A 72,089-nucleotide genomic window follows, 5' to 3' on the forward strand; every position below is an offset into this window, starting at 1 on the left:
TTGTAAGGGGAAAAAGTGGGTTTTTCATTTTTTTTTAAAATTTTTTTTTAAATTTACTTTATTAAACTTTTTTTTTTACTTTTTTACTAGTCCCACTAGGGGACTTTAATATGCGATTTTCCAATCACTATTATAATACACTGCAATACTTTTGTATTGCAGTGTATTATGCCTGTCCGTTTTAAAACGGACAGGCATCTGCTAAGTCATGCCTCCGTCATTATCTAGCAGGCATTCGCTCCAGGCAGACCTGGGGGCCTTTATTAGGCCCCCGGCTGCCATCGGAGACACAGACACTCGGCGATCTTATCGCCGGGTGTCGGTGGGAGAGAGAAGGAGCTCCCTCCCTCTCTCCAAAACCACTCAGATGCAGTGCACACTATTGTGCACCGCATCTGAGGGGTTAAACGGGTGAGATCGATACTAATATCGATCTCACATGGCAGAGCAGGGACGCCCCCAGCCCTCAGCTGCCTCTGGCAGCTGAGAGTAGGGAGATTTGACGGCTCCCTGCTCTGTTTACTTTATCCTGATGCAGTGCCGTAAAAAGGCATATGCATCAGAATAAAGCCCGTTAGTGGCCGCCGTTAAAAGGCGTATTGGTGGTCACTAACGGGTAAAATGCTTGCTGGTGCATAAGTATGAGACTTTGGTTACCTTGGTCACTAATTCCTCGTAGACATGCATATGTCTTTGATGTATGTTGTGTCTTATGTTATCACCCAGCTCACCCCCGGCTGCTCTTTGCATCTGGTGTATTGCTGGGCACATGCGTTGGCATCTCATTGCAGGTTGCCACTGCAGCCTATTATAGTAGGATCCCGATATCCCATATACTGAGGTAGGAGGTGTTTATTAACATATAAAAATCACCCCCAGACAACCCTGTCCTTTGCTCCACACTTACTCCATACAGAGTTCTTTGTACACTATTTTATACATATGTGTACTGTTTGTGCGCACACCTATATGCATGAAATTTATTTTTACTTGAGTCCGCCACCCATTTTCCATAATGGCCATTGCTTTATAACAATTTTTTTGAACTTGAGTATCTAATAAAATGGTGTTTTATAACTTTACATTTAGGCATGTGACACTATTTTCTAATATAGGTGTTTATTTTGGATTTGTGTGAGATGGACCTTACTATCTACAGGGGCGTAGCTAGGGGGGGCAAGCGGGACATGTGCCCCGGGCGCAGTTCAGAGGGGGGCGCCAGCGCCCCCTCCTCCTGCCCTATAATTGTACCTGTGTCGCAAGGACACAGGTACAATTAGAAGCAATGAATGACCGGGCACAAGCGCCTTTCCATGAATGAAGCGACTGGTACCTTTTGTACCAGTGACGCTTCCGTCGATGAAAGGTGCTGACTGACTGACAGGGAAAGTCATCCTGCCCAGCCAATCAGCGCCTTTCATAGACGCTGCGTTCAACCCCCTGGAGACCTGCGCAGAAGAGAGCAGGTCTCCATGGCTGCCGGACGGCGTGGGAGCGGGATTAAGGTGAGTTTGAATATTTTTTTATTTTTTTAAAATTGTAATAGACGTGTGTGTCTGTATCTACGGGGGGACTTTGTCTACAGGGGGTGTCTATCTACAGGGGGACTATATTTACAGGGCTGGGCTATATACAGGGGGACTATATCTACAGGGCTGGGCTATATACAGGGGGACTATATCTACAGGGGGGCTATATACAGGGGGACTATATCTACAGGGCTGGGCTATATACAGGGGGACTATATCTACAGGGGGGCTATATACAGGGGGACTATTTCTACAGGGGGCTATATACAGGGGGACTATCTCTACAGGGGGCTATATACAGGGGGACTATATCTACAGGGGGGCTATATACAGGGGGACTATATCTACAGGGGGGCTATATACAGGGGGACTATATCTGCTGGGCTATATACAGGGGGACTATATCTACAGGGGGGCTATATAAAGGCGGACTATATCTACAGGGGGACTATATCTACAGGGGGACTATATCTACAGGGGGGCTATATACTGGAGTGGGCTGTCTATAGAACACTATATACAGGGGTGGGCTATATAGTATATAGCCCCCTGTAGATATAGCCCACCCCTGTATATGGTGCTCCATATATAGCCCACCCCAGTATATAGTCGCCCTGTAGATATAGTCGCCCTGTAGATATAGCCCAGCCCTGTAGATATAGCCCCCTGTAGATATATTCCCCCTGTATATAGCCCACCTATGTATAGCCCACCCCTGTAGATATAGCCCACCCCTGTATATAGCCCCCTCTGTAGATATAGCCCCCCTGTGTATAGCCCACCCCTGTATATAGCCCCCCTCTGTAGATATAGCCCTCCTGTGTATAGCCCACCCCTGTAGATATAGCCCCCCTGTGTATAGCCCAGCCCTGTAGATATGGTCCCCCTGTAGATATGGTCCCCCTGTAGATATGGACCCCTGTAGATATGGAGCCCCTGTAGATATAGTCCCCCTGTAGATATAGTCCCCCTGTAGATATTGCCCACCCCTGTATATAGTCCCCCTGTAGATATAGCCTACCCCTGTATATAGTATCCCACAAATAGCTCCCCCTATAGTGCTCCACAGAAAGCCCACCCCTGTATAGAACGACAAGTACGCATGTCTGTGGACTTAGAGCCCGCAATCTTGGATCAAGGCACTGATTAAACAGTAAAAAATAGATGTGTGTTCAGAAGGGCACACATCTAGATGTCATAACTAAAAGTAGCTCCCAGATGTAGGGAGACAAGGAGGCTGTATTAGATCTAGAGCTCGTAAGTGGTAACAATTATGTTAATTAGTGTATTAGTGATATAAAGTCCATGAGATCAACCGGTAAAGTACCTAGCTATATATTGTAATAAAATTTATATTTGTGAATAGTCCTATTTCTGAGAAAACAAGGAAGAAAAAGTAATCCATCAAAGTGGACAACAGATCATATGTATTAGACAAAGTAGAAATGCTGCATATATAGAGTGATGAACTGTTGGTATTCTAATAGTGCAATAATATCGACATACCGTCAATCAGTATACATAAGTATACAGGTAAGCCTAACCTACAAAAGCTATAAAAAGGCGACAAAAGTGAAGCCTTCATTTAAACCATTGGGGTTCAGAGTGCTCAGCCTGTGTATCCATTTAGCTTCTTGGCGGCTAGCAAACACAAGCGACGTCAGACATCACTGAATGTCTCCTTATGCCATTGTATGCTAATTATCTAACAAACAAACAATACTTACCTACTGCAGGCCCCTGAAGAATTGTGGCAGACATCAGTAATAGCAATGAAACGCGTAGGGCAAACTCAGTGACAGATTGGATTGAGGAAGCAGCCCTTATAAGGGCTTAGAAGCTGGCAGCTGCACTAGCTGAAAAACATTGACTAACAGCTCTAGACGGTGCAACTACCGAGTCTCAGCACGAGAGTGAGTTCAGTGACAGACTGGAACAAGGAAGCAGCCCCTAAGGGGACTCAGAAGCTAGCAGCTGCACCAGCTGATAAACACTGGCTTACAGCCTCAGACAGTGAAACTAGTCAGTCTCAGCACGAGAGTGAGTTCAGTGACCAACAGGAAGAAGGAAGCAGCCCTTATAAGGGCTCTTTAGCTGATCAACACTGACTCACATCCTTAGATAGTGCAGCTATCCAGACTCAGCACAACAGCAGCAGCCCCTGTAAGGACTTAGCAGCTGATAGCTGCATCAGCCAACACAGGCTGATATCCATATAAAGCGCAGCTATCCAGTCTTAATACAATAATATAGATGCAACAGACGGAGGACACACTCCAACGGCATCTATCAGGCTGTATATTTATACCAACGGGGAGATATACCTGGGGGAATTTAAGCTCATACTCGGACAAACTTTGCACAACTTGGAATAAAAAATATAAAATAACAAAAACAAAATATATATACAAAATATAACAAACAAAAACAAAACCAAGTATAATAAAGTAACATTATGTTCGGCTGACACAAACTGTGAGCTTATGGGTATGCACCCAAATTTTTCCAATAAGTCACTGAAACCATAATGGCAAAGAAAGTGCATCAACAGTTGAACCTGATAGTTGATATATTTTTTGAAATCTGTGCTGTGCATCTGACATAGGCAGATTGCAATTTGGAAATATTGTAATGATACTGATACCTTAAAAATATACATATCCCTAAAGATATAAACCAGTGAATTTCAGAATTGTACTAGGGAGAACTACATGAAATTTATATACTCAGTGAATTATGGTAAAGCTCTTTCCATCAAATGGATTAGAGAAGGTCTTGGTCGTGGGCATGAATGGGCAGAAAGAGCATCTGCCACATGGGAAGGATCCATATGTGGGAGGTGGAAGCCAACTGCTGCGCTCAACCAAAGGTCTAGAATAATGGCTGTGTGTAAAGAATTCCCGAAGGTTCTTCCCTCTCCGATAAGTGATATTGGGACCACTAGAAATTACATCAAGCAAGTCAGGATCCGCCTGTAGGATTGACCTGTGTTTCTGTAAAATATTCTTAATCTGATAGGAGCAGGTGTCAAAGTTGCCAATGCATCTAATGGAGGATGGTTGTTGTCTATTATTATTGCTAGGGTTGTTATTAATATTAGTATTCCTACCATAGAGTAACTCTTCTCTAGGGGTTGCCCTAGCTCTAGCAAACGCTCTATGCAGAGTCTTCTTGGGGTACCCGCGTGCTTGAATTTTTTAGTACAAATTGTCACATTCAAGTTTGAAGGTGTGTTCTTCCAAACAATTCCTCTTGAGGGCTGGTGGATGGAAGCTCCCCCAGTGTAAGAAACTGTTTGTAGCAGTCTCTTTGCGAAAAATATTAGTTTGGACACCGCCACTAGGATCCAAGGAGATTTTAAGGTCAAGGAAGTCTAATTCATTAGTGTGTATGGTGTGCGTAAATTTCATGCCAATGTGATTATTGTTAATAAAATAGATAAAGTCAGTGAAAAGGGCAATATCGCCATCCCCCAAAAAAAGTATATCATCGATATACCTACCCCAAAATAAAATGTGACAAGTGAAAAAAAGTAAATCCTCATTAAAAATTAAAGTGTCTTCCCACCACCCCAAAAATAAATTTGCATAGGTGGGTGCACAAACTGTGTCTATAGCAGTGCCTTTAAGTTGGTGATAGAATTTGTCTAATACATATGATCTGTTGTGCACTTTGATGGATTACTTTTTCTTCCTTGTTTACTCAGAAATAGGACTATTCACAAATATAAATTTTATTACAATATATAGCTAGGTACTTTACCGGTTGATCTCATGGACTTTATATCACTAATACACTCATTAACATAACTGTTACCACTTACGAGCTCTAGATCTAATACAGCCTCCTTGTCTCCCTACATCTGGGAGCTACTCTTAGTTATGACATCTAGATGTGTGCCCTTCTGAACACACATCTATTTTTTACTGTTTAATCAGTGCCTTGATCCAAGATTGCGGGCTCTAAGTTCACAGACATGCGTACTTGTCGTTCTTTTACTTCAATCGGCTAAGTCCTCTTTGAGACCTTCTGCGCATGCGCCGCTCGCACGTACTGACTGGCGTATAGGTACCTCTATCATATTGACGCATCTAGCTGTCAATCTGACGATACAGAGGCTCGTCACTGCCCTGCTACCCCATTGGTGCCCACACAGGGTATTCTTATATGGGCTATGTTTTATAGCCCTAATCGGCTAAGTCCACTCGGGTAGGCAATACCCATGCTCCGCCTGCGCATATTGATTGGTACATTTGCACCTCTACTCGATTGGCGTTCCTATATGCTAATCTTACCCCATAGAGGCTCGCCACTGCTCCTGTGATTCTATTGGTCCCCACACAGGTGATCCCTGTTTGGGGCTTATCTGAGTTTTTAAATTACAAGGAAGTAGAGCGCGCGCTCACAAGCCCCATTGTTATCCCCTGAGGACGTTGTGTTTACAACGAAACATGTCGGGGGGGCTATACTTATAACAATTTTAACTTCTATGACCTACTAGACTCTACCTCTTATACACTGTGAAACCAGCGTATGTCAGGCAGTCTGCAGCTGCCGACGCAGGCATCCTATTGCAATAGGATTTGTGTACCGAATCCTGCCTTCATTTGGCAGCATTTATATAGAGCATTTGCTAGTTGTCTTTAGCTAATTTTAACCCTTTGTGCTCTTGTTGTCCATCCTGGACCTTTTAATAATAGACTAATAAAAATTATAGCTTACATTCAGTTGGTAGCTGGGAAAATGGGTTTCATTGTGCCTCAGGCACATTAGTTTTTTCAATTGAATTATTTACCTGCCAGCTACCAGGGTATTCTCAAATATCTTAGTGTTTCAATTGGGTTAAACACCCTATCTTTGACCCCTTTCTTGCTTTGCATATAGCATTTGCCTGATATACTGCCATTTACCCCAGATATAATCCTTATTTTGGGGAATGGAAAGCTTCCTACCAAAAAAATGAAATCCAGATGACTTGGCTTCTGAAGCAGCTTTTGTTTTCTCAATTGAAAACATACCTTTGCACCAATTTGATGTACATACAGATTTCAGAGATCTACAGAAAACTTATAAACAGTACGTCAGATCCTGCTGGGAAATAACCAGTTTGGAGACATACATTCAGCAGAAAATCATATATAGAGGCCTACACATTAATCTTATTCCCAACTCCTACCGTGGGGATACCGACTTTATCAAAGTTTGGGAACAAATACTAACCGATAGTTCCCTACGTTTATTACACTATCTGTTGGAATTTGAGAAGAAAGACTTTGTTAAAATTGGCTCACAATTAGAAAAAAGAAATTCAAGACATTCAAACATTCAGCTCAGTACCTGAATATAACGACTGCGAAATAAAATTGCAAAAAAACATAGAATATTTACAAAGAGAGATTGAGGAGAGGAAACACAGGAAATACATCAGAGACAGAAGAGATTTTGACACAGGACAAGTATATACCTATCGTAGTCGGGTTGCCTCCACCCCTTTTCCCGCCCGTGACAATAGGACTGTAGACATTTCAGAATCGGACATCTCAGGCACTGACGAGCCCAGGCTACCCTCCGATGACAGCAGGCTGGGAGCTAAACGAAATATAAAAAAATAGACAATATTATCCGTCCAAAAGGACACCTACTGGCCCCAGAAAAATATCTCCATCATGTTTGTCCCACAATGGACAGCGTATTATTACCTCTACATCTGGTACCTCAGCTGCCTCCCTAACCCCTCCCCCTACATTAACAACTGGAATACCAAACACGCCATTTTTCAAGGGGACAAACTCAGAGGGAAATGGGAGGAATACAAAGACTGCAGGCCTTTTGGGTCCCGCAGCCATGGCACCTGCAAACTCCTTACCCTCTGCTCCTTTTTTAGGATTACACAGTCAACTGTGGAATCAGACCAAATAATTTCCGGCGGAAATCACTCACCAGATGAAATGCAGATAGTTAACTTGTCATCTATCCAACTGAGTTTACAACAAGAGATACTCCTACGAAAAGGTTTATCTTATACCCCTACACCTGCCTTTGATGAGTTTATCTGGACCAAAGACATTAACTTATTCGCAAGGAAACTGGCCCTGCATAAATATTTTAAGACTAAAACTGGTGACACCATCCCTCTAAGTCACACTGATTTCAACACGCTTCATGCTCTGGAAGATCTAGCTAATGAGAATGAGTATGCAGTGGCTATGGCCACTGGCCCCTTTTCCTCCCTACGACCTAGGTCACGACTAACTCCATCTTTCCCGCAATACGCACATATTGACATCTTCGTTAAAATGGTCAGTTCTGAGCTGAGTAAACTAAAAAACATATAAAGTTAAATCTCCAAGTAATCTTAGAAAATTGGAAAGAACTGCCCTGAATGAATTGGGCAAAAATGATGACATCATAATCAAGCAGTCTGACAAAGGGGGCAACATTGTCATTCAGAATCGGGTGGACTATGTTAACATGGTCCATAGACTTTTGGACGACACATCCACTTATACCGTCCTAGACAAAAATCCCACTGACTGTTATTTGCTGGAGCTCTTTACTCAATGATGCCAGATCTAATGGCCTTATCTCTTTGGAAGAATTCAAGTTAATGTTCAATCCCAACCCTACATTGGCAACATTTTATGCTCTGCCCAAAATTCATAAAGAGGTGTCACCTGTACCCAGCAGACCAATTGTCTCGGGGAATGAAAACTTAACACAGGGGATAAGCATGTATGTTGATAAAATATTATCACCTTTTGTGACAGCCCTGCCCTCTTTTCTACGAGACACTAAGGACACCCTCACTAGGATCCAGGAGATTAATGTCTCTCCGCACACTTTAATTGCCAGCATTGATGTGGAATCACTGTATACCAACATCAAGCATGATCTGGGCCTCAATGCTGTACAACACTTTTTAAACACCAAGGGGACTCAGTTTCTGGCACATAATAGCTTCATTTTATCATTAATTAAATTTTTACTCGCCCACAATTATTTCCTTTTTGATAGCAAATTTTATCACCAACTTAAAGGCACTGCTATAGGCACAGTTTGTGCACCCACCTATGCAAATTTATTTTTGCGGTGGTGGGAAGACACTTTAATTTTTAATGAGGATTTACTTTTTTTCACTTGTCACATTTTATTTTGGGGTAGGTATATCGATGATATACTTATTTTTTGGGATGGCGATATTGCCCTTTTCACTGACTTTATGGATATTATTAACAATAATCACATTGGCATGAAATTTACGCACACCATACACACTAATGAATTAAAATTCCTTGACCTTAAAATCTCCTTGGATCCTAGTGGCGGTGTCCAAACTAATATTTTTCGCAAAGAGACTGCTACAAACAGTTTCTTACACTGGGGAACTTCCATCCACCAGCCCTCAAGAGGGGTATTCCAACTGGCCAGTACCTGAGAGCTAAGAGGAATTGTTCGGAAGAACACACCTTCAAACTTGAATGTGACAATTTGTACAAAAAATTTCGAGCACGCGGGTACCCCAAGAAGACTCTGCATAGAGCGTTTGCTAGAGCTAGGGCAACCCCTAGAGAAGAGTTACTCTATGGTAGGAATACTAATATTAATAACAACCCTAGCAATGATAATAGACAACAACCATCCTCCATTAGATGCATTGGCAACTTTGACACCTGCTCCTATCAGATTAAGAATATTTTACAGAAACACTCGTCAATCCTACAGGCGGATCCTGACTTGCGTGATGTAATTTCTAGTGGTCCCAATATCACTTATCGGAGAGGGAAGAACCTTCGGGAATTCTTTACACACAGCCATTATTCTAGACCTTTGGTTGAGCGCAGCAGTTGGCTTCCACCTCCCACATATGGATCCTTCCCATGTGGCAGATGCTCTTTCTGCCCATTCATGCCCACGACCAAGACATTCTCTAATCCATTTGATGGAAAGAGCTTTACCATCAAGCAATTTATTAATTGTCAAAGTAGTGGCGTTATTTACGCTGCCCAATGTCCCTGCCCCAAATTGTATGTGGGCAAGACCATTCAACAGCTTTGAAGGAGGATCTCAAAACATATCAGTACCATCAATACCAAAGAGGACACTCCCCTTTCTAAACACATTAGATTCGTGCATCAGGGTAACACCAGTGCCCTTAAATTCTGGGACATCACCCAAATCAAATTGGGCCCTAGAGCTGGCAATCTGGATATGAAGCTCTTACAGGAAGAAGCTAAATGGATACACAGGCTGAGCACTCTGAACCCCAATGGTTTAAATGAAGGCTTCACTTTTGTCACCTTTTTAAAGCTTTTGTAGGTTAGGCTTACCTGTATACTTATGTATACTGATTGACGGTATGTCGATATTATTGCACTATTAGAATACCAACAGTTCATCACTCTATATATGCAGCATTTCTACTTTGTCTAATACATATGATCTGTTGTCCACTTTGATGGATTACTTTTTCTTCCTTGTTTACTCAGAAATAGGACTATTCACAAATATAAATTTTATTACAATATATAGCTAGGTACTTTACCCTTTGATCTCATGGACGTTATATCACTAATACACTAATTAACATAACTGTTACCACTTACGAGCTCTAGATCTAATACAGCCTCCTTGTCTCCCTACATCTGGGAGCTACTTTTAGTTATGACATCTAGATGTGTGCCCTTCTGAACACACATCTATTTTTTACTGTTTAATCAGTGCCTTGATCCAAGAGTGCGGGCTCTAAGTCCACAGACATGCGTACTTGTCGTTCTGTTACTTCAATCGACTAAGTCCACTTTGAGACCTTCTGCGCACGCGCCGCTCGCGCTTACTGACTGGCGTATAGGTACCTCTATCTGATTGACACATCTAGCTGTCAATCTCACGATACAGAGGCTCGTCACTGCCCTGCTACCCCATTGGTGCCCACACAGGGTATTCTTATATGGGCTATGTTTTATAGCCCTAATCGGCTAAGTCCACTCAGGTAGGCAATACCCATGCTCCGCCTGCGCATATTGATTGGTACATTTGCACCTCTACTCGATTGGCGTTCCTATATGCTAATCTTACCCCATAGAGGCTCGCCACTGTTCCTGTGATTCTATTGGTCCCCACACAGGTGATCCCTGTTTGGGGCTTATCTGAGTTTTTAAATTACAAGGAAGTAGAGCGCGCGCTCACAAGCCCCATTGTTATCCCCTGAGGACGTTGTGTTTACAACGAAACATGTCGGGGGGCTATACTTATAACAATTTTAACTTCTATGACCTACTAGACTCTACCTCTTATACACTGTGAAACCAACGTATGTCAGGCAGTCTGCAGCTGCCGACGCAGGCATCCTATTGCAATAGGATTTGTGTACCGAATCCTGCCTTCATTTGGCAGCATTTATATAGAGCATTTGCTAGTTGTCTTTAGCTAATTTTAACCCTTTGTGCTCTTGTTGTCCATCCTGGACCTTTTAATAATAGACTAATAAAAGTTATATCTTACATTCAGTTGGTAGCTGGGAAAATGGGTTGCATTGTGCCTCAGGCACATTCGTTTTTTTCAATACTATCTACAGTAGGCTCAATACAAGGTATGACTTACAAATATGGTCAATTGAAAAATCAAAGGATAAAATAGATAATGCTCTGTTCAAATCAGCGTTTTTTTCTTCTTTTTTTTAACTGGTGGGGGTTCTTGTGTTTTTGACAGCAAGAATAGCATAGTCTACAGCAATATTCTTGCCGTCAAAAACGCTAAAAGCTTGACTGAAACTTCACGGACCCCAATGTAAGTTAATGGGATCTGTCAAGAATTATTGGGATCTGTCTAAAAATGGATCCATTTTACCAGTAATTTCTTAGTTCAGAATGAAAGCCATAACGGTGAGGGTATGTTCACACGGCTTATTTTTGTCCATTTTTCGGGCCGTAAACAGCCGAAAAATCAGAAATAGAACGCCTCCAAACATCTGCCCATTGATTTCAATGGGAAAAACTGTGTTCTGTTCCGACGGTCAGTTTTTAAAAATGGCAGTGTAAAAAAATGGACGCGAAAAAGAAGTGCAGGTCACTTCTTGGGATGTTTTTGGAGCCGTTTTTCATAGACTCTATTGAAAACAGCTCCAAAAATGGCAGTGAAAAACGCGAGTGGCTTAAAAAACTTCTGAAAATAAGGATCTTTTTTCCCTTTCTTCTTTTATTTTAACTGGTGGGGGTTCTTGTGTTTTTGACAGCAAGAATAGCATAGTCTACAGCAATATTCTTGCCGTCAAAAACGCTAAAAGCTTGACTGAAACTTCACGTTCCCCAATGTAAGTTAATGGGATCTGTCAAGAATTATTGGGATCTGTCTAAAAATGGATCCATTTTACCAGTAATTTCTTAGTTCAGAATGAAAGCCATAACGGTGAGGGTATGTTCACACGGCTTATTTTTGACCATTTTTCGGGCCGTAAACAGCCGAAAAATCAGAAATAGAAACATCTGCCCATTGATTTCAATGGGAAAAACTGTGTTCTGTTCCGACGGGCAGTTTTTAAAAATGGCCGTGTAAAAAAATGGACGCGAAAAAGAAGTGCAGGTCACTTCTTGGGATGTATTTGGAGCCGTTTTTCATAGACTCTATTGAAAACAGCTCCAAAAATGGCAGTGAAAAACGCGAGTGGCTTAAAAAAACTTCTGAAAATCAGGATCTGTTTTCCCTTGAAAACAGCTCCGTATTTTCAGACGTTTTTGGTTAAGCGTGTGAACATACCCTAATGTTACTGAAGCTTTAAATTGTCTTTTTTTCTGGTTTAGGACTCCAAAGAATAGATGGAATTTAACAGAGCGTAAATAAAAATCTACTTACATGCCCTTGTACAAGAGTTTATAATTGAATCCTAAAAAAGCATTTTGGGAGAAAAAAAACTATAGCATAACAAGCATAAAAAATACTTAATCTGGATAATAAATACAAATCAATAAAATTTGCCATTTTTAACCTATACTTGTCTTTTTATTAGAATTTACAACCCTTGATGATAATACTGATGATGAAGAAGATAACAGCAGTGATAATCATCTTTCATCCTAATGCCCATCAGTGCAAATGCAACCACCACTATTTGAGAATAATTATACTCTAGATTACTTGATGAATGTAGTATTTAACTTGTTCCAAACAATATGACAACATTGGCTGAGTATCGTTGCGTCTGACGTATGCAAATTACAGCGACTTATCAATTAACAAAGTGAAAAATGAATGAACAGACGAGAAATCTACGTAAATAAAATCAATATTTTGTGTGACCACACTTTGCCTTCAAAACAGCACCAATTCTTCTAGGTACATTTGCACACAGTTTTTGAAGGAGCTTGGCAGGAAGGTTGTTCCAAACATCTAGGAGAACTAACCACAGATCTTCTGTGGATGTAGACTTCCTCAAATCCTTCTGTCTCTTAATTTAATCCCAGACAGACTCGATGATGTTGAGATCAGGGTTCTGTGGGGGGCATATAATCACTTCCAGGGCTCCTTGTTTTTCTATACACTATAGATAGTTCCTAATGACATTGGCTGTACGTTTAGGGTCATTGCCCTGCAGAAGAATACATTTGGAGCCAATCAGATGCCTCCCTGATGGTATTTAATGATGGACAAGTATCTGCCCATATTTCTCAGCATTGATGACACCATTCATACTGACCAAATCCCCAACTCCATTTGCTGAATTGCAGCCCTAAATTTGCAAGGAAGCTCCACCATGCTTCACTGTTGCCTGCAGACACTTATTATTGTACCGCTTTCAAGCCCCTTGGCAACGTTTCAGCAGTCTTGAGAAAGTCCCTGTGATGGGGCTGAAGCATTGATGCATTGACATGGATGGATAAACCACTTTTATGGACCCTGGATCAAGGTCAAGTTTCCATAGCATCCTAACCTCTACATGAAATACTGATCTTTTCTACCTATTCTAAATATATAAGACAAAAAGAATTGAGACAACACTCCAGTTAGTGACTAAAGCAAAAGGTGTGTTTATTCACCCCAACAACTGTTCTGGTGAATAAACACACCTTTTGCTTTAGTCACTAACTGGAGTAATGCCTCAATTATTTTTGTCTTTTATCCATGGGTTCTTAGCCTGAGCCTGGGATGATTTTTGAACCCAACCACTGGTGCTGTGCTGCTTTCATTGTGTGTTGTTTATATATACATATATATGTATGTATGTATATATATATATATATATATATATATATATATATATATATATATATATATATATATATATATATATATATATATATTTCAGAGCTCCATGGTACAATGCTGTCTTACTTAGTATCTAGATTACAGTTTTACTTTTACACCATTTCCTTGCTTGTCCTGCTTCACTGATCACCTATAGATCCTCGTGCTGACCAGAAATCCACAGAAGTCACTCCACTAAGAGGACGTCCGATCAGGGGATGTGAACCATATTGTATATGAGAAATAACAGAAGATATGCATGAAACCATGCAACCTGCTTCTTTTCATTCTACTTAAAAGATAAAACATAACTGTGTGTCAACTTAAAAACACTTTACATGATATACCCAACTAGTTTCGCCTTCCGGCTTTCTCAAGGGTTTACCATCTGTGATTACAAGTTCCATTAAAAACACACAGCCACACTCGTTATAGTCATCCATAAAATTAACCCATTAACATACATTCATTTTATGATAAAGCAGTCCAAATCAGGCTCTTTATTTAGTGCTTTTGGAGTAATTTTGTCTAATTGGTATATGTATTCAGTTTCCTTTTTGACAGTACCTTCATTACATCACTACCTCTTCAATGACTATCAATCTTACAGATTCCAGTTAACTTTAAGCCTGATACCTTTTTTATACGTTTCGCCATAACGTGGTCATGGACACTGGCCCACTTTAACTAATACTGTCTGATAGTTAAACAACATTACTTTAGACCAGGCTAGAGCAAAATGCACCAAACTTATCACAGTGGTGCATGCTGCATGATAATTTTTCCACATCTTCTATGACACATTTCTCTTCCTTATAACACTTTCTATTTGGTTTATTTTGCACCAGAATTTGTTGCCAGTTTTTTTGGGCACATTTTGGGCTAGGATTGGCACATTTTAAGCCCCACCCCTTTCTTGCTGAGCCATGACATTTTTTGGAACACTTTTGAAAAGTGAGGTGTAAACATCAAAATTGAGCCAAACGGCACGTATTTGCAACAAAATTTGGTGCATTTTGATACTTTCTAGACCGAGACACAGTAGTCAATCAGCCCCACTGTGTTAACATCCCTATTTATTTGAGTGCAGCTGTGGACTCCAAAATCTGAGCCGAACTGGACAAAAACTAAAGCCCTGTATCAATTAACTACTTTGTTACAAACAGAAACTGAATTCGTATACCAATTCGATACTCCAAAAAGACTAAATATAGAACATGATTTAAACTGTTTTATCAGAAGATGAATGTATGTTAATGGTTAAATTTTATGAATGTTTTCAGTGGAAGTTGTGATCAAAGATAGTAGCCTTGAGAAAGCCAGAAAGAGAAACCGGTCAGGTACTGTCTGTGAAGTGGTTTTAAGTTGACATGCAAGTTTTTATCTTGTAAATTGAATAAAAAAGCTGGTTGTTTTAGATTTAATTTGGTTCCATGTATTGTTGCAGCTTTTTTCCATAATTTCTCATATTCAGTGCGATTCACATAAGCTGATCAGACATTCTGGGAGTGGACCGACTTCTGTGGACTTCTGGCCAGAGCAGGGATCAGTAGTTGATCAGTGAAGGAGGACAAACACCTTTAACCCCTTGGAGATACAACCAGATTTGTCCTTGTGGACACAGCCTCTTTTTTAAAATCTGACATGTGTCATTTTATGTGGTAATAACTTTGGAATTCTTTTACTTATGCAAGCGATTCTGAGATTGTTTTCTCGTGACTTATTGTACTTATCGAAATATTTGAAAACTCCAAAATTTAGAGAAAATGTGCAAACATTTGCATTTTTCTAAATTTAAATGTATCTGCTTGTAAAACAGATAGTAATCAACACAAAATAGTTACTAGTTAACATTTCCCATGTCTACTTTATGTTTGAATCATTTTTGTGAACGTTCTTTTATTTTTCTAGGATGTTACAAGGCTTACAAACTTTAGCAGCAATTTCTCACATTTTCAAGAAAATTTCAAAGAGTTATTTTTTCATGGACCAGTTTAGTTCTGAAGTGGCTTTGAGGGCCTTATATGTTAGAAAGTCCCCATAAAACACCCCATTTTGAAAACTGCACCCCTCAAGGTATTCAAAACAGCGTTTAGACAGTTTTTAAAAAAAACCTTTAGGCACACAGGAATTAAAGCAATGCAGCGGTGACCCCTTTTTATTAGATTATATTTTAGGCACCATGTCAGGTTTGTAGAGATGTTGTGAGGCCAAAACAGTGGAAATCCCCCAAAAAGACACCATTTTGGAAACTACACCCCCAAGACATTAATCTTGGGGTATAGTGAGCATTTTGACCCCATAGTTTTTTTTGCTAAATTTCTTTGACTTAAGCTGTAAAAATGAAAATCTAAATTTTTTAAAATAAAATATACAGTGAAGGAAATAAGTATTTGATCCCTTGCTGATTTTGTAAGTTTGCCCACTGTCAAAGTCATGAACAGTCTAGAATTTTTCGGCTAGGTTAAATTTACTAGTGAGAGATAGATTATATTAAAAAAAAAAAAAAAAGAAAATCACATAGTCAAAATTATATATATATTTATTTGCATTTTGCACAGAGAAATAAGTATTTGATCCCCTACCAACCATTAAGAGTTCAGCCTCCTCCAGACTAGTTACACACTCCAAATCAACTTGGTGCCTGCATTAAAGACAACTGTCTTAAATGGTCACCTGTATAAAAGACTCCTGTCCACAGACTCAATGAATCAGTCTGTCTCTAACCTCTACTACATGGGCAAGACCAAAGAGTTTTCTAAGGATGTCAGGGACTAGATCATAGACCTGCACAAGGCTGGAATGGGCTACAAAACCATAAGTAAGACGCTGGGTGAGAAGGAGACAACTGTTGGTGCAATAGTAAGAAAATGGAAGACATACAAAATGACTGTCAATCAACATCGATCTGGGGCTCCATGCAAAATCTCACCTCGTGGGGTATCCTTGATCCTGAGGAAAGTGAGAGCTCAGCCGAAAACTACACGGGGGGAACTTGTTAATGATCTCAAGGCAGCTGGGACCACAGTCACCAAGGAAACCATTGGTAACACATTACGCCGTAATGGATTAAAATCCTGCAGTGCCCGCAAGGTCCCCCTGCTCAAGAAGGCACATGTACAGGCCCGTCTGAAGTTTGCAAATGAACAACTGGATGATTCTGAGAGTGATTAGGAGAAGGTGCTGTGGTCAGATGAGACTAAAATTGAGCTCTTTGGCATTAACTCAACTCGCCGTGTTTGAAGGAAGAGAAATGCTGCCTATGACCAAAAGAACACCGTCCCCACTGTCAAGCATGGAGGTGGAAACATTAGGTTTTGGGGGTGTTTCTCTGCTAAGGGCACAGGACTACTTCACCGCATCAATGGGAGAATGGATGGAGCCATGTACCGTCAAATCCTGAGTGACAACCTCCTTCCCTCCACCAGGACATTAAAAATGGCTCGTGGCTGGGTCTTCCAGCACTACAATGACCCGAAACATACAGCCAAGGCAACAAAGGAGTGGCTCAAAAAGAAGTACATTAAGGTCATGGAGTGGCCTAGCCAGTCTCCAGACCTTAATCCCATGGAGGGAGCTGAAGATCCGAGTTGCCAAGCGACAGCCTCGAAATCTTAATGATTTACAGATGATCTGCAAAGAGGAGTGGGCCAAAATTCCATCTAACATGTGTGCAAACCTCATCATCAACTACAAAAAACGTCTGACTGCTCTGCTTGCCAACAAGGGTTTTGCCACCAAGTATTAAGTCTTGTTTGCCAAAGGGATCAAATACTTATTTCTCTGTGCAAAATGCAAATAAATATATATAATTTTGACAATGTGATTTTCTGTTTTTTTTTTTAATATAATCTATCTCTCACTGGTAAAATTAACCTAGCCTAAAAATTCTAGACTGTTCATGTCTTTGACAGTGGGCAAACTTACAAAATCAGCAAGGGATCAAATACTTAGGGCATGACCACACATGGCGGAATTCCTCCGCAACTGTCCGCATCGATGCCGCACAGAATCTGCGTTGCAGATTCTGCAGCGGATCTGCACAAAATGTGCAGTACATTGATGCGGACTAGCTGCTGCAGACTGCGGGAAAAGTGCTTCCCTTCTCCCTATCAGTGCAGGATAGAGAGAAGGGACAGCACTTTCCCTAGTGAAAGTAAACGATTTTCATACTTACCGGCCGTTGTCTTGGTGACGCGTCCCTCTTTCGGCATCCAGCCCGACCTCCCTGGATGACGCGCCAGTCCATGTGACCGCTGCAGCCTGTGCTTGGCCTGTGATTGGCTGCAGCCGTCACTTACACTGAAACGTCATCCTGGGAGGCCGGACTGGAGACAGACGAAGGGAGTTCTCGGTAAGTATGAACTTATATGTTTTTTTACAGATACATGTATATTGGGATCGGTAGTCACTGTCCCGGGTGCAGAAACAGTTACTGCCGATCGCTTAACTCTTTCAGCACCCTGGACAGTGACTATTTACAGACGTCTCCTAGCAACGCTCCCGTCATTACGGGAGCCCCATTGACTTCCTCAGTCTGGCTGTAGACCTAGAAATACCTAGGTCCAGCCAGAATGAAGAAATGTCAAGTTAAAAAAGCAAGACGCATCCGCAGCACACATGACATGTGCATGACAGCTGCGGACTTCATTGCGGAACTTAGAATCTCCATTGAAGTCAATGGAGAAATTCCGCCATGAGTCCGCCACTGCTCCGCAACAGACAGAGCATGCTGCGGACACCAAATTCCGCTCCGCAGCCTATGCTCCGCAGCGGAATTGTACGCATCGTGTAAACGAACACTGCTAATTTAAAGTGAAAGTCAATGGAGAAACGGCTCCGCTGCGGATTAACGCTGCGGAGTGTCCGCAGCGGAATTTAAGTGGAATTCCGCCATGTGTGAACCCGCCCTTATTTCCTCCACTGTACAATGTTTTCATTTTTTCAAGGAATAAAGGAGAGAAAGCACCTCACCATTTGTAAAGAAATTTCTCCAGAGTAAAGCAGTACCCCATATCCTTAACGGCTGTTTGGACACAGGGCTCAGAAGGGAAAGGGCGCCATTTGACTTTTGGAGCTCAAATTTAGCAGGAATGGTTTGCGGATGTCATGTCACATTTGCAAGGCCCCTGAGGGATCAAAACAATGGAACCCCCCACAAGTGACCCCATTTTGGAAACTACACCCCTTGAGGAATTATGTTCGAGTATAGTGAGCATTTTGACCCCACAGGTTTTTTTTCAGAATTATTTGGAAGTAGGCTGTGAAATTGAAAATCTAACTTTTTTCCCAATAAAATGTAGTTTTAGCTTAGTTTTTTCATTTTTACAAGGTCTAAAGGAGAAATAGCACCCCAAACTTTGTGAAACAATTGCTCCTGAGCACTTCAATATCCGATATGTGGTCCTAAACTGCTGTTTGGGCACGCAATAGGCGTCAGAATGGAAGGAGCATTTTTTGGCGTGCAGATTTTGCTGGATTGGTTTTCAGGGGCCATGTCGCATTGGCAATGCCCCTGAGGTACCAAAACAGTAGAAACCCCCCAAAAATGACCCCATTTTAGAAACGACACCCCTTAGAGCATCTCCAGCTAGAGGTAAAAATAAGAAGTAGTATTTTTTGGTGAGCTTTCCGGGTTTTTAAATGTTTATTTTTAGGGGCATATGTAAACTGTGCGGAGTGCATCAGGGTATAATAAGGTGGTATAAAAAACAAAGGTACATGAATAATAAAATTAATAATTCATGTATGTGAGGTAAACTTTGAAACACTCCTTTATGCACATGCCAGGTTTTTCCGGGCAGGTGTCGCACTGATAAGTGGTGTCCCTTCTTATCCCCCTTTTGTTACACACCCTGCACCATTTTTGGGAACTTCCCTTCTTTGTAATTTAGGGAATATCGCTGAGAAAGTGTTGACCTGGTACAATACGGGTGCTATCACTTCCAGCGGATGTGTTTGGGCCCTCTTTTTCCTGGTTTCCAAATAGAAGTGCCTTGATAACCACCTTTTGAAACTGAAGAAATGTCGCTGTCCAGCCTGCACATCTGGATAGCACGTAAGTGTTATACGATGCCATCTAAACAATGTGCACGACCAGCTTTTTGTACCACACTTTTGTCTTCCGCATTCCACGTACGGCTTCAGCACTTGATCTGAAAGATCAACCCCTCTCATGTATTTATTATATCCCGCTATGCAATCTGTCTTTGGGGTCACTGTACTGGTACCACATACAGGGACATGGATGCTGCTGTTCCCATGTATTGCGGTCAAGATAAGGACATCCCTCTTGTCCTTGTACAACACGTTCTCACTGCATACTGTCCTGCTCTCATCCCTTCTGAGACTTTGGCCAAGCAGGGTTTTAGAGAGGCTTCTCTGTTTTTTTGCGCACGATGATGCAGGCTGCAGTATTTCTGGTGGGGAGGCACTTAAATAATGGGATGCTGGTGTAGAAGTTATCCACGTAAAGGTGGTAACCCTGGTCCAGAAAATGAGCACAAATACTTATCAGTGATGGTGGTGACTGATCAGTGCTCAGTGGTCGCAGGAAACACACAGGAAATTGGTGCAGGTAGAAAAAAAACAAGGTAAAAAAAAACCATGCATCAACAAATTACCACTGTGGCTGATTATAGACTCTGCACTCAGTGGTCGCAGTGTTCACACAAAAAGATGGTGCTGTAAAAATAGGCCCAAAATCAAAAAACCTGTGCCAAAATATAAGTGGATGCATCAAGTCCCACACTATTTTCCCACTAACTCCCAGGACAGGGTGGCATTCTGGAGGTTCAATCCTGGTGTCCTTCCCTTCATAAAACCGAAACCTGTGGATGTACACTGAGCTGCTCTTGCACAGCTTGTACATTTTTATATCATACCTTGCCCTTTTCTGGGCAATAAATTCCTGGGCATATAAATTGGTCTGGACCACAAATAAATTCACAAATTCCTCACTGAACAAAACCTTAAAAAAATCTATTTCTGTGAGGCCTTCAGTCTCAAAATTAATTCCTGAGAATTCCTGTGTTGCCCAGGAAATCAGGGATCTGAGGCTGATAATTTCCAGGGGGTGGGTACCACATAAGCTCACTTGGGGGTTTCCTCAGCTGATGTCCTGGTTCACCTTTGCAGGGGATCCTCATCACCGGATGATGAGGAAGAGGAGGGGGACAAGATGTAAGGGGCAAATTCCTCTTCTCCCTCGCTGGCGGAATCAGTGTCAGAGGCCAGGAGGGTGTATGCCTTCTCTTTCCCTTTGGGATGATTTGGACATTTTTATTAGGGGGGTGTGTAGTCCTCCAACTCGTGTAATACTCTATTTATTTTTACACAGGGGGTTGTGTGTGTTGTGTTTTTACACGTGTATAAATGTACACCAAATTTAGGAACGAACTTCAGTAAGAAACAAATTGAAAGTCCGTCACTAACTGATGCTAACCCTGTAACGCTATTTATTAGTACTAAAAAACACTGTAATAAAAAAAATTACTGCAGTAAATTTAGACTAAAACTGTAAAGCTAAGCTATGTAAAATTCAGTCAACGAACTTCAGTACTACAGTAAAAAAAAGAAACTGAACGTCTGTCACTAACTGACGCTAAATCTGTAGTGCTAAAAATACTGTAGTATAAAAAATATACTACAGTAACTTCTACACTAACACAGTAAATTCTACAATATTCAGTACTAGACCAACTCCCTATCTAAGCAGGAACTAGCTACACCTAGCTATATATTGTTTTTATACTTTTCACATTTTTTTTACAGTTTTCTAAAAGGCCCAAAAAAAACCTGCATCAACAAATTGCGACTGAGGCTAATTATAGACTCAGTACTCAGTGGCCGCACTAAAAGATGGTGCTGTAAAAATAAGCCCAAAATAAAAAAACCTGCACCAGAAAATGAGCACAAATACTTATCAGTGATGGTGGTGACTGATCAGTGCTCAGTGGTCGCAGGAAACACACAGGAAATTGGTGCAGGTAGAAAAAAAACAAGGTAAAAAAAAACCATGCATCAACAAATTACCACTGTGGCTGATTATAGACTCTGCACTCAGTGGTCGCAGTGCTCACACAAAAAGATGGTGCTGTAAAAATAGGCCCAAAATCAAAAAACCTGTGCCAAAATATGAGCAAGAATACTGATCAGTGATGGCGGTCACTGATCAGTGTTCAGCGGCTGCAGGGCACACATACGGAGAAAAATGAAAAAAATTAAAAAGAAAAGCAAAAAAAAAACCTGCGTCAAAAAAATTACCACAGATGCTGATGAGTGATGGCGGTCACTGATCAGCACTCAGTGGCCGCAGGGTGCACACAAGGAGATGGTGCAGAGGAAAAATTGAGAAAAAAAAGTCCTGATCAGTGCTCATTGTTTGCAGGACAGGGACGGGGTGGGGTTTGGGGGGGGGGGAGATCAAGGACTGGGACAGGGAAATTTAGGAACAGATCACAGTGCTGCTGCAAAATAAACCCAAAAAAATAGAAGCAGCACAGTTGACGATGATGACGATGATAATGATGACTGCAGGATGCAGACGATGAGGATCGGCAGCAACACAGGCCTCAAAAACAGTCAGTATGGATCACAGTAGGTATGCACCAGCTCTGCTCACCTTTCCTAACCGGAATGAGATGCACAGAGCTGGTGCAGGGTGTTTAAAAGACCCACCATGGCTGTGATTGGTCGTGTAACGGGGTGATGCTGCCCCTTTAAATTGAACTGTCTGCCCATTGCAGCCTCCATGTTTGTTAATACCTGCGTTCTGTGTTCCCTCCTGTATGAGGTGATGTTTACACCTATGTGTTATCTGTTGCATGCCTGCCATGTTATGTGCATCCACTAGGGGTCACTGCAGTATGAGTGACATACAGATAGAGCTGCCTGGCAGGAAACAGGAAGGAGTGTGTGTGTGTGTAGCACACAGGGAAGTGCGGGAGGACTGCTTCAGCTTGGTAGGGAGAGAGTGTGGCCTCCCAGTGCCTGAGCCTGTCAAGAAGCTGCAGTATGGAGGTCCTCCCTACAAGAGAGGGACTGTGGGGGACAAGGAGGTTACCCTGCGAGTAGTAGCAGATGCCTAGGAGGAATCAGAAAGTGGCGTCCATGTTGGAGTATGTCCCAGGAGAGATAAGTGGGGCGATGTCTGTTGCCTGTACTCCTGCATTATGGAGAAGAGACCTGTCAATGGGTGAATTAATGTAAAGCAATTGCAAATATTTTGAGTGGTCCTTAAAGAGACGGTACCCGATTCAAAGACTTGGACTTAAAACTGTGTGAGTGTGTTACTCTGTGGCCTGAGACAGTTCTCTGAGTATTGTGTGAACAGTACACGACGTGTACATTGCATGTACGCAGCCTAGGGAGTCAGGATCTGTGAAGGTAGTGGCGAAGTGGCCACAGTGACGCACGGAGGCGCAGAGCATTCCTCCAAAGGGACTGGTGCACTCTAGACATAGCATTGCAGGCTAGTAACCCAGGTAAATAGTGGTTTATTAAATTTCTGTACTAATTGAGACATCTTAGACAACAAGGGTATATAGCTACACTAGACAAAATGTGAGAAATACCCACATAAGTAATATACTTATCTTGCCAATGGTAAGGAAAACTCGCCTCCAACAAGGATTTAGTTAAAGGAGCTATACCTACATTCAGGATTTGCGACTTAGGAGGGTTAATTTTATAGCATGATGCATTCCCAAAATTAGTAATGATTTGTTGGACAGCTGGAATGGAAATAATAGTGTCTGTTATAGAAAGTATTACATCATCTGCATATAAGCCCATAGTGTGTAAGGAGGTGCCTACTGATATACTGTGAACATTACAATTGGTACTGATATGTTCTGCAAAAAGGTTTCATTACTAGGGCGAAGATAATAGGAGACAATGGGCAACCCTGTCTAGTTCTATTAGTGATATCAAATTTGTCTGACAGAAACCCTGCGGAGAATACTCTAGCAGCTGGACGTGAATACAACGAAAGAATAGCAGACTTTATCATACCCTGAAATCCAAACTTGTCCAACATAGCCGACAAATATCCCCAGAAAACCCTGTCAAACGCCTTCTCCGCATCCAAAGCGAGAAGCAGAGAAGGTGTTCGAGATTCCACCAGCTGAACAAGGTCCATAATCCGGCGAGTACCGTCTGAGGATTGTCTTCCTGTCACAAACCCAACTTGGTCGGGATGAATTAATTTCGGTAAGATATGCACCAACCTTAGTGATAAAATCTTAGCATAAAGCTATAGATCTGTGTTGAGCAGCGATATCGGCCGAAAGTTGGAAGGAGTCGTGGGTTCTTTCCCAGGTTTGGGAAGGGTGTTTATAGTATCCTCCAACATCTCAGGCGGAAAGCAACCGTCAACCGCAGCCTTATTAAAACTATCTGCCAAAAATGGGGCCAAGATACCAGAAAAATGTTTGAAATACGAATTAGAAAAACCATCAGGGCCCGGATTTAAAGGGTTTCAATGTGAGAATTGCCTTCTCTACCTCAAGAGTTGATATGGGAGCTGAAATATAATCTAATTGACTCGGGGACAAAGAAGGAAGACTAATGGCTCTTAAGAACCCATCAATGTCATCCTTTGTAGGCTGATGTACCAGTGGATATTTTTTAAAATTATAAAGAGAGCTATAATAGGTTATCCCTTAATGTAGTAGCATGATCGGTGTGAGTTAAAATATGATAATTTAATCTCCACTGAGAGGGAGAAGAAGTAAAATGTTCTTGTAAACAAATTTGTATAGGGGCGTGATCCGACCAAGTAATATCCCCTATCGCAGAGGAACTTGTCTGAAGTAGGGCCAACTTATTAACAAGGAAAAAAAATTGATTCTTGCGTATGAGTTGCGAGGGGGGGGGGGTAAAATATTTTTCACTACCATGTTGACATCTCCAGATGTCGTAAAATCTGTCCTCTACAATAGAGACCACCAAGGAGTCAGTATGTCTACTAGTGGTGGTGGAATCTAGATTCGGGTCAAGTACGGTATTAAAGTCACAGCCAATAATCACAAGGCCCCTACTGATATCAGAAATTTTTGACATAAGATAGGACCAAAATCTACGATGCCTCGTATGAGGAAAATATACGTTGACAAAAGTGTAAGGAACATTATTTATGTCACAAACTAAACCCAAATGTCGTCCCTGTAAATCCGATAATATATCATGTAACGTAAAAGCTACGGAGTTACGGATTGCAATTAATACTCCACTACGTTTAGCTGCACAAGACGCCATGTATATATGAGGGAACATTTTATGACTAAATGCTGGGGCTTTGTGTTTATGAAAATGTGTCTCCTGAGCAAACAAAATGTCACAGTTCAGAAGTTTAGCTTCCTTCCATAGCATACTATGCTTTAATGGGCTATTAAGCCCCTTAACATTAAGGGAAGTGACTTGTATTACTATAATGCATTATAGAATGAAAATAGGTAATTCTAGCAAAGGCAATTAAGTAAATTGTATTGACAGTATTATGGAACATACATGAGTCAGAACATAAATCAGAGCGTACGTGCAAGGATATATAAACGCTAAAAGACAAACAAAAAAACAACAGGAGTCGCCGGGAGCAGCTAGTGCACACGGTGTTACTCTTTTGTCAGGCGAACGTCAGGCTCAGTGAACAATTTGCTCAGCTTTTAAATGTAGCATCCACAGCCCCCGATCGGCGATTATTTTCTTTAAGTCATGCATCATGTCCTCGTTTACCAGCAGTTTTCCATTCATCCTGAACTTTCCGAGGAGCAGCAGGAGTAGTAGTAGGAAAGGAGCCTGAAAGAGCAATAATCCATTTATGCAACAATTGTAAACCATCCTCCACCGTGTTCACCGTATGTAACGTGCCTCTCCGGTTTATGGCCACAGCTTGTAAGGCCTTCGTCACAGGCGAAAATGAGCGGCAGGCTTTTAAGTAGCGGCTGAGAGGTCCGGGAACAGCAAAATAGACGCATATGCGTCAGGCAGTGGAGTCAGCTTGCAGCAGACGGTGTTTTATATGAAAAAAATGCACTCTTGCTAATACATCTCGGGGAGCATTATCTGGTGCAGACCTCGCTTTAGGAATACGATGAGCACGGTCTATAACAAACTCCGCACTAGTAGCCACAGGGAGAAGAATTTTAAACAGGTTTTGTAAGAACGTCGTTATGTTAGGAGGTTGAACATCCTCAGGAATTCCCCAAAACTTAATGTTAGGGTATGTGCACACGACCTCTTTTCAGATGTAATCGAGGCGTTTTATGCCTCGAATTATGCCTGAAAAGACGGCTCCAATACGCCGGCAAACATCTGCCCATTGCTTGCAATGGGTCTTACGATGTTCTGTGCAGACGAGCTGTCATTTTACGCGTCGATGTCAAAAGACGGCACATAAAATTACGGCCGCGTCAAGGAAGTGCAGGACACTGAAAACCAGCTCCAATTACGTCTGAAAAAGACACTGCGAAAAACGCGTGCACTTGTAAAAACGTCTGAAATTAAGGAGCTGTTTTCTCCTGAAAAAAGCTCCGTAATTTCAGATGTTTTTGGCGTTGTCGTGTGCACATAATCTTATTCCTGCGTGATCTATCCTCCAGGTCAGTAATCTTATCTTTAAGCCATTTTATGTTATCCTCTGCAGCAATATGAGCATCTACAAGTTTGTTTTGAGCAATGGAATAATCGCTCATTTTACACTGTAGGTGTGAAGTGCGGTTACCCAGTTCCTCTACATCCATTTGAAGCCCCTGTATGAGTTTCCCCATATCAGTACAGAGATTCCTTTGCAGGGAAAGTAACATGCCTTTCAGGGCTACTTCAGTTACTCATTTCTCAGAGGGAGAAAGTGTGTTCAAGTCCCATTCCTTCGCATCCCATTCTGTACCAGGCAGGGAGGCATTAACAAGGGTGTTATTCCCTGACTCAGCTGATTCAGCCATGTACGTGCATTTTTCATGAGCAAGGCCCTTAGGTGAAGGAGATGCAGGGGAAGCATGTGATAACAGAGGCCCCTGTTTACTGCTTTCCTTACCTCCCTTTAAAATGCGTCAGGGCATCGCTGCGTGTGGGGGACGAGCGGTACGAGGAACAGGTCTCCTCTGTGTCATGTTCGACAGGTGCGGACGCTGGAGAAGAGCGTTGTCAAACGACATCTAGTGAGGATGTAGCTGAACTTGAAGCTGGTGGTTAAAAGTCAGTGAGGCGGCATGGCCCAGACTTGTCTCCATGCCTTCGTACCATGGCTACTCTCCTCACCTGGAGATGTCCGGAAGTCAGGGTAAGTCGGGGTAAGTATCTGATAAATGTCTGGATTGTGGAACGCTGCTATGTGCCGCAAATAGGGAGCCCAACCTCAGAGCTCAGCTACATTACAACCAGACTGGAACGCCCACTTCCTGAATTCCTTATATTATTTTTATATGATTCCTAAGGTTTACTGCACTTTAACATCTAACTGTATTGTTGGTAAACCTTCTCTATCTATTTGGTAGCCTTATGTTTTTTGTCATTTTGAACACTGTAAAAAAAAAAAAATTTTATCAGCCTAGAGCATAAAGATATTAAACATAGGACAATTCAGCCATTGTCAATTTTACTTAATTAATATAATTAGTAACCTCTGAATACTTTCTATTTCCTTTTCTTTTCTCATAGACAATTCATTATGTTCAGTCAAAGTGTAATTATCCTTTTCATGAATCAAATATCTTTCTTTTTTTAATGAGGAGCAGTAGGGTAATACAAAAGATGGATATTGAAATAGGACAAATGAAATATATACACTAAAAATAAGCAAATAATAATAAGCTGCTATTTTTTTTGGTGTTAAAAATGGTCATTATTAGTTTTTCATTTTGGGTGGGGAAAATGGTTGTAAAAGATAAACTACAGAGAAGTAGTAGTCTATGTTTTAAAGACCCATACCCTCTCTGTGTGTAACCCTATGGTACCTCCGTGAGACCATATTCTAATTTAGGTGCAATGCTTCTGATATTTTAAGATTTATGCTCATCATTGTTTGACACTCCAGGTCTAGCCACCTTAACGCTTATAAGAACCGGATTACTTGCGTTAGGATCGGGATGTCCCTGACCTGTGGCTCTTTTTCTAAAATAATATTACCTTTGGGGGCTTAACTACTATGTGGAGGCACCTACCTACTATATGGGGACCTAAGTACTTTATTGGGTTACCTATCTACTATATTAGGGCACATATCTACTATATTGTGGGCCTAAATATTATATGGGGCCCTATCTACTATATGAGGGCCAAATTACTATATGGGGCCAAACTTTTATATGAGGTCTAACTACTATATGGGGTTCTAACTATTATATGTGGCACCAAACTGCTATATAGGGGCACCTATCTACTATATGGGGGTACCTAACTACTATATAGAGGCATTAAACTACTATATTGGTTACAAAAGAGTACAACTACTATATGGGGGCACAAAATAGGAATACTATAGTGTGGAGGCACAAAGGGGGACACTAATACTGAGTGTTGGCTCTTTTACGGTTTGGGGGGCATTATTACTGAGTTGGGCACTAAGAGGAGCTCTATTACAGTGCGGATCCAAAAGAGGCAACTATTACTGTTTGGGAAAAGGTGGGGAGAATGCTGAAAAATCAAGAAGCCAAAGATTTTTGTGCGGTAAATTCTACAGAGACAAGTTGTGACAAGAAGAAGTCCTCTTGACAGTTTGGCCTGGATAAGGATGAGGAAAGGGAATCAGAGGCAACGTCACATGTGAGTCACTGGATGAAACTTTACCGTATTCACTTATAGTCTGGAGATCGCCTGTGTAGAACTGGTATCCACCATGATATGGTCACTGCATAATGGTAATATTGGTCTTTGTCTATTGGTTTTTATTCAGTAACAGTATGGTAGTATTATTCAGTCACTATGTTGTGGTAATGTGTGGTTATGGTGTGGCAATATTATTAAGTAACACTATGGTAGTATTATTCATTCACTAGGTGGTAGTAATATGTGGTAATGGTATGAGATATTATTCAGTGACAATATGGTGGTTTTATTGAAAAATTTGCCCTGGGGCCCATAGGACTCTAGTTACGCCCATGACTTGAATCCCATTTGGCAATATGTGGAAGACCACCTATCACACAGTGTAATCGCAGATCACATTGGTGTACACCACCCAGTATAACTATAAGTATGAGGGAAGGGAAGAGGGAAAAGGGTGTGATCTGATTAATATTTAACTTTTATTGATATACATTAAGAAAATGAATTTTTATTGATATACATATAAAGAATTGAACTTAAAAATCTGTTGGTGCAAAAGGTATGTGTGAGTGACCCCCAAACTCACATACCTGAGGCCATGTAAATGTTTGTAAATTGTGAATGCTATCAAAAAATGTTCAGACAAAGACCACATATGGTAATATGCTTGCAAAATGGCAAGCATATGATCTCAAATTGCGTGGGTGCAAAAATGAGAGCGATGGTAGCTTGTAGCACTACCAAGCGGCTACACTGCGGTGAAGTCTGAACATGAGCCTACACACTGCGCCCTTGCGCTGAATCCCCTGTGTACCAGAGCTAAAGCACCAACCACAGCCAGGATTGTACTGCCGTGATTTGCTAAAGACCATAGGAATTGATACTGTTGTATCGAGGCTGTATAGTGTTCAATTAAATTGTAAGTCAATTGCGATGTAGAGTTAACAGATGCATAAATCTGTGCACGACTTAGAATGGTTAGAGCCAATAGTGATACACCTGCAGAGCGTGACCGTGCAGTAGATCAGGGCAATTGTACTGCCGTACATTACTGCCATGGATAGTCTAAACAGTCAACAGACAGCTGCAATCTCACGCCGCTAGAAGAAGCCAGAATGCTGGCGAAACGCGCGTCGGGTGCTCTATCATTTTAATAATTTCCTTGGTGCAATACATGGCTTAGTTGCCACATTCAGGCCTATTGATCGTGAATCTATCACTGTTCCTATACTTGGCTGAGATCAGCCGGCTGACAGCTTACAGCATGACAGTGCTGTTAGTGCAGCACACTCTGCTGCCAACACGAGCGGCTGGGTGTGTTGTTCTATCCAGCCGTCACGGTTTAATCTGACTGCTGGTGCACTTGCCGTGCGGCTCCTCCACTACTGCCTACCCCATTTACTTACGGGTCAGGGCTGGACGTTGAGCCCAAGTCCACTCACAGTGGAGTTATACTCCTGCACGCTGTTTGTGCCGCGTCTCCTTGACAGCTGGACGCGGGCACAGCAGAGTATAACGGCTGTTCTCCACGCTGCTGCTCTGTCACACAGAGGCGGCGGCGTGAGAGTGCAGCTGTCTGTTGACTGTTTAGACTATCCACGGCAGTAATGTACGGCAGTGCGGTAGTACAATTGCCCTGATCCACTGCACGGTCACGCTCTGCAGGTGTATCACTATTGGCTCTAACCATTCTAAGTCGTGCACAGATTTATGCATCTGTTAACTCTACATCGCAATTGACTTACAATTTAATTGAACACTATACAGCCTCGATACAACAGTATCAATTCCTATGGTCTTTAGCAAATCACGGCAGTACAATCCTGGCTGTGGTTGGTGCTTTAGCTCTGGTACACAGGGGATTCAGCGCAAGGGCGCAGTGTGTAGGCTCATGTTCAGACTTCACCGCAGTGTAGCCGCTTGGTAGTGCTACAAGCTACCATCGCTCTCATTTTTGCACCCACGCAATTTGAGATCATATGCTTGCCATTTTGCAAACATATTACCATATGTGGTCTTTGTCTGAACATTTTTTGATAGCATTCACAATTTACAAACATTTACATGGCCTCAGGTATGTGAGTTTGGGGGTCACTCACACATACCTTTTGCACCAACAGATTTTTAAGTTCAATTCTTTATATGTATATCAATAAAAATTCATTTTCTTAATGTATATCAATAAAAGTTAAATATTAATCAGATCACACCCTTTTCCCTCTTCCCTTCCCTCATACTTGAATCCCATTTAAAGCGGAAAGACGATGTAGCGGAGTACGGGCCCATACACTTTCTATTAAGTCTGTACACTACTACATCGATTTCCGTAAAAAGCCGAACAGAAACGAAGCGGCTCAGCACTCACACGAGCGCTTCTGCCGCTTCATTTTAGCGATTGGTGGAGGTCCCAGTGCTCGGACCCCCACCGATCAAAACTTCAGACAAAGTCACTATGACATGACATAAGTTTGTTGAATGTTTAGTTACCCTTTAAATGCTGGCCAAGACCTTAACCCCTTCCCGACATTTGACGTATCCATACGCCAAAGTCGAGTAGGGGAAGTATGGAACGGGCTCATGGAGTGATTCTACCAAATTTACCTAAGACTGTTTCCCGACAGGGATTCTGGGCCGTGTGACGGACATTTTTTGAACGGACGCCACACGGCCGCAGTAGGAATCATAGACCTCAAATGGGGCTATTCACACGGCCGATTTTTTGACTGGCCATCAAAAAAATGGAGCATGTCCTATTTTCGGCCGTTCTCCCTTTCGCACGGCTCCCATGGATGTGATCCGAGTGACAGCCGAGCTTTCTGCCGCTCGTTCACTCTCTTCTCCTCCTCACAGTGCAAAGTCCCAGAGGTCTTAGAAGCGGTACTCCCTGTATCTTATCGTCAAGTTACCCTTCTAACAAAAACGTTGGATTAACAACGCTCTGCCATCTGAGTATTTACATTATTACTTTTAATAAATATGCATAAGAAATTAAGCAATTAAGCATTCAAATGTTGGCTGTATGTTACAGCCGACACTTCAGAGTAACGAGTGTGATCGCACTCGAGCGCGATCCCGCTCGTTTAACTCGTTAAATGCCACGGTCAAAAGCGACCGTGGCATTTAAATCGTTAGAAAGAAGGGGGCGACCCGCTCTAGCAGCTCATCGCGCCCCCCGCAATGCAATCGCGGGGTTGCGATGATTGCTATGGCTGCCTGGGGGCCTAATGAAGGCCCTCGGGTCCGCCATCTTTGTGCTCCTATTAAGTGCTGCCTCCGGAAGGGCTTAATAGAAGTCTGTCAGAATCACGATATACTGCAATACATTAGTATTGCAGTATGTAGTGCAAGCGATCTAATTTTCGCTGGTTAAAGTCCCGTAGGGGGACTAATAAAAAAAGTAATAATTAGTAAAATAAAGAGATTTTTTATGTAAAAAAAAAAAAAATGAAAAGTTAAAAAGAAAACCCTATTCCCAATTTCCCCCTAGAGCATAGTGAAAATAAATCAATAAATAAACATAATTGGCATCACCGTGTCCATAAAAGTCTGAACTATTACAATATATCATTATTTAACCCACATGGTGTACGCCGTAAAAAAAATACAAAATAAACGCCATAATCGCTCTTTTTTGGTCACCTCATCTCCTACAACAAAATCAAATAAAAAGTGATCAAAACGTCGCTAGTACCCCAAAATGTTATCTTTAAAAACTACAGCTTATCCCGCAAAAAATAAGCCCTCAAACTACTTAATAAACGGAAAAATAAAAAAAATTATGGCTCTCAGAATTTGGCAACACAAAAGAAATTTTATTTTTTACACTTAGATTTTTACTTGCAAAAGTAATAAAATATAGAAGTAACTATATATATTTGGTATTGCCATAATTGTATTGACCCACAGAATAAAGCTAACATGTTATTTTAATTGCACAGTGAATTCCGTAAAAACGAAGCGCAAAAAAACAATGGAGGAATCGCTGTTTTTTTAATTTTCTACCCCACAAATATTTTTTTCCCATTTCCTAGTGCATTATATGGCAAAATAAATGGTGCTACTAAAAACTACAACTCATCATGCAAAAATCAAGCCCTCATAGGACTATATCGACGGGAAATCAAAAAAGTTATGGCTTTTGGAAGGTGGGGAGGAAAAAAAGAAAATTAAAATCTGCAAAATGGCTGCAGAAGGAAGGGGTAAAATGGGCAGTTCATGCTTGAAAACCCTCCAATGAAGTTGAATTAATACAATTTTGCAGAGATGAGTGGGACAAAATTTCTCCACAACAATGTAAAAGACTCATCGCAAGTTATCGCAAAAGTTTGATTGCAATTGTTAGGGCATGACCAGACGTGGCGGAATAGCTCTGGAATTCCGCTGTGGACAGTCCGCTGCGGAAATCCGCAGTGTACACGTTTCTCCATTGCTTTCCACAGCTTTTTAGTGAGGTTAGTTTACACCTTGCGGAAAACTCTGGTGCGGACCATAGGCTGCGGTGTGGAATTTGGTGTCCGCAGCATACACCGGTTGTTGCGGACGTGTAGCGGACCTTTTGCGGACTCATTGTGGAATTTCTCCATTGACTTCAATGGAGAGTCAAAATTCCGCAATGAAGTCCGCACATGTTATGTGTGTTGCGTAGCGTATTTGTTTTACGAACATGATATTTCTTCATTCTGGCTGGACCTATGTATTTCTAGGTCTATAGCCAGACTGACGCCCCATGCACGTAAAAACGTCCGTAATCACGGGCCGTTATTATGGCACGGGCAGGCCCATAGAAGTCAATGGGGCTCCCGTAATTACGGGTGACTACGTGTGTGTGCACCCTTAATTACGGGAGCGTTGCTAGGCAACGTCAGGAGATAGTCACTGTCCAGGGTTCTGAAAGAGTTAAACGATCGGCAGTAACTGTTTCAGCACCCTGGACAGTGACTTCCGATCACAATATACATCAACCTGTAAAAATAATAGAAGTTCCTACTTACGAGAACTCCTGTCTTCTTCCTCCAGTCTGGCCTCCCGGGATGACGTTTCAGTCCAAGTGACGGCTGCAGCCAATCACAGGCTGCAGCGGTCACATGGACTGCCGCGTCATCCAGGGAGGTCGGGCTGGATGTTGAAAGAGGGACGCGTCACCAAGACAACGGCCGGGTAAGTATGAATTTCTTTTACTTTTACTAGGGAAAGGGCGGTCCCTTCTCTCTATCCTGCACTGATAGAGAGAAGGGAAGTACGTATCAATTTAATGCCCATTTTAGGCAGAGCCACAACAGAATATGCAACGCAGATTATGTGCGGCATTGATGCGGACAGTGGTGGAAGAAATACGCCACGTCTGGTCATGCCCTTACAGTCAAGAGTTTTTCACATGGGTGATATAGGTTTAGAATGAATTTTTATCCTCAATAAATAGAATGATCATTTAATGCTGCAGTTTGTGATTACTCGTGTTATCTTTATCTTATGTTAAAATTAGTTCGATGATCTGAAACATTTAAATGTGACAAATTATGTATTATCATGTCTAGCAAACTATAATGGAGGAAAAGGGATCCTATTATCTGTTATTGAGTATCTACATTATTTGGTCCTATAGCTGACACTTAGTGAAAAAAAAAAAAAAAGAGTTTCACTTAAATATTGTGGTGATGGTGATGATGACATACAATTTATTGACCACACGTTTTTGCTCATTGTGGAACTTTTTTGCATGCTATGCACGCTATACATCTATGTACCGGTTGTGTTAAGTGAAACGTTATCAATTTATTTCTCGTACGCAAGCAGATATTTTTACAACTACAGCTCTCTTTAAATTGTATTATAATATACAGAAACCTCTTTGAGATGAACAACCCAAATTTGCATTGAAAAGTGGTATTCTAAGGGGGTGGTCTTTTTAAAGAAAATGGCAGGTATATATAATATATTGTGGAACTTAAATCTGTCACAAGAAATCTGGTCTGGATAAGGACATGGTCTTCTCAAATATGTGGTCTTTTAGAGAGGTGTCACGATATATGAGTATCACAGTAGATACGTTTTTATTTAAATTTCAACATATTAAAAACAATGAATTAAAAAACATATTTTTTTCCCCTACAAATATTTAGGAATATTCTGTAAGAGGCAATCATAACACAGCAAAAAAAAAATGCATCATAGGTTGCTGTGGACAAGACTAGAGATGAGCAAACTTTTCAAAAGTTCGGTTCGGCTAGTTCGCCGAATTTCACAAAAAAGTTCGATTCGGACCGAACTAGTTCGGACCGAACCTGTCACTTCCGTGCGCCGAGCATGCTACTGTCCAGGGTGCTGATAGAGTTAATGGGCTGCACTAACTTTTTCAGCAACCTTGACAGTACATGCTCGGCGCGCGGAAAATAACATTTTAATGTAATAAAAAAATAAAAATAATATGTTCGTACTTACTTTCCTCCTGTCCGGCCTCCAGCGATGACGTTTCATCCCTTTCGCCGCTGCAGCCAATCACAGGCTGTAGTGGCGGTCACGCACGTCAGGATGACGCTTCATCCCACGTAACCGCCTCTGCAGCCAATCACAGGCTGCAGCGGCGACATGGATGAAACGTCATCGCTGGAGGCCGGACAGGAGGAAAGTAAGTATGAACGTATTATTTATTTTTTTGGGCATGTATGTATGTTGTCATGTATGTATGTATATATGTGCATGTATGTTTGCATGTATGTTGGCATGTATGTATATATGTGCATGTGTGTATGTATATTTGCATGTATATATTTGCATGTATGTATGTTTGCATGTATGTATGTTTGCATGAATGTATGTTTGTATGTATGTATGTATGTTTGCATGTATGTATGTTTGCATGAATGTATGTTTGCATATATGTATGTTGTCATGTATGTATGTATGTATGTATGTTGTCATGTATGTATATATGTGCATGTATGTTTGCATGTATGTTGGCATGTATGTATATATGTGCATGTTTGTATGTATATTTGCATGTATGTATGTATGTTTGCATGTGTGTATGTTTGCATGTATGTATGTTTGCATGTATGTATGTTGTCATGTATGTATGTTTGTTGGCATGTATGTATATATGTGCATGTGTGTATGTATATTTGCATGTATATATTTGCATGCATGTATGTTTGCATGAATGTATGTTTGTATGTATGTTTGCATTTATGTATGTTTGCATGTATGTATGTATGTTTGCATGTATGTATGTATGTATGTTGTCATGTATGTATGTATATATGTGCATGTATGTTTGCATGTATGTTGGCATGTATGTATATATGTGCATGTTTGTATGTTTATTTGCATGTATATATTTGCATGTATGTATGTATGTATGTATGTTTGCATGAATGTATGTTTGCATGTATGTATGTATGTTGTCATGTATGTATGTTGTCATGTATGTATGTATATATGTGCATGTATGTTTGCATGTATGTTGGCATGTATGTATATATGTGCATGTTTGAATGTATATTTGCATGTATATATTTGCATGTATGTATGTATGTTTGCATGTATGTATGTATGTATGTTGTCATGTATGTATGTATGTTTGCATGTTTTTATTTTTGCATGTATGTTTGCATGTATGTTTATATATATATATATATGTGAATGCATGTAATTATGTTTGCATGTATTTATGTTTGCATGTATATTTGTGCATGCTTGTATATAAGTATGTATGTATCTTTGCATGTTTTTTTGTATGTATGTATGTTTTCATGTGTGTGTGTATGCATGTATGTATGATAGTTTGCATATATGTGTGTATGTTTGCATGTATATATGTGCATGCTTGTATGTTTGTATATATGTATGTATGTTTGCATGTATGTTTGTTTGTATCTATGTCTGTATGGCCATGTATGATACTGTCTGCTGGCGCCCTGTATCTAAGTCAACTTCGCGGCAGGCTTCTATACATGGTATAACAGTCAGTATCACACATTAAACTGAATCTAAGCCTACAACATGTTTTATTTCATATTTTTATTTTTTTTACAGGTTTGGTGTTTGGACTACGTCGGTTTCGAGGACTACTTTGATGACGTTTTTTTTTCTACAATAAAATGGTTAATGAGGGTTGTGTTGGGGGTGCTTTATTTCAATAAAATATTTTATCTATATCTTTGTCTTTTTCTTTTCAAATTTTATTACTACCACTTTAGTAAAGGCCGCTGTCTGAGTGACAACATCCATTACTAAGGCAAGGCTTAGTGTTAGCCGGTGCAGAGGCTAACACTAACCACCATTATTACCCCGGTACCCACCACCACCAGGGGTGCCGGGAAGAGCCAGGTAAGATCCAGTACCCGACCATCTGTTGTGATGGTCGGGCTCTGGGGCGGCCGCAGGCTGGTATTATGAGGCTGGGAAGGGCCAAAAACAGTGGACCTTCCCACCCTTGTAATGCTAGGCTGCTGCTGCTGTGTTGTATCTGGCTGGTTATAAAAGTGGGGGGACCCCCACGTCATTTTTTTAAATTATTTTTATTTATTTTTTTTTTTTTAAAAAAGACATGGGGTTCCACCCAATTTATCATAACCAGCCACATACAACACAGTGTTATTAGCCTGGGAATGGACAAAACCAGTGGCCCTTCCCACCCATGTAATGCCAGACTGCTGCAGGCCTTGTATATGGCTGGTTATTAAAAATGTGGGGGACCCAACATCTATTGTTAAATTTGTTAAATTAAAAAAAACAAAACGACGTGGGGTCCCCCCCATTTTTATAACCAGCCCGATACAACACAGCAGCAGCAGCCTAGCATTACAAGGGTGGGAAGGTCCACTGTTTTTGGCCCTTCCCAGCCTCATAATACCAGCCTACGGCCGCCCCAGTACCCGACCATCACAACAGATGGTCGGGTACTGGATCGTACCAAGCTCTTCCCGACACTCCTGGTGGTGGTGGGTACCGGGGTAATAATGGGTGGTTAGTGATAGCCTCTGCACCGGCTAACACTAAGTACCGCCTTAATAATGGATGCTGTCAATCAGCCAACTGTCATTATCTAGGCACTAATAAAGTTTAAAAAAAACCACAAAGACAATTCTTTTTTATTGAAATAAGAAATCCCCAACAAAACCCTCGTTAACCATTTTATTAAAATTTGAAAAAACGTAGATCTACGCAGTAGTCCAACGAATCGAAGATGTAGTCCAATCGGTACATCAAAATCTGCAACAACATAAAAAAACAGTTATCAATGTGAACAATACCAATACTTCTACTCACCTACACACATATATACACGCACACACAAACAAACAACCATACACAAACACACACATATACACAAACACACATATTCACAAATACACACATATAAACAAACACACCCATATATACACAAACACACACACATAAACACACACCCATATTCACACATATACACAAACACACACATATACAAAAACACACACACACAAACATATACACAAATACACCCATATATACACACACATATACACAAACACATATACATAAACACACCCATATATACACAAACACACATAAACACACACCCATATACACACATATACACAAACACACATATACAAAAACACACACACACAAACATCTACACACAAACATATACACATACACCCATATATACACACACATATACACAAACATATACACAAACACATATACACAAACACACCCATATATACACAAACACACATAAACACACATATACACAAACACACATATAAAAACAAAAACAGACAAAGACACATACCCAAACACACACACTGTTTCTTTTAAATGCTGCTGGGGAACCCGCTCGATCCACTATATAAGGCTGCGCTATAGTGCAGCATTTAAAAGAAACAGGATCCTGACCTGTCCATAGAGTTTAAGGCAGCACAGAGCATTTCATGAGATGAGCATGCAGATTCATTGCTGCTGTGAACTCTGCTCTTACCATTACGTAGCTCTCAGTCTGTTACCTCTCCTCCACTCCTGTCCTCAAGAACACCTTCACATGATTGGCAAGTCACCACCGCGCACAAGATCTGCACGCTCATCTCCTGAAATACTCTGTGCTGCTGTGAACTCTGCTCTTACCGTTACGTGGTGACTTGCCAATCATGAAGGTGTTATTGAGGACAGTAGTGGAGGAGAGGTAACAGACTGAGAGCTACGTAATGGTAAGAGCAGAGTTCACAGCAGCACTGAATCTGCACGCTCATCTCCTGAAATACTCTGTGCTGCCTTAAACTCTGTGGACAGGTCAGGATCCTGTTTCTTTTAAATGCTGCACTGTAGCGCAGCCTTATATAGTGGATCGAGCGGGTTCCCTAGCAGCATTTAAAAGAAACAGGATCCTGACCTGTCCACAGAGTTTAAGGCAGCACAGAGTATTTCAGGAGATGAGCACGGCCGGCCACAGGCAGCCGGTCGTTTTTCCAAGCCGTGCTCCCTTTATGCACACGACCGTAAAAACACCCGTTATTGCGGGTCGTAATTATGACCCGCAATAACGGGCTCATAGACTTCTGTTACCCACGGGTACCTTCCCGTTTTCTCACGGGAAGGTGCCCGTGCCGTTAAAAAAATAGAACATTGGAGTCAATGAATAACGGCTCCAATTATGGCTATTTTCGGGCGTAATTCGGGGCAAAAACGCCCGAATTACGTCCGTAATTAGTGCGTGTGAACACACACTTAGGGTATGTTCACACGCACTAATTACGGACGTAATTCGGGCGTTTTTGCCCCGAATTACGTCCGAAAATAGCGCCTCGATAGCGCTGACAAACATCTGCCCATTGAAAGCAATGGGCAGACGTTTGTCTGTTTACACGAGGCGTATATTTACGCGCCGCTATCAAATGACGGCGCGTAAATAGACGCCCGCGTCAAAGAAGTGACATGTCACTTCTTTGGCCGTAGTTGGAGCCGTTATTCATTGACTCCAATGAATAGCAGTGCCAATTACGTCCGTAATGGACGCGGCGTTCAAGCGCCTGCACATGCCGTAACGGCTGAAATTACGGGGATGTTTTCAGGCGGAAACATCCCCGCAATTTCAGCCGTAACGGACGCTGTCGTGTGAACATACCCTTATAATGACAGCACGGCTCGCAAAAGCGGCCGGCTGCCCGTGGCCGGCCGTGCTCGTAATTACGAGTCGTAATTACGAGCACGGCCCGTAAAATAAAAAAATAGAACATGTTCTATCTTTTTAACGGCACGGGCACCTTACCGTGAGAAAACGGGAAGGTACCCGTGGCTAACAGAAGTCTATGGGCCCGCTATTTCGGGTCGTAATTACGACCCGTAATAACGGGTGTTTTTACGGTCGTGTGCATGAGGCCCCGTAATGACGGGTGGCTACATGTATGCACCCGTCATTACGGCAGCGTTGCTAGGCGACGTCAGTAAATAGTCACTCTCCAGGGTGCTGAAAGAGTTAACTGATCGGCAGTAACTGTTTCAGCACCCTGGACAGTGACTACCAATCACAATATAGAGTACCTGTAAAAAAAAAAAAAGACGTTCATACTTACTGGGAACTCCCTGCTTCCTCCAGTCCAGTCTCCTGGCCGTTGCCTTGGTGACGCGTCCCTCTCGACATCCGGCCCGACATTCCTTGATGACGATGCAGCCCATGTGAGCGCTGCAGCCAATCACAGGCTGCAGAGGCCTCTGCAGCCAATCACAGGCTGCCGCGTCAGAAAAGAAGGTCGGACTGGAGGAAGAAGAGGGACTCGTCACCAAGACAACGACCAGGTACGTATGAAATGCTTTTTATTTTATTTTTAATCAGCAGCCTCTTTACTCTATCAGTGATTGATAGAGATAAGTGGCTGCCGATTTGTATCATATTTTTGACCGGGTTCGGTCAAAACGGATTCGGCCGAACCCGGTGAAGTTCGGATTCGCTGCGAACCGAACTTTTCCGGAAGTTCGGACCGAAACCGGGTTCGGTTGTCCCGGTTCGCTCATCTCTAGACAAGACCACTGTTTTCATTTTTATTATTTTTTTATGTATCTCAACATATACTGCATGTCACAAAGTTTGCTGATGCTATTTGTTTTATATTGATACCAAAAACAGATAAAGCAGAGCTAAGTTTACCTTTTTGCTTAACTTGTGAAATCTTGATGATTTATCTGTGATATGCTGTAGACTGCTGGTAAATCTACAGAGTCACATTCAGGATCTTCTTACCTTGATATATAGACACCACAAATAGAATTTTAACAACTTTGTACTGTGCATCATTACAGGAACTTGCGGCTGCAGTTCCATTCTGGACCTGATGGAAAATGTTCAGGGTAAGGCCTCATTCACACAGGAATATTTAGGTCTGTATTTCACTGAAATGCTCAAATACTAAAGCAAAATACTGAAAAAAAACTGCTGTCTGAATGAGACCTAAATGGCATTATGTGATTTTGCTTGAAGCCAGTTAAAGGATAAATTCTTAATTTATATTCTCATTAATAAAGGTTAACATTCACAACTTATTTTTTTTGTTTGTTTTATAGCTCGCAAAAATGAGGCAAGCTAAATTTGTGTTATTTAAAAACCTCCTATGGTTTTGCGTCCACTTGTGGAATATGTTTTTATAGTCGCAGACTAAAAACAAACCCAATGTAGTCTGATCCTTGAGTCATACTCCCTGTAGAAGAATTTGGTTTGGAATGACCCCATGGTTCATTTTATCTAAATTTCTAATAATCAGGCTATGTTCACAGCAAAAATGTCAAACTACGGAGCTGTTTTTTACGGCCGTTTTTGGAGCTGTTTTTCTATAGTCAATGAAAAACTGCTCCAAAATCAGCTCAAGAAGTGACATGCACTTCTTTTTCATGGCGCGTCAGAACAGAACGCCATATTTCTCATTGAAATCAATTGGCAGATGTTTGGAGGCGTAGTGCTTCCGATTTGTCGGCCATTTTTAGGCCGTTTACGGCCCGAAAAAAACGGCTGAAAATAAGCCGTGTGCACATACCTTTAGGCTGGGTTCACACGTGGCGGAATTTCACTTAAATTCCGCTGCGGACACTCCGCAGCGTTAATCCGCAGCGGAGCCGTTTCTGCATTGACTTCCACTTCTATTTAGAAGTGTTCGTTTAGACGATGCGTAACATTCCGCTGCGGAGCATAGGCTGCGGAGCGGAATTTGGTGTCCGCAGCATGCTCTGTCTGTTGCGGAGCAGTGGCGGACTCATGGCGGAATTTCTCCATTGACTTCAATGGAGATTCTAAGTTCCGCAATGAAGTCCGCAGCTGTCATGCACATGTTATGTGTGCTGCGGATGCGTCTTGCTTTTTTGCCATGACATTTCTTCATTCTGGCTGGACCTATGTATTTCTAGGTCTACAGCCAGACTGAGGAAGTCAATGGGGCTCCCGTAATGACGGGAGCGTTGCTAGGAGACGTCTGTAAATAGTCACTGTCCAGGGTGCTGAAAGAGTTAAGCGATCGGCAGTAACTGTTTCTGCACCCTGGATAGTGACTACCGATCACAATATACAGCAACCTGTAAAAAAATATACGTTCATACTTACCGAGAACTCCCTGCTTCTGTCTCCAGTCCGGCCTCCCAGGATGACGTTTCAGTCTAAGTGACGGCTGCAGCCAATCACAGGCCAAGCACAGGCTGCAGCGGTCACATGGACTGGCGCGTCATCCAGGGAGGTCGGGCTGGATGCCGAAAGAGGGACGCGTCACCAAGACAACGGCCGGTAAGTATGAAATTCGTTTACTTTCACTAGGGAAAGTGCTGTCCCTTCTCTCTATCCGGCACTGATAGGGAGAAGGGAAGCACTTTTCCCGCAGTCCGCAGCAGCTAGTCCGCATCAATTTACTGCACATTTTGTGCAGATCCGCAGCAGAATCTGCAACGCAGATTCTGTGCGGCATTGATGCGGACACTTGCGGAGGAAATCCGCCACGTGGGGACATGCCCTTATTGTAAAAAGAAAATGGCATTAGTAACAACAAAATAATGTTACCATAGTTTGTAGTTCTGTTAGGTTTGTATCTGGGCAGGATAAGAATGGTTTAACCCCTTCCCGTATATATGCAGTACACGACAGATAAGGGAGTATGGAGCGGGTTCATGGGCTGAGCCCGTTCCATAGAACGAGCATCTCGGCTGTGTGTTACAGCCTACACTTCAGGGTTAAAGGGTTTAACCTGTTAAATGCCTCGGTCAATAGCGACCGTTGCATTTAAATTACTAGAAATGGGGCGGCCCTTGTAACGTTGCAACGGCTACCCCACCATGTGATCGCGGGGTGCCGTTGGTTGACATGGCAGCCCGGGGGCCTGATGAAGGCCCAAAGGTCTGCCATCTTTGTATTCCTATGAAGCCCTGCAAGATGAAGGGCTTCATAAGAGAGAGTCAGTATCATGATATGCTGCAATACATTAGTGTTGCACTAGATCATGCAAGCGATCGCTGGTTCAAGTCCCCTAGGGGGATAAGTAAAATAAAGGTTTTTTTAATAAATAGGAAAAATAAATAAATAAAAGTAAAAAAACAAAAGCTTTTCACATTTTCCCTCAAGCACAATGTATTTTATTTTTAACATAACTGGTATTGACGCGTCTGTAAAAGTCTGAACTATTGCAATATGTCATTATTTAGTAGGCACGGTGAATGCCGTAAAATAAAATAATAATAAAACACGCCAGAATCGCTTTTTTTTGTCACTTTATCTCCCACAAAAAAATGAAATAAAAAGATTACAAAGTCTCGCATACCTCAAAATGGTACCAATAGAAACTACAGCTCAACCCACAAAACATAAGCCCTCATACCGCTCAATCAACGGTAAAATATAAAAGTTATGGCTCTCAGAATATGGCGACAAAACTCACATTTTAATTTTAACAATCAGATTTTTCCTAGTAAAACCGAAAAAAAAACTGTATAAATTTGGTATCACTGTAATCGTATTGACCAGCAAAATAGAGGATGCCATTTTACTGCAAGGTGAACGTCGTAAAAAGAAAAATTGTAGAATCACTGTTTTTTTCCGATTCCACCCCACTAATATTTTTTTTCCAGTTTCCAACTACATCATAAAATGTTGAAATCTACAACTCGGCCCGCAAAAAAATAAGCCCTCATATGGAAATAGTGATGGAAAAATAAAAACGTTATGGCTTTTGGAAGGTGGAGAGGAAATAAACAAAAGTGAAAATCTCAAAAATGACTGCAGCGGGAAAGGGTTAATATTTGTTTAATGCTGTGTTTATTAACGCTGATCTTGCTTTAAAACAATCTTTATCTTCAGATGTCTGGAAGAGTCAGAAAGTCATTCTCAGCATTGGAAGTTTTGTCATGTGGTCCACATGAAATAATGAGGTTTAGTTCATAAAACAAAGGGATTTCTTTTTTTCTAAAAGGGTTTAATCATATGTCAGATTAGAAACTCAGGCAAATTACCATTTAAAATTTCAGGATTTAAAGGGAACCTGTCACATTGAAATTGCAATTCATTGATTCAGCATAACTTTTTTATTTATTAATTTAAATCTCTGCTTATTCTGGACTTTGGACTGAAATAGGCGGTCCTTCTGATTGATTGATTGACTGTTTGATTGACTGTCTTTCCTCATGAGTGTGTATACAAAGATAGCTGTCAATCACTGAGTTGCACTGCCCACTGGACTCCTAAATCCAGAATGCGTAGAGGTTTAAAGGAGTAAATAACAAGTTATACGGAATCTTTTTCAAGAAAGCTATATTCAAGTTCATTCCCCCTGTCCCCTCACACACATCTCCCTCTTTTGGTCCACACCCTGAAACTCTTTTGCCCATTCTCCCTCCATTGTCTACCGCCCCCTGGGCTCCCCTGTCAATTCCCGGATCATTTTGCTGCCTGGCTTCCACAGTTTCTATCATCTGAAACACCAACTCTCATCATGGGTGACTTTAACATCCCCATTGATAACCCAATCTCCTCATCTGCCTCCCAGTTTCTATCTTTAACCTTCTCCCTAGGTCTGTCACTACTTACTATCTCTCCCACACATGAAGACGGTCATTCACTTGACCTGGTCTTCTTCCCTCTCTGCTCAGTTTCTGACTTTAATAATTCTCCTCTCCCACTCCTTTACTATAAAAAATGATCTGCCTCAACAGGACATGCCTATGTATCAGACATACAGAATTCTACATGCCATTAATACTCAGAAACTCATAGACAGTCTACAGTCCGCATTGTTCCCTATCTCTTCCCTCTCCTGTCCCAATCTAGCCGCCAAACTTTACAATCAGGCTGGATTCACACGACCATGTTACTTCCGTAATGGACGGAACGTATTTCGGCCGGAAGTCCCGGACCGAACACACTGCAGGGAGCCGGGCTCCTAGCATCATAGTTATATACGATGCTAGGAGTCCCTGCCTCGCTGCAGGACAACTGTCCCGTATTGAAAACATTATTACAGTACGGGACGGTTGTCCTGCAGCGAGGCAGGGACTCCTAGCATCGTACATAACTATGATGCTAGGAGCCCGGCTCCCTGCAGTGTGTTCGGTCCGGGATTAGCAGGCGAAATACGTTCCGTCCATTACGGACGTAACATGGTCGTGTGAATCCAGCCTAACACTCTTAAAAATGCTTTGGATGAAACAGCCACCCCTACAATCCGAACCTCCTGGCAAAGACGTCCACAACCCTGGCACACACCTCAATCCCGCTTTGTTCAGTGATGCTCCAGATGTGCCAAACATCTGTTGAGAAAATCGCACTTGTCAGCAGATTTCCATCATTACAAATCTATGCTGAGAATTTAAAACTCTGCCCTTCACAGAGCCAAACAAGTCTATTTCACTATCTAATAATCCAAAACGCCTCTTTGATACTTTTCATTCCCTCCTTAGTCCTAAAGTACAGACACCAATCACAGATCTCAGTGCTGAAAACCTGGCCACTTATTTTAACCCCTTGAGGACCAAGCTAATTTTGGTCTTCAGGACCAGACCCATTTTTTTCAAATCTGACATGTTTCACTTTATGTGGTATTAACTTAGGAATGCTTTGATGTATCCAAGTGATTCTGAGATTGTTTTCTAGTGACATATTGTACTTTATCGTAGTGGAAAAATTTGGTCGATAAATTCATTGCTTATTTGTGAGAAACACCAACATTTTTTGAAAATTTGCAAAAATTATGATTTTTCTCATTTTAAACGTATCTGCTTGTAAAACAGATAGTAATACCACACAAAAAGTTACTATTTCACATATTCCATATGTCTACTTTATGTTGGCATAATTTTTTGAACATCCTTGTATTTTTCTAGGACGTTACAAGGCTTAGAACTTTAGCAGCACAATTTCTCACATTTTCAAGAAAATTTCAAAAGGCTATATTTTCAGGGACGAGTTCAGTTCTGAAGTGGCTTTGAGGAGCCTATATATTAGAAACACCATAAATCACCCCATTTTGAAAACTGCACCCCTCAAAGTATTCAAAACAGCATTCATAAAGTGTTTTAACCCTTTAGGCGTTTCACAGGAAACAAAGCAAATTAGAGGTAAAATTTATAAATTTCATTTTTTTTGCGAAAATTAATTTATAAAAATTTTTTTCTGTAATACAGAAGGTTTTACCCAAGAAATGCAACTCAATATTTATTGCCCACATTCTGCAGTTTCTAGAAATATCCCATATGTGGCGCTAGTGTGGTAATAGACTGGAACACAGGCCTTAGAACCAAAGGAGCACCTAGATTTTGAGCCCTCCTTTTTATTAGAATGTATTTTAGGCACCATGTCAGGTTTGAAGAGGTCTTGTTGTGCCAAAACAGTGGAAACCCACCATAAATGACCCCACACCCCTCAGGGAATTGATCTAGGGGTATAGTTAGAATTTTGACCCAACAGATTTTTTTGCTAATTTTATTTGAATTAGTCTGTGAAAATGAAAATCTACTTTTGTTTCTGGAAAAATATAGAATTTTTCAATTATTACAAGGAGTAAAGGAGAAAAAGAAACCCAACATTTATAAAGCAATTTCTCTTGATTACGGCAATACCCCATATGTGGTAATAAACTGCTGTTTGGACCCACGGCAGGGCTCAGAAGGGACAGAGCACCATTTGGATTTTGCAGCCCAGATTTTGCTGAATTGGTTTCTGGGGGCCATATCGCATTTGCAGAGCCCCTGAAGTACCAGTACAGTAGAAATTCCCCAGGTGTGATCCCATTTTGGAGATTATACCCCTCAAAGAATTAAATTAGAGGTGTAGTGAGCATTTTGATACCTCAGGTGTTTTATAGATTTTATTAGAACCGGGACGTGAAAATGAAAAAAATATTTTTTTCCCAATAATATGTCGTTTTAGCTCATAATTTTTCATTTCCACAAGGAATACAGCAGAAGAGACACCCCAAAATATGTTACACAATTCCTCCTGAGTAAGGAAATACCTTATATGAGGTTGTAAACTGCTATTTGGACACACGGTAAGGGTCTAAAGGGAAAAAGCGCAATTTCGTTTTTGGAGTGGAGATTTTACAAAATTGTTTTTTGACGCTATGTTGCATTGATCTGAGGTACCAGTACAGTGAACACCCCCGAGAAGTGACCCCATTTGGGAAACGACACCCCTTTAAGGAATTTTATCATGAGGTTTTAGTGAGCATTTTCACCCCACAGTTTTTTCAGAAATTAGTACACAATAGATGTTGCAGATTGAAAATTGTCATTTCCCACATATATGCTATTTCAGTGCCCAATGTGTTGTGCCCAGCTTGTACCACTGGAGACACACACCCCATAATTTGTTAAGTGCGTTCTCCAAAGTACGGTAATACCCCATATGTGGTTGTTTGGACACACTGCCAGGCCTAGAAGGAGCGCTATTTGGCTTTTGGAGCGCAGATGTTGATTGGTAGTAGTTTTGTTTAGTGTTTTACTGGTGTTTCAGTTTATAATGTGGGGGCATATGTAAGCTGTGTGGAGTACATCAGGGCATATGTAAGCTGTGTGAAGTACATCAAGCTATATGTAAGCTGGGCGGAGTACATCAGTGTGTATGTAAGATGGGCGGAGTACATCAGGGTATATGTAAGCTGTGAGTAGTACATCAGGGTATATGTAAGCTGGGCGGAGTACATCAGGGTATATGTAAGCTGTGAGTAGTACATCAGGGTATATGTAAGCTGGGCGGAGTACATCAGGGTATATGTTAGCTGGGCGGAGTACATCAGGGTATATGTAAACTGGGCGGAGAACATCAGGTCATAATAGGATGATGTAATAATGAGGTAAATGGATACTAAAATAATCCATGGATAGTGACGTACACTTTCAACCAATCCTTTATGCACAGGCCAGAGTTTTGGGTGCAGGAGTCGCATTTCTAAAGGGCGTCTGTGGTATTGTACAAAATATCCGCACTCCAGCATTGCCTAAGCTCTGCACTAGCCCCATACTTAGCACAGACCCCAAAATGTCATAGTTTCCGCTGCATTTACAGGGTCTAACAGTGGGGGCTGCAAATAATCACGTGGGGTTTTAGGTGAAGAACTGCTGCACATATAAATTAGTCTGGGCCGTCGTTTTGCATTATTGCGTTCCCAGAGTCATAGCTTTTTATTTTTCCGTTGACGAGCTGTGTGAGTGCTTGATTTTCATGGGACGAGCTGTAGTTTTTATGAGTATCATTTTGGGTTACATGCGATTTTTTTGATCAGTTTTTATTCCATTTTTTGGGAGGTAAGGAGACCAAAAAACAGAAATTCTCTCACTGTTTTTTTAAAAATTTTAGCAGCGTTCTCTGTGCAGTATAAACAACATGTTTACTTTATTCTGCGGTTTGATACGATTACGGCAATACCAAATTTATATTGTTTTTATATGTTTTACTACTTTTACACAATATAAACACTTTTTACTAAATAAAATGTTTTAGTGTCACCCTATCCTGAGAGCCATAACTTTTTTATTTTTTTGTCAGTGGAGTGAAGTGAGGGCTTGTTTTTTTGCGTGACAAACTGTAGTTTTCATTGGTACAATTTTGGGGTACTTGCGGCTTTTTCATCACTTTTTATTCCATTTTTTTGGAAAGAACGTGACAAAAAAATTAATTTCTGCCATTGTTTTTTATTTTATCTTTTTACAGTGTTCACCGTGCGGGATAAATAATGTGATATTTTTATAGATCAGGCCGATACGAATGTGGCGATAACTATTATGTATAGTTTTTTTTTTTTTTTCTAATTATAAAGGACTTGATCAAGGAAACAGGGCGGGTTTTTATTAGATGAATAATAATTATTAGTTTTTATTAGATAAAACGTATTTATTTATTTTTCTAAAACTTTTTTTTTTTTTACACTTACTAGGGGACTTGAAAATCTGATCTTCTGATCCCCTGTACAATATACTGCACTACTTACAGTGAAGGAAATAAGTATTTGATCCCTTGCTGATTTTGTAAGTTTGCCCACTGTCGAAGACATGAACAGTCTAGAATTTTTAGGCTAGGTTAATTTTACCAGTGAGAGATAGATTATATAAAAAAAAACAAAACAGAAAATCACATTGTCAAAATTATATATATTTATTTGCATTGTGCACAGAGAAATAAGTATTTGATACCTTTGGCAAACAAGACTTAATACTTGGTGGCAAAACCCTTGTTGGCAAGCACAGCAGTCAGACGGTTTTTGTAGTTGATGATGAGGTTTGCACACATGTTAGATGGAATTTTGGCCCACTCCTCTTTGCAGATCATCTGTAAATCATTAAGATTTCGAGGCTGTCGCTTGGCAACTCGGATCTTCAGCTCCCTCCATAAGTTTTCGATGGGATTAAGGTCTGGAGACTGGCTAGGCCACTCCATGACCTTAATGTGCTTCTTGTTGAGCCACTCCTTTGTTGCCTTGGCTGTATGTTTCGGGTCATTGTCGTGCTGGAAGACACAGTCACGAGCCATTTTTAATGTCCTGGTGGAGGGAAGGAGGTTGTCACTCAGGATTTGACGGTACATGGCTCCATCCATTCTCCCATTGATGCGGTGAAGTAGTCCTGTGCCCTTAGCAGAGAAACACCCCCAAAACATAATGTTTCCACCTCCATGCTTGACAGTGGGGACGGTGTTCTTTGAGTCATAGGCAGCATTTCTCTTCCTCCAAACACGGCGAGTTGAGTTAATGCCAAAGAGCTCAATTTTAGTCTCATCTGACCACAGAACCTTCTCCCAATCACTCTCAGAATCATCCAGATGTTCATTTGCAAACTTCAGACGGGCCTGTACATGTGCCTTCTTGAGCAGGGGGACCTTGCGGGCACTGCAGGATTTTAATCCATTACGGCGTAATGTGTTACCAATGGTTTTCTTGGTGACTGTGGTCCCAGCTGCCTTGAGATCATTAACAAGTTCCCCCTGTGTAGTTTTCGGCTGAGCTTTCACCTTCCTCAGGATCAAGGATACCCCACGAGGTGAGATTTTGCATGGAGCCCCAGATCGATGTCGATTGACAGTCATTTTGTATGTCTTCCATTTTCTTACTATTGCACCAACAGTTGTCTCCTTCTCACCCAACGTCTTACTTATGGTTTTGTAGCCCATTCCAGCCTTGTGCATGTCTATTATCTTGTCCCTGACATCCTTAGAAAGCTCTTTGGTCTTGCCCTTGTTGTAGAGGTTAGTGTCAGACTGATTAATTCAGTCTGTGGACAGGAGTCTTTTATACAGGTGACCATGTAAGACAGCTGTCTTTACTGCAGGCACCAAGTTGATTTGGAGCGTGTAACTGGTCTGGAGGAGGCTGAACTCTTAATGGTTGGTAGGGGATCAAATACTTATTTCTCTGTGCACAATGCAAATAAATATATATCATTTTGACAATGTGATTTTCTTTTTTTTTTTTTATATAATCTATCTCTCACTGGTAAAATTAACCTAGCCTAAAAATTCTAGACTGTTCATGACTTTGACAGTGGGCAAACTTACAAAATCAGCAAGGGATCAAATACTTATTTCCTTCACTGTATGTAGTGCAGTGTATTGTAACTGTCATTTTACAACTGACAGTCAGTTTATTAGGTCCTGAAGACCTAATAGTCTTCCGTCCCCGGCTGAACAGGAAGTTATTGCTACGTTTCCTGGTTGCCATAGCAACCATCGGCACCCCACAATTTTTTGCGGGGGGCCAATGGGGTGCAGAGGGAGCCCCCTCCCTCTGTATCAATCACTTAAATGCCGCTGTCGCTATTGACAGCAGCATTTAAGGGGTTAAACGACGGCGATCGGAGATAACTGTGATTGCCGCCGCTGCAGTGGGATGTCGGCTCTATATTACAGCCAACACCCGCTAAAGATGAAGCGTGCACAGCTCCTGTGCCCGCTTTATCCTCAGAGCGTTACTATACGCCCATTTGCAGGAAGGGGTTTATAAAAAGTTGTTGTTTTTTTATTTACATATCTTTCTCTGATCTCCTCACGGATCTCACAGAAATGAGGACATCAGAGAAAGTGACAGGAGCTTTCTCCTGTAGACAACGTCACAGACGGCTGTGATTGGTCAGCCTCTGAAGACTGACCAATCACAGCAATCACCGGCAATGGGGCATGCTGATTGGTCCCAAGGCCGGTAACAGGGACGGTTAGCTGTCAATGACAGCTGCCGTCGCTGTGTTATCACTATGTAATTTCACATAGTGACCGGTTATTCCTGCTCCGCAATAGTACGACGCAGGTTTGCTTGAATAAGCGGTGTGTGCTGTACTATTGCGGCGCAGGAACGCAACAGGTTAAAGTTAAAATTGACAACATGATATTATCTCCCAGTCCCCTAGTAACATAGATTTCCTTCCCTCCCACACTCCCTTTTCTTCACTGTCAGCATTTGACCCAATAAAAGAAGAAGTCTCTAGGCTCCTTTCTTCTTTTCATCCTCCTACCTGCTCTAGTGACCCTATCCCCTCACACCTCCTCCAGTCACTCTCCCCGGCTGTCACTAATCACCTGACTAACATTTTTAACCTCTCTCTTTCTGCTGGAATCTTTCCCTCCTCTTTTAAACATGCCATTATAAGCCCATTACTGTAAAAAAACAGCTCTTGACCCATCCAGCGCTGCTAACTACCGACCAGTTTCTAAACTCCCCTTCATTTTCAAACTCCTGGAACGCTTGGTCTACTCTCGCATTATCCGCTATCTCTCTGCTAACTCCATTCTTGACCCCTTACAATCTGGTTTCTGCACTCTACACTCCCCAGAGACTGTCCTTACGATCTCTTGGCGGCTAAATCTAACAGAAAATACTCTCTACTGATTGTTCTGGATCTCTGCAGCCTTTGACACTGTAGACCACCAACTCCTACTTAACGTGTACCACCCTATTGGTCTTAAAGACACGACTCTCTCTTGGTTTTCTTCCTATCTCTCTGACCGCTTGTTCAGTGTGTCATTTGCCGGTTTTTCTTCTTCTCCTCTTCCCCTTGCTATCGGGGTTCCTCAGGGATCAGTCTTAGGTCCGCTTCTCTTTTCTCTCTCCACAGCCCCTATTGGACAAACCATCAGTAGATATGGCTTCCAGTGCCAACTCTACGCTGATGACACCCAATTATATGCCTCTTCCCATGACATCACCCCTGCTCTAACACAAAACATCAGTGATTGTCTGTCCGCTGTCTCTAACATCATGTCCTCTCTCTATGTGAAACTGAATCTCTCTAAAACTGAGCTCCTTGTCTTTCCACCATCTACTAACCTACCTAAACCTGATGTCTCAATATTAGTGTGTGGCACTAGCATAACTTCCAGGCAGCATGCCCGCTGTCTTGGGGTTATTTTTGATTCAGATATTTCCTTTACTTTGCATATTCAATCACTTACACTCTCCTGTCACTTTCACTTCAAAAACATCTCCAGAATTCGCCCTTTTCTTACTGTGGAAACAGCCAAAACTCTCATTTCCTCTCTGATTCACTCTCATCTTGGCTACTGTAACTCATTACTAATCGGTCTTCCACTCACTAAACTCTCCCCTCTCCAATCTATCCTCAATGCAGCAGCCAGGCTCATCTTTCTGACCAACCGCTACACCAACGCCTCTACCCTCTGCCAGTGACTACACTGGTTGCCCATACTGTTCAGAATTAAATGCAAACTTTTTACTCACACTCACAAAGCTCTCCACAGTGCTGCACCACTTTAATCTCCTCCCTTATGTCTGTCTACCACCCTACTTACGCTCTACGTTCTGCCAACAATCTTAGATTAACATCCGCCATAATCCGAACCTCCCACTGCCGTCTCCAAGATTTTTCTCGTGCTGTATCAGTCCTCTGGAGTGCACTACCCCAGGCAATGAGGTCAATTCCCAACATCCACAGTTTTAAATGAGCCCTGAAAACACAACTTTTTAGAAAGGCCTATAACGTTCCCTAATCTAACTACTTTCCCTAGCCCCCACTTTTACCTTAGTCATGAGGCCCCTTCATTCAGAAGTATCCCCCACACACCTTTCACCCTAATGCACTTCTTGTCTATCATACACAGGCACTGGCTGGTGACCGGCTCATGCAGCTTTAAGTGTACAACCCCATATGTATAAAAGGTGGCTGGACCATTGTACTTAACACACATTTTTTAAATTTTGTGTTTCCTTTATTTTCTCATAGATTGTAAGCTCTTGCGAGCAGGTTCCTCATTCCTCTTGTTTGAATTTTAAATTAGTTTTGTCAATATGTATTGTCTGTACAATGTACCACCTGAATTGTAAAGTGCTGCGAAATATGTTGGCGCTATATAAATAAAGATTGTTGTTATTATTATTATTATTGTTATTATTATTTTATATCGATCTGCTCATCTCCTCCTACTCTATAACCTACTGCCAGCAGATCAGACTGCATTTTCAGCATGACAGGTTCCCTTTAATTTATTTTCGTCATGAGCTGAAGTTGTTCAATTATTATTGGTTAATCAAGGCAGGGGCGTAGCTAGGGGGGGCAAGCGGGGCATGTGCCCCGGGCGCAGCTTAGAGGGGGGCGCCAGCGCCACCTCCTCCTGCACTATAATTGTACCTGTGTCGCAAGGACACAGGTATAATTAGAAGCAATGAATGACCGGGCACGTTCCGTGCCCGGCCATTCAGCGCCTTTCCACGAATGAAGCGACTGGTACCTTTTGTACCAGTGACGCTTCCGTCGATGAAAGGCACTGAGTGACTGACAGGGAAAGTCATCCTGCCCAGCCAATCAGCGCCTTTCATAGACGCTGGGTTCAACCCCCAGGAGACCTGCGCAGAAGAGAGCAGGTCTCCATGGCTGCCGGACAGCGTGGGAGCGGGAATAAGGTGAGTTTGAATTTTTTTTTTTTTTTTTTTAATTGTAATAAAAGTGTGCAGCATTATCTACAGGGGGGACGACTTTGTCTACGGGGGGTTCTTTATCTACGGGGGGGACTTTTTCTTCACGGGGGGACTTTTTCTTCACGGGGGGGCCTTCATCTACAAGGGGGACTTTATCTATGTGGGGGGCTTTATCTACACGCGGGGGTCTTTATCTATGGGGGGTGTCTATCTACAGGGGGGGCTATATACTGGGGTGGGCTATCTATGGAGCACCATATACAGGGGTGGGCTATAGCTACAGGGGGGCTATATAGTATATAGCCCCCCTATAGATATAGCCCACCCCTGTAGATATAGCCCCCCTATAGATATAGCCCACCCTATAGATATAGCCCACCCCTGTAGATATAGCCCACCCCTGTAGATATAGCTCCCTGTAGATATAGCCCACCCCTGTAGATATAGCCCCCCTGTAGATATAGCCCCCCTGTAGATATAGCCCCCCTGTATATAGCCCACCCCTGTATATAGCCCACCCCTGTATATAGTCCCCCCTGTATATAGCCCACCCCTGTAGATATAGCCCACCCCTGTAGATATAGCCCACCCCTGTAGATATAGCCCACCTCTGTATATAGCCCACCCCTGTAGATATAGCCCACCCGTGTATATAGCCCACCCCTGTAGATATAGCCCACCCCTGTAGATATAGCCCACCCCTGCATATAGCCCACTCCTGTATATAGCCCACCCCTGTAGATATTGCCCACCCCTGTAGATATAGCCCACCCCTGTAGATATAGCCCCCCTGTAGATATAGTCCACCCCTGTAGATATAGTCCACCCCTATAGATATAGTCCACCCTGTATATAGCCCACCCCTGTATATAGCCCACCCCTGTATATAGCCCACCCCTGTATATAGCCCACCCCTGTATATAGCCCCCCTGTAGATATAGTCCCCCTGTAGATATAGTCCCCCTGTAGATATAGTCCCCCTGTAGATATAGCCCCCCCTGTATATAGTATCCCACAAATATCTCCCCCTATAGTGCTCCACAGAAAGCCCACCCCTGTATATAGCCACCTTGTACATATAGTCAACCCCTGTATATAGTGCTCCACAGATAGCCCACACCTGTATATAGTATATACATGGGTGGGCTATCTGTGGAGCACTATATACAGGGGTGGACTATCCAGTGGAGCACTATATACAGGGGTGGACTATATGTACAGGGGGCTATATACAGGGGTGGGCTATGTGTGGAGCACTATATACAGGGGTGGGCTATATGTGGAGCACTATATACAGGGGTGGGCTATCTGTGAAACACTATATACAGGGGTGGACTATATGTGGAGCACTATATACAGGGGTGGACTATATGTGGAGCATTATATACAGGGATGGGCTATATCTACAGGGGGGCTACATACATGGTTTGGCTATCTGTGGAGCACTATATACAGGGGTGGGCTATATCTACAGGGGGCTATATACAGGGTTGGGCTATACGTGGAGCACTATATACAGGGCTGGGCTACATCTACAGGGGGCTATATACAGGGGTGGGCTATCTGTAGAGCACTATAGGGGGAGTTATTTGTGGGACACTATATACAGGGGTGGGCTATATGGGGGCACTATCTACAGGGGGCTCTATGGCAGACACTATCTACAGAGGGCACAGTGTGTGTGTATGTGGGACACGGTGTATGGTGCTATTATAATTAGAGGTGCAGTGTATGGCACTATTATATTTAGGGGTGTAGTGTGTGGTATAATGATAACTTTATATTTATTTATAGGTGCAGAAATGTTGGTAAAGTGAGAAGCTGAAGACATCTGAGTGGCAAACTGCAGAAATGGGCTGTGACCAGGAGAATTCATCATAGAGGTCTGGACCGGATGGAGAAAAAGAACTAGAATCTGAGACGTCACCGGTGAGTCACTTAATGTAAATGTTTATTCTGCCTCTAATCAGTAATGTAGTCACTGTATGATCTGCAGCGAGATGATTGTGATAGGATTTATTTTTGTGAAACAGCATCTCCCAGCATATCCTTATCATTGTTCGGGCCATGCTGGGAGCTGTAGTTTTACGCCGTACACACCTATACAGCAGGGGTTGCACTAAATTGAGCTGTATTTGTGCTGGTGCTGTATTTATGTACTGAGCTTGGTTCTGGTGTTGTGTATAGAACCATATTGCTTGTAAGATGTACAAATGTCTTACATAAAAAGCAATGACACGTCGATTGGTGGAGAAAACAAACACGGCGAGGGGGAAGGAGATGTCGGGAAAGAGGTTGGGGGGTGGGTGCCAAACTGAATCTTTGCCCCGGGTGCTGGAGAACCTAGCTACGCCTCTGAATCAAGGTTTACAAGGGGATGTGAGCCTCCATTCTGCTTAGATACCAAGGTATATCCTTGTTATTTATATAATCAGCAGTACTTGTTGAATACATTCAGATTAAAATAGAACCTTAAGCGTATGTTCACGCAGGCTATTTTCGGACATTTTTCGGGTCATAAATGGCCGAAAAAAGGACAAAAAATCGATAGGCTGTTTTTTTTTACGCGGCCGTTTTGAAAAATGGCCACGTAAAAAAACAGCTACGAAAAAGAAGTGCAGGTCACATCTTGGGACGGTTTTGGAGCGGTTTTTCATAGACTCTATTGAAAACAGCTCCAAAAATGGCTGTAAAAAACGCCATAAAAAACGCTGCGAAAAACGCGAGTTTCTCAAGAAACGTCTGAAATCAGGAGCTGTTTTCCCTTGAAAATAGCTCCATATTTTCAGATGTTTTTAGCTAAGCATGTGAACATACCCTTAGGGCACGGCCAGACGTGGCGGAATTGCTGTGGAATTACGCTGCAGACAGTCCGCAGTGGAATTTTCCTGCGGCCGTTTTTTACAGTTGTTTCAATACATTTTGAGGCAAGTTAGTTCAGACGTTGCGGAAAACTCCGCTGCGGACCATAGGCTGCAGTGCGGAATTTTCCCTCCACAGCATGCACTGACTGTTGCGGAGAAGAAGCGGAATTTCACTGCGGATTTCAGCCTTTGCAATGCAAAAACTGAAATCTGTGGCAAGTCCGCTGTCTTTTCTGCAACGTCTGAACTATGCAAATGTTGGTGCAGATTCGTTGCGTAAATGCCCCAAATCTGCACCAACATTTGCAGCGGAAAAACTCTGCCACGTCTGGCCGTGCCCTTAGGGTGTCTGGTCTCCATGCGCAAGTTAAGGAAACTCATTTATTAGTCATCTCAATCATTTTGTTAAATGATAAATTCTTTGACAGTTCATTTCATCTATCCATTCATTCTTACATATTTGGTATGTAAGCAAGAAGTAGGGACAGATGGGTGTCAGTATTACTGCAGGATCAAACTACACATTGTTTGTTTGTAGTCTGTTACCAGAAAAACATGTAGATCTGCATATGAGCTGCAGACACAAAATGGTAGGAGATTTTTAACCGCTTCGCGCATCTTGGTGTAAATGCACATTCAGGTGAGCATTATATTTGCGCACCTGGGCATTCAGTTACATCCGCGCTTTAACAGTTAGGGTATGTGCACACAAACTAATTACGTCCGTAATTGACGGACGTATTTCGGCCGCAAGTACCGGACCGAACACAGTGCAGGGAGCCGGGCTCCTAGCATCATACTTATGTACGATGCTAGGAGTCCCTGCCTCTCTGCAGGACAACTGTCCCGTACTGTAATCGTGTTTTCAGTACGGGACAGTAGTTCCACGGAGAGGCAGGGACTCCTAGCATCGTACATAAGTATGATGCTAGGAGCCCGGCTCCCTGCACTGAGTTCGGTCCACTACTTGCGGCCGAAATACGTCCGTCAATTACGGACGTAATTAGTGTGTGTGCACATACCCTTAACCACCGCACGGCGCTACACCGCAGTGGCGGTTAACTGTGCAGGGTGTCTGCCTTGCTCTCCCTGTTGCCCATCATCGCTGATTTCGGCAAGTAACCCCTTAGATGCGGCGGTCAATTCCGATCGCGGGGGCTGCTGATGGTTGTCATGGCAAACGGAGGCCAAACAATGGTGTCTGGCCTCCGGGTTGCCATGTACGGAAGCCTATGAGGACCAGCCAGAGGACTAGCCACAGGCACTTCCTGTCAGAGTAACGTCACGATGACAATAGGAATACAATACACTACATAGGTAGTGTAATGAATTCTAGCAACGATCAGAGCTGCATGTCTTCAAGTCAACTAGTGGGACAAAAAAAAGTAAAAAAGAGATAATAAAATGTTTTATAAAAGTGTAAAAATAAAACTTATAAATTACATAAACAATAACTGCTTTTTTTCCTATAATAAGCCTTTTATTGTAGGAAAAAAATGAAAACGCTAAAAATGTACACATATCACCGCGTTCGTAACGACCCCAACTATAAAACTATAATATTAATTTTCTCACACGGTGAACACCGCAAAATAATTAGTAAAATACAATGCCAGAATCACTATTTTTTTGGTCACTACCCCTCCCAAAATATAAAATAAAAAGTGATCAAAAAGTCGTATGTACCCCAAAATAGTACCAATAAAAACTACAACCCGTCCCACAAAAAACAAGCCCTTGTACAGCTTTTTTGACAGAAAAATAAAGAAGCCATAGCTTTCAGAATATGGTGACACAAAAAGTTAATTATTTTATAAATAAGTGATTTTATTGCGCAAACGCTGAAAACATAAAAAAAACTATATACATATGGTATCACCGTAATCGTACCAACCCACAGAATAAAGTTACATTTTAATTTATAGCCCAGGGTGAACGCTGTAAAAAATAGAATAATAAAAAAAACTTCAAAATTGGTGGATTTGGTCACCTTGCTTGCCAAAAAATTGAATAAAAAGTGATCAAAAAATTGCATGTACCCCAAAATGGTATCAATGGAAACTACAGATTGTCCCACAACAAATAAGCCCTCACAGCTCCATTGGTGAAAAAATAGAAAAGTTCTGGCTCTCAGAATATGATGACACAAAATGTGCAGTGTTCCAAAAGCGGTTAAGATTGGGCACCATTAATCAGTGTGACACTGGCCACATATCTGCAAATTATTATTTATTTACCCCATTATTATACCCTCTTATTGTACCCTGATGTACACCGCACAGATTACATATGCCTCCACATTATAAACTGAAATACCAGTAAAACTCCAAACAGAACAACTACCAAGCAAAATCTGCGCTCCAAAAGCCAAATGACACTCCATTCCTTCTGAGCCCTACAGCGTGCCCAAACAGCAGTTTATGTCCACATATATGGCATCGCCATACCCGGGAGAACCCGATTAACACTTTATGAGGTATTTGTCTTCAGTCGCACAAACTGGGCAAAACATATTGTGCACTAAAATGTCAGTGGAAAATTATAATTTTCACTCTGCACCCTCCACTGCGCATTAACCCCTTCGCACAACATGACTTAATAGCATGTCGTGGTGCAGGGGGTGATGTATGGAGTGGGCTCACACGCTGAGCCTGTGCTATAAGTTGCAGGTGTCAGCTGTGAATTACAGCTGACACGGACAGGAACAGCTGTAAAAATGAAAATATACTGCATTACATTAGTATTGCAGTGTGTTGTACAAGAGATCTAATGATCGCTGGTTCAAGTCCCCTAGGGGAATTAATAAAATGTGTAAAAAAAAAAGTAAATAAAGTTATTATTAGAGAAAAAAATTAAATAAATATTTAAAGTCCCAAAAAAAAAACATTTCCCATTTTTTCACTAAAGTAAAGTAAAAAAGTTAAAAAATACACAAAATTGGTATCGCTGCATCCGTAAAAGTCCGAACTATAACAATATACCATTATTTAACTCGCATGGTGAACGCCGTAAAAAATAAAGAATTTAAAACGTCAAAATCGTTGTTTTTTGGTCATCTTAGCTCTTGAAAAAAAAAATTACATAAAAGGTTGTGTGTACCAAACAATGGTAACAATAAAAACTACAGCTAATCCCGCAAAAAATAAGCCCTCAGACCAGAATATTAAAAAGTTATGCCTCTTGGAATATGGTGAAACAAAACAATGTCTTTTTTAACAAATAGTTTTTACTTTGTAAAAGTAGTAAATGACAAAAAATCCTTAATAAATTTGCTGTCACCATAACTGTATCGAGTTGCAGAAAAAATGTAAGTTGTCATTTTTACTGCATGGTGAAATCCGTAAAAACGAATCACAAAAAACAATGGAGGAATCACTGTTTTTCCCAATTTCAGCCTGCAACAAATTTTATTTTCAGCTTCCCAGTATATTAAATGGTACTGTCATGAACAAATAAACGGGTAACAGTGTGGTCCCTGTTCCTCCCAAACCCCTGTCCCTACCTACTTGTACGACCCAACCTAAACTACGGCGCAGAACTGGGTGGCGTTCCCTATACTCGTACAAGGGCAACTGACAAACAGACAAGACAGAGACAGTATGAAACAACAAAGGGTCACCTGGGAAGTACACGGAGGGAGGGGCAGAGCAATTGCACCACGGACAAGTCCAGGCGCAAAAGGCGGAGTCAGGCACGCAGGGTCAAACCGGGAGAGTGTGGCAAAACAAAAGTAAGAAGGCAAAGAAAAGTCAGGAGTCAAGCCGGGGTCAGGGGTAATAAAGGAGTCAAAATGCAAGTCGCACAGGGGAGTCTGTAACTAGGGAAAGCATAGGGCTAGGTAACTATAATTACAGGCAAAGGCCTACTGCCCCTGGCTGAACTAAATAAGGAGAGGGTGGGAGCTCAGGAACATCAGCCATGCCTTGATTGGCCTGACGCTCCTGAGCTCCTATTGGCTGCAGACTGCCTCAGTCTGCCAGGCCGGGTGACACCCGTGTGAGTAACTCTTGACGTCCTGGAGACCGAGGGAGCTGCAGGAAGGGAGTACGTGACAGGTACTTTAAATGGTGGCAATAGAAACTACAAATACTTTCCGCAATAAATAAGCCCTCACACCACTCTGTTGATGGAAAAATAAAAATGTTATGGCACTTGGAAAGCGGGGAGGGAAAAACAAAAAAGAAAAAGCAAAAAATGAATGGGTCCGGAAAAGGTTAATTCATTTCTAATAATACAAAATTTATGACCAAATGTGGGGTATAGCCATACTCCGGAGAAATTGCTTTACAAATGTTGGTGTGATTTTTCTCCTTTTTCCGGAGTGAAAATTAAAAGATTCAACATTTTAGTGGAAATAATGTTGATATTAATTTTCACGTCCTAATGGTAATAAATTCTGCAGAAGACCTGTAGGGTCTAAATGCTTACTATACCCCTAAACAGATTCCTTAACCCCTCCTATCCGCACGAGTAAGTAACTGTAAGTCATTGCGGGAGGTTACTTCCCGCACGAGGACGTACAGTTACTGAGTTTTTTCCGGTGCACACTGTCAGCGACAGTGTGCACCGGAAACCGGGAGGTCAGCTGTCGCCGACAGCTGACACTCCACTCTTTCCGGCCAGCGGTCCTATGCCGCTGATTTCGGCGAATGAACCCCTTAAATTCGGCGATCGGTTGCAATCGCCGAATTTTAGGGGTTTCTAGCATATGGGCAGACCACGGTCCAAAATTGCGGGGTTTGCCGATAGTTAGTATGGTAAACGGTAGCCAAACAATGGCTTCCGTGTCTGCCATGGATGGAAGCCCATCAGGACCAGCCTTCAGAGTGACAGGAAGTCACTGTGTCGTTCCCGATGCACACTGTCGGCGACAAGGTGTGCATCAGGTACTGGGAGATCAGCTGTCCCCGACAGCTGACACTCCAGTGTTGCCGATCAGCGGCTCATCTGCAATTAACCGGCTGATTTTGGCATTACATGCGGGGCTCGATTGCGATCTCCGCATGTAGGTGATTTGTAGCACATCAGCAGCCCCCATGCAATCGTGGGGGCTGCTGATGCTTGTGATGGCATCCGGAGGCCAGGCAACGGCCTCCGGGTCTGCCATGTATGGAAGCCTATGAGGACCAGCCTCTGGCTGATCCTCGTAGACTAACTGTCAGAGTGATTGTGATGTCACACTGACAGTTGGAATACGTTACACTACCTAGGTAGTGTAATGTATTCTAGCAGCGATCAGAGCTGTAGGTCAAGAAAATAAAGTGTAAAGAGTAAAAAAAAAGTCAATAAAAATGTTTTATAAAACTGAAAAAATAAAAGTTTTTTTTTTCCTATAATAAATCATTTATTATAGGGAAAAAATGAAAAGTTAAAAAAAAAATACACATATTTGGTATCACCGTGTTCGTAACGACCCAAACTATAAAACTATAATGTTATTTTTTCCGCACGGTGAACGCCGCAAACAAAATAAACGTAAAACTATGTCAGCGTCGCTATTTTTTGGTTAACACCCCTCCCAAGATATAGAATAAAAAGTGATCAAAAAGTCGCATTTACCCCAAAATAGTACCAATAAAAACTGCAACCTGTCCTGCAAAAAACAAGACCTCCCACAGCTTTTTTGACGAAAAAATAAAAAAGTTACGCCTCAGAATATGGCGTCTCAGAAATTAAATTATTTTATAGAAACGTAATTATTATTACTTAATTTATTGCGCACGGTGAACGCTGTAAGAAATAAAGAATTTAAAGCGCCAAAATCACTGTTTTTTGGTCACCTTAGCTCTAAAAAATATCCTGTGGGGTCAAAATGCTCACTATACCCATAGAAAAATTCCTTGAGGGGTGTAGTTTCTAAAATGGGGTCACTTTTGGGGGGTTTCTACTGTTTTGGTCCCTCTGGGCGTTGCAAACCCGACATGGCACTGAAAACCAATCCAGCAAAATCTGCGCTCCAAAATCCAAAAGGAGCTCCTTCCCTCCTGAGCCCTGCTGTGGGTCCAAACATCAGTTTATGACCACATATGGGGTATTGCCGTAATCGGAAGAAATTGCTTTACAAATGTTGGGGTGCTTTTCCTCTTTTATTCCTTGTAAAAATGAAAAAATTCTATGTTTCCACAGAAAAAAAGGTGTTTTTCATCTTCACAGACTGTGGGGTGAAAATGCTAACTATACCCCTAGAAAAATGCCTTGAGGGGTGTAGTTTCCAAGATGGGGTCACTTTTGGTGGGTTTCGACTATTTAGGTACCACAAGACCTCTTCAAACCTGACATGGTGCCTAAAATATATTCCTAAAAAAAAGGAGGCCCCAAAATCCACTAGGTGATCCTTTGCTTCTGTGGCCTGTGTTTCAGTCCATTAGGACAATAGGGCCACATGTTGGATATTTCTAAAAACTGCAGAATCTGGGGAATTAATATTGAGTTGCATTTCTCTGGTAAAACCTTCTGTGTTACAGATTTTTTTTTATTACAAATGAATTTCGGCAAAAAAAATTAAATTTGTAAATTTCACTTCTACTTTGCCTTAATTCCTGTGAAACGCCTAAGGGGTTAAAATACTTTCTGAATGTGGTTTTGAATACCTTGAAGGGTGCAGTTTTCAAAATGGGGTGATTTATGGGGACTTTCCAATATATAAGGCCCTCAAAGCCACTTCAGAACTGAACTGGTCCCTGAAAAAATGGCCTATTGACATTTTCTTGAAAATATGAGAACTTGCTGCTAAAGTTCTAAGCCTTGTAAAGTCCTAGAAAAATAAAAGGACGTGAAAAAAAACCGATGCAAATATAAAGTAGACATATGGGGGATGTTAACTAGTAACTATTTTGTGTGGTATTACTATCTGTTTTACAAGCAAATACATTTACATTTAGAAAAATGCTAATTTTTGCACAGTTTTTAACAAATAAATATTGAATTTATCGACCAAATTTTTTCCCTAACATAAAGTACAATATGTCACGAGAAAACAATCTCAGAATCGATTGGATAGGTAAAAGCATTCCGGAGTTATTACCACATAAAGTGACACATGTCAAATTTGAAAAAATCATCTGTGTCCACAAGGCCAAAACAGGCTGTGTCCTAAAGGGCGTTAAGTGGTGTAGTTTCCAAAATGGGGTCACTTTTTTGGTGTTTCCACTTTTTTGGTCTCTCAGGGGCTTTGCAAATGCGACATGACACCTGAAAACCATTTCAGCTAAATTTGAGCTCCAAAAGCCAAATAGCGCTCCTTCCCTTCTAAGCCCTGCCGTGTGTCCAAACAGCAGATTATTACTACATATGGCATATTGCCGTAATCGTGAGGAATTGCTTTACATTGGGGTGATTTTTCTCCTTTATTCCTTGCAAAAAAAAAATAATTTCGAAGTTGTTTCAGAAAAAAAAGTAGATTTTCATCATCACTAACTAATTTCAATGAATTCGTAGCAGAGAAGTAGTTGAGATCCAGCGCAGAAAAATGAAGAGTTGTTCACAAATATGTTAAAATGGAATCTAGTTCCAATTTTATTGAATAAATGACATAAAACAGGGAGTCTTGTTCCCCCAGTGGGTAGGGTGGATGTAGATAGAAGAAAAATAAATGCGTAGCCAATGAATTCAGCAAAAAAAATTGGGGTCAAAATGCTAACTATACCCCTAGAAAAAATTCCTTGAGGGGTGTAGTTTCCAAAATGGGGTCACTTTGGGGGTTTCCACTGTTTTGGTCCTCCCAGTGAATTGCAAATGTGATAGCACTGAAAATTATTCCAACAAAACCAGCGCTCCAAAATCCAAACAATGCTCCTTCTATTCTGAGCCCTGCTGTGGTTCCAAATGGCAGTTTATTACCAAATATCGGATTTTGCCGTAATCGGGAGAAATTGTATTACAAATGTCGTGTTGCTTTTTCTTCTTTATTCCTCGTAAAAATGAAATGTTTTTACGTTTTTTCAGAAAAAAAAGTAGATTTTCATCTTCACAGACTAATTCTAATGAATTCAGCAAATAAACTCTTGGGTCAAAATGCTAACTATACCCCTACATAAATTCCTTGAGGAATGTAGTTTCTAAAATGGGTTAATTTTTTCCACTGTTTTGGTCCCTCAGGGGCTTTGCAAATGCTACATGTGATCCAAAAACCATTCCAGCTAAACTTGAGCTCCAAAAGCCAAATGGTGCTTCTTCCCTTCTGAGCCCTCCCGTGTGTCCGAACAGCAGCCTGTGACCACATATGGGGTATTGCCGTATTAGGGAGAAATTGCTTTTCAAATGTTGTGGTGCTTTTTCTCCTTTATTCCTTGTAAAAATTGAAAATGTCCCCTTTTGTATCCGGAAAATTAAATTTTAAATTTTACAGCATAATTGTACTAAATTCAGCAAAAAAAAAGAACCTGTGGTAAACCATTCCTGCTAAATTTGAGCTCCAAAATCCAAATGGTGCTCTTTCCCTTCTGAGCCCTGCCCTGTGTCCAAACAGCCATTTAGAACCACATGTGGGGTATTGTTTTACTCGGGAGAAGTTGCTTTACAAATGTGGTGGTGATTTTTCTCCTTCAGTCCTTGTGGAAATTATTTTTTTTTAGCTAAACCTACATTTTAGTTGAAAAAATTTAGATTTTAATTTTCACGGCCTATTTCCAATAATTTCTGCAAAAAACCTGTGGGGTCAAAATGCTAACTATACCCCTAGATAATTTCCCTGAGGGGTGTAGTTTCCCAAATGGGGTCACTTTTTGGGATTTCCACTGTTTTTGCACCACAAGAGCCCTTCAAACCTGACATGGTGCCCGAAATATATTCTATTAAAAAGGAGGCCTAAAATCCACTAGGTTCTCCTTTGATTCTGAGGCCTGCGTTTCAGTCCATTAGCACACTAGGGCCACATGTGGGATATTTCTAAAAACTTTAGTTTCTGGGCAATAAATATTGAGTTGCATTCCTCGGGTACAACCTTCTGTATTACAGAATTTTTTTTATTACAAATGAATTTTGGCAAAAAAATGAAATGTATAAATTTCCCCTCTACTTTGCTTTAATTCCTGTGAAACGCCTAAAGGGTTAAAACACTTTCTGAATGCTGTTTTGAATACTTTGAGGGGTGCAGTTTTCAAAATGGTTTATGGGGACTTTCTAATCTATAAGGCCCTCAAAGCCACTTTATAACTAAACTGGTCCCTGAAAAAAATAGCCTTTTGAAATTTTCTTGAAGATGTTAGAAATTACTGTGAAAGTTCTAAGCCTTGTTACGTCGTAGAAAAATAAAAGGACGTTCAAAAAATTATGCAAACATAAAGTAGACATATGGGATATGTGAAATAGTAACTATTTTGTGTGGTATTACTATTTGTTTTACAAGCAGATACATTTAAATTTAGAAAAATGCACATTTTTGCATTTTTTTTCAAAATGTTGGTGTTTTTCACAAATAAATATTGAATTTATCAACCACATTTTTTCACTAACATAAAGTACAATATGTCACGAGAAACAGATCTCAGAATCACTTGGATAGGTAAAGGCATTCCGAAGTTATTACCACATAAATTGACAGATGTGAAATAATTGGCCAAAACAGGCTCAGCCCTGTAGGGGTTAATTAAAACTATTTCCAAAAAATTTCTTTTTTATTAAGTATAACATAGTTGTGAATGTGGACCTTCCTAAAGAGTTCAGTTTTATTCCAGTTTGTGATATTATTCTGTTTTTTATTTTTATTTTTTTAACCACAGCCACGATTGGATCTAAAAAAAGATTAGAATATTTCTTTCCTTTATACTTCTACTCCCTTTATGATCCAGAGAGCACAAAACTGCACTAACACTGGATAAACACTGGATTAACCTGACCTTGGGGAGCTTAATTCTGCAATATGGAAAGTTAATTTGCATTGATCTGCAATAATGTTATGGGCAACAAAATTAACTGCTAAGAAGCTAGCCACTTCTGTTCGCTATCATTCGGACATATGGTTATAGATATATAACAGCTTAGATATAGTATACATCTAGCTGTGCCATATGCCTGTCTGTATGTTTTGTTAGCCACACTATCACCTTTGTCCATAAAGGTGAGAATGATATAGCACATTATAAATACTGCAGTTAAGACACCCAAAGAAAAGTATTAAATAATTTGTCAAAATTATGCATGTAGCATCTATAATCAACGGGCAGGTGAGGTACATTGAATAAAGGCATCAAGTTCATGTCTACCATGTATATCAAAATCAGGACTGTAATCAAGCGATTGTTGAGGGAGTAGTATAGTAAACATAAATAATATTTGAGGTGAATACATATGTCTGCAATGGATTTTAACACGTTATTTATGGTTTTAGGTTTGCTTTGACATCTGTTCAATTAGCAATAGAAAACTTTAAAAACAACCATGGCTGTCATAGCTACAACCTTTATTGTCACGTGTAGTTGACTAAACTATGGAATATCCTTGACAATACATTTTATGGTCAATATATTTTTAATGTAAAACAATTATGAAGTAAAGACTAACAATGGCTCATGTATACCGTTAAGATTGGCATAGGCAGTATTGAGAGGGTTTTATAAACCACTAGAATAAATCATAATAGAAAAGCTAGATATAATAAATCAGTTCACTTGAGAAACACAATTGCTTGTTATATACCTTTTACAGTATTATCCAAGAATACAGAATCTTGCCTGTGCACGGATATTTCTAAATGCACAATTAAATATTTCCATGGAATATCAAAATGGTCTTTCTATTAGGTTCTTGAACAATAGAAAATTTGTATTCATTAGTTGAGCTGTCTATTGATTCTCAAGGTTTCAAATCAGTATTGATTCACAATGATGGCTCATGTATGTGGCCGTATTACAGCTTCAGGCGCCATATATTTAGTGGGAGAAAGTAGAGAGATGATCCAGCGACGTACGGTGAGTAAAAGGAAATCCTAGTTTCCACTTTATTGAACAGTCAAATTGACAGTAGACAAACAGGAGGGTGAACGCAATGTAGGTGGTCTTCCAAGGCAAATAGTAGAAGCCTACACATTTCGAATACACACAGTATTCTTAATCATGGCTGATAACCATATAGCCATATATTTAGTGTCAAATATGAATTGGACCTACCTCTACAACCAGGCAAATTGGCAGTATCATATCTGTTTATATCCCCTTTCTGTAAAAGAAAAAAAAATTTACTTCATCTTTTTAAACAATGCATTTAAAATGAAACTGTCCACATTTTTTTTTTTTTTTTTTTACAATGATTTTTATTGAAAATTTTTCTTGCATACAAAAGAATAATACAACATGCAAAAAAAAAAATGTTAAAATGCTATCGCAGTATATATAACATCTCCATTAGGAGGAATAGGTAACAATAGTTGTGTCTGCTGAAATGGTACAATAAACATAACAAAGAACATAATGAGTAACAAAAGAAAATGAAATAAAGCAACAGCACAGACATCTGAAAAAATATCATTGTAATCAAGGCACCGTATATTGAACTCTGTCTACTTTTTAACACAATGTAGCTGTTGTTAAAAAAAATTGTACTGATTAATTTCACAATATATATTTAGAGCCACTAGGCTCGGACTCAGCTCCCTCCTATCTATCTATCTATCTATCTATCTATCTATCTATCTATCTATCTATCTATCTATCTATCTATCTATCTATCTATCTATCTATCTATCTATCTATCTATCTATCTATCTATCATCGTCTATCTCATAATTATAAGCAGCAGGAACGTGGAGCAGATTACACAGCAGTAAATAGCAATGTAGCTGTGAATTCAGCAATGAGGGGGGTATATAACACGTATTAGGAAGTTGCCGCAGCGTTTCTTTGTGTGTTTCTCTCTATGCCTCTATCTCTCTCTCTCTCTCTCTCTCTCTGCTCCTGCTCGCTTCTCCGCCTGCTCTCTCCATAGACTTAGGCCATATTCACACAACAGGGTTTCCTGGCCGTGCGACGTCCGTTCAAAAAACGGCCATCCCACGGCCGCAGTAGGAATAATAGGCGTCAAAAAATGGGACATGCCCTATTTTCAGCCGTTCTCCTGGCCGCCCGGCTCCCATAGAAATTTATGGGGTCAGGTAATACACAGCCATCACTGGAATGTGTCCCGAGTGACGGTCGTGTCTTCCGTCACTCGCTCTCTCTCCTTCTCCTCCTCACAGTGCGAAGTGCATGTGAGCAGGAGGAGGGTATTTTTTGGTCCCTGTAGGAGCGGAATCCCCAATCCCCTGTCACAGCTTCGGCAACGCTGTGGAGGGGATTGGGGATTCCGCTTCAGAAGTGCCTGACGTCACTGTATCCATATGTGTACAGTGAAGTCAGGGACTTCTCCTGGAGCGGAAACACCGGCCACAGGGTCGGGGATTCCGCTTCAGAAATGCCTGACGTCACTGTGTCCATATATGGACAGTGAAGTCAGGAACTTCTCCTCGAGCGGAAACACTGGCTGTGTGGCACTACCTGCAGGGGGCTGTGGCAGTATCTACAGAGGGCAGTGTGTGGCATTATCTACAGAAGGAAGTGTGTGGCAAAAAATTTACAAATAAAATTCATCCGATTTTAAAACGAACAGGGAAAAAAACGCATGCAAAACGGGTCAAATTGGCAGTTAAAAACGGCAACACGGCCCGAAACGGAATCGTAATGCATGCAAAACGGATGCAAAACAGCAGGGAAAAATGGTCCAAAACTGCCGACACTCGGACCCTGTCGTTTGAATAGAGCCTTATATGGGCAGCCGTAACCTGATCCCTCAGTGAGCTGATAATTCATCTTGTTTTGAGGAGACAAAAAAAGCAGTAAACAGTTGGGGGGCTAATAAGTGGAGAAAGTGGCATTTTTCTTATTATAACGTTTATTATATTCACCTGCACTATTTATTTATGCAGTTTGATGAAAGGTTAGCGACCATATAAGGGACAGTAGGTATATAATATATATTATAAATATAATACAGTTCATTTTTTTTAATTTAATAATTTTTGCAAAATACAGGAAAGGGTTAGTTTACATCTTTGTAATATATTTATTATTATTATTATTATTATTATTATTATTATTATTATTATTATTATAATTAGTAGTAGTAGTAGTAGTAGTAGTAGTAGTAGTAGTAGTAATAGTCTTCTCATTCACACTGAAAGGAAAGGTGAATTGTAAAGAAATGGCAAGTCTAAGCAATTACTGAAGTAACATTTGATTCAATAGGACAGACAAGTGGTCTTCAAAATTTTTTCAAATGCGCTGAAAGAAAATTCCAAAAGTGCCATCTACTGGATAAATAATGTATCGCCATGAAATGTGTAATGCTGTTAAAATCTAAAACAATAAATTTAAATTTAATTCATTGACACCTAATATTAGAAATCTTAACAGGTTAATAAATCCCCTTATAATGTTCTTGAAAAAAAAAAAAATCTGTGCTTGAGGTACCAAGGTTTATCCACACAGTTTAGATTATGCAAACCTATGTCAGACTACCACATTTAACATTTTAAAGAGAACCTGTCATTATGCTCATGCTGCCCTGTCTGAGGTCAGCATGAACATAGTCACAGAGCATTTCAGAGGTTTTATTTTTCTAAAGTGGGCATCTTCCCTAAGCCTACCCAGTTGCGTTCCCTGTAATTTACAGATCTTTCCATATCTTCCCTAAGCCTTCCACAGACGCATTCCCTGTAATTTACAAATCTTTCCATATCTTCCCTAAGCCAGAGGCGTAGCTAGGTTCTCCAGCACCCGGGGCAAAGATTCAGTCTGGCGCCCCCCCCCCCCCCAAACCTCTTTCCCGACATATCCTTTCCCCTCGCCATGTTTGTTTTCCCTAACAATCAATGAAGTGTCATTTTTTTCCACATTTTTTTTTTGTAACTCGAGCATAAAGCCATTTGCACATTTTACAATCAATATAGTTCTATGTACAGCACCAGAACAAAGCTCATGACATATATACAACACCAGAACCCAGCCAATTACATATATACAGCACCAGAACAAAGCTCTGTACATATATACAGTTCCAGAAACAAGATCAGTACATATATAGAGTGCCAGAACCAAGCTCAGTACATATATACAACACCAGAATCAAGCTCTGTATATAAATACAACACCAGCACGCATACAGCTCAATTTAGTGCAACCCCTGCAGTATAGGTTTGCACTAAATTGTATACAGCTCCCAGCATGGCCCAAACAATGATAAGGATATGCTGGGAGCTGCTGTTTCACAAAACAAAAATCATACCACCCATCATCTCGCTGCAGATCATACAGTGACTACAGTACTGATTAGAGGCAGAATAAACATTTACATTAAGTGACTCACCGGTGACGATCTCAGATTCTAGTTGTTCTTTTTCTCTTTTTTTCTCCATCCGGTCAAGAGCTCTATGATGACTTCTCCCGGCCACAGATCATTTCTGCAATTTGCAACTCAGATGTCTTCAGCTTCTCACTGTTCAAAAACTTCTGCACCTATAAACAAATATAAAGTTATCATGGTGCCAGACACTTAAATATATTTAAATATAATAGCACCATACACTGTACCTCTAATTATAATAGCACCATACACTGTCCCTGATTATAATAGCACCATACACTCCACCTCTAATTACAGTAGCACCATACACTGTGTCCCACACACACACACCATGCCCCCTGTCGATAGTTCCCCCCATAGAGCCCCATGTAGATAGTGCCCTACATAGATCCCCCTGTAGATAGGGACCCCCATAGAGCCCCTGTAGATAGTGCCCCACATACAGCCCCCTGTAGATAGTGTCCCACATATAGCCACCTCTGTAGATAGTGCCCACTTATAGATACCCATGTAGATAGTGTCCCACATGTAGCCCCCCAAGTAGATAGTGCCCTACATATAGCCCACCACTGTAGATAGTGCCCTACATATATCTCACCCTATAAATAGTGCTCCACATGTAGCCCACCCCTGTATATAGTGCCTCACATATAGCTCCCCCTATAGTGCTCCATATATAGCCTACTCCTTTATATAGCCCCCTGTAGATATAGCCAACCCCTGTATATAGTGTCCAACATATAGCCCATCCCTGTAGATAGTGCCCTACATATATCTCACCCTATAAATAGTGCTGTACATATAGCCCACCCCTGTATATAGCTCCCTGTAGATATAGCTAACCTCTTTATATAGCCCCCCTGTATATAGAGCCGACCTCTGTTTATAGCTCCCCTGAAGATAGAGCCTGTCCTTTTTAGATAGAGCCCCCCCCCCCTTTTGATAACGTCACTTCCATTTTTATTAGGATAAAAAAAAAATGTACATACTCAACTTAATCCCGTTCCATCCGGTGT

The sequence above is a fragment of the Rhinoderma darwinii genome, chromosome 2 (genome assembly GCF_050947455.1).
Source record: "Rhinoderma darwinii isolate aRhiDar2 chromosome 2, aRhiDar2.hap1, whole genome shotgun sequence".
NCBI classification, from domain to species: domain Eukaryota; kingdom Metazoa; phylum Chordata; class Amphibia; order Anura; family Rhinodermatidae; genus Rhinoderma; species Rhinoderma darwinii.